Source organism: Castor canadensis, chromosome 14, assembly GCF_047511655.1.
Source record: "Castor canadensis chromosome 14, mCasCan1.hap1v2, whole genome shotgun sequence".
NCBI classification, from domain to species: domain Eukaryota; kingdom Metazoa; phylum Chordata; class Mammalia; order Rodentia; family Castoridae; genus Castor; species Castor canadensis.
Genome location: NC_133399.1, coordinates 45,762,753 through 45,834,841, shown reverse-complemented (window position 1 = coordinate 45,834,841; position 72,089 = coordinate 45,762,753). Strand labels below are relative to the sequence as shown.

Sequence of the window (72,089 nt, the reverse complement as noted above, 5' to 3'; positions counted from 1 at the left end):
TCACACATGCACTAGAGACCTGACACACATACAAGCAGTAGTATGAACAACAGGTCTAAGGGGAGCTCATTTATGAGAGAGAGAGGGTAAAAGGAGGAGGTTAACCAGGTCAATATGGTTGTTGTACTTTCTGTAGAGGAATGCAGAATTTTAAAAACTTTTGAAACTATCATAAGAAGGAGAATAAAGTAGAAAAGCAAAAAATCGAGGGAATGACCCAATTTGTGTTATAACGTGTACATATATATATATATGCATAGAGCTATATATGTATGAGCAAATGTCACAATGAAACATCCCGTATAGCTATCTCAATTAAACAAACAAAAACGTGCGGGTCACCAGTGTCTCACAACCGCAGTCCCTGTGACTCAGAAGGGAGAGATAAGGAAGATCTTGGTTCAAACACAGCTTGGGCAAATAGTTTGCCAGACCCTGTCTCAAAAACACCTATCACAAAAAAAGGGCTGGTGAACTGCCTCAAGGTAGAGTCCCTGAGTTCAAGCCCCAGTTCTGCCCCCCACACTAAAACAAAATAAACACAAAAAGGGATTTTTGGTAACAGAAATGGAAAATAGGTCCTGTATAGGGAGTTGTTACTTGTGGGAGGGGTGAGGATATAAGGAAAGGGTGTAGGATATGGTATAAATATTATATACTCATGTATGAAAATGGAAAAACGAGACGTGATGAAACTATTCCAGGAATACGGTGAGAGAGAATAAAGGAGAATGTGGAGGGATGAATTCAACTATGGCATATTATAAGAATTTTGGCAAAAGTCACAATGTACCCCCACTACAGTAAGTTTGTTAAAACTCAGGAATGGAAAAAAAGTGTTTTTAATCATTGTGTTCATTTCACTGACCTTCACAGACAGAAGTTACACAACCAAACTTAATCGGCCAGTTTTCCCACAAACTAACACCCAAATGACTGACTATGCATGTTAGTTCTCATGACCTCATACCTCCTCACAAACATTATAGCACTGACATCACACTCACATCACCCAACAGCAGATGTGAGGAACAGAGCCCTGTGCTCCAAACACCTCTGAAAATAGCTGCACCAGCACAGGTAATCATTCAAACTCTCTGCATACATTTCCCTATCAAATAAGAAGGTTGGTCTAAATGACATATAAGGTCAGTTTGGCTTCTCCTATTCTACTAACATTTTCGGTCACTTTTGCTCAACTGGGCACTTCCCAAATGCCTGACCCACAGAAAATGAGTGAATTATGTTTTCTTGTTTACTATGCTAAAAGTTGGAGGAATTTGTTACACACATATAGGTAACTAACACATGGAAGATGACAGGCCCATCTGCTAACTACTGGTGGCATCCAAGAGGGCTCCATAAACTCAGGGGCTTACACTGAAAGCCCAGGGGCATCTTGACATCTGCCCTGCCATAAAGCATCTATGGCCTCTGCAAAAATCCTACCAGTGCATTTGCTGGGGTGCTGACAAAAAATGCTTCAATGATACATACATGCTAAGGGACCCAGGGCTCATGAACTCGTCCTCAACTCAGTCACTGCTAGAAGCGGGGGTATGGGAGTTGTTTATCTCACAGAAAAAGATCTCTGATCAAACATGCTCCTTAACTCACCTGAGTTTGTGGAATCTGAAATTCCAGTTGAACAGAAACCATGTGGTAATTTCCTGATAATCTGTGTCACTGCATAACTTTCTTTTTATCTGTAAATTAGAAAAACAAGAATTTTCAATGGAATTTGATTCAGCCACAATAAAGAATGAGATTTTATCCTTTGCAGAGAAATGGATGGAAATGGAGATTATCTTAAGTGAAATTAGCCAGGTTCTGAAACCAAACACTGCATGTTTTCTCTCAGATGTAGAATACAGGCCCAATAAATATACAAAGAGTGCTATGAAAAACAACTCAATCTGACGGGGAGTCCCTAAAGGGAGGGAGAACATTTAAAAGAACGAAGTTAAGAATGTGAATGTATTTTCTATACATCAAAAATGGAAGGGGAATAAAGTAAAAAGGACAACAGGAAGGGATGAAACAATTAGGATCATAAGACGTATGTACATGGAAATGTCACAGTGAAACTCCCTATAGACCTATCTTAAACAAAAAAATATCATTTTTTTTTCAAAAGAAGAAAACAGACCCAGTCCCACCAAACACAAACATATAAACTAATAAAAAACACAACACAAGAAAGGAAACCTGGTCTTGTCTCGCGGTTAGTTACATTGGGAGCAGGGAGGATTATTAGTAAATGGTTGTGAGGGTGAATAGGATGGAAATATTGTGTACTCATGTATGAAAATGGAAACATGAGACCTGTAAAACTATTCCAGGAATAGGGAGGGAGATAATAAAGGAAAATGATGGAAGGGATGATTTTAACTATGACATAGTGTAAAAAACTTTTGTAAATGTAACAACATATACCCAGTACAACAGTACTCAATAAACAATATTTAAAAAAAGAAAAACCATACCACTCCAGCACACCTTCTGTGCATTGAGTATTTTCAACAGAGGCTTGTGGAAAATATTTGCAAGAGCTGGCTTTGAACTGCGATCCTCCTGTTTCTACCTGCTGAGGTGAGAGAAATGCAGGTATACGTCACGGGCAAACAGCCCAAATTTCAGGTACATTACTATGGGTTTTTTATCACATACCGATCCATTCCTAAACAATATAGTGATTGGTGTTGGATGGTTTGGCTCTGTGTATTCTTTTCGGGGTTCACTGTACTTCTTTAATCTAAAGATTTATAGAACTTTGACAGGAGGTGTTGCTAAAAGGGTAGAACAACTGCTTTGCAAGTGAAAAGCATTGAGTTTCAACGCCAGTATTACCAGTCCCAACAGTTCCACCAAAACCAAAAAAGTTTACGAAGATCTCTACTGAGGCATGGTATCACCCGATCCTAGGATGCTCAGGTCACCCGTGTGCTCAGGCCATGTGTGCCCCGTATATCGAGGACCCAAATAAAAGAGAAGTCTTCCACACGAGACAGTGGCACCTACCTCCAGCTTCTCCATGCTTGGCTGGCTGTGCTACCATAGCAAGAGGCCAGGCAGGAGCTGCCTCGGGAATGTGTATGTTGCAGTGGCTGGGATCCCACTGTGACATCACAACCAAGTCTGTCCTGATTGGTCAGACCACGTAAGCACTGCCTCTATGGCCCCTCTCCCTTCAGTCTCCAGCCATTTGTGTGGCAGTTTCCTGGCAAGAACTTGTGATCTGGGAATTGCTTTTCTCCTCCACGTTCCCTCCTCAGATCATTCAAGGTTCAACTGGCATGACATTTCTGACTTCTTCCAAACTACTCCCAATCTGGACCCCACACTTTGGAGGACAGGAAGGCTTTCACCTGGTGAGTACACAAACACCTCAAGCCCTTTGAAGGTAAATAAGCCAGGAAAACTCCCTGAACCTTGGATGAGGCAACTTCCTTCTCAGAACTACATCTTCCATCATCTGGGAGGGTATTCCCTTAACTGACCCAAAATATCACAGAGTGAGGGCCTGGGGCTGTCTTCCAGCCTACAGTGTTCCTAACTTGAACAAAACACGCAAAAGCACACACTGGCTGCCAAGAGCCTCAAGGTGACCACAAGAATTCACTTCCTAACGACACAGAAATTACTTCACTTTGATCTGAGAAGTACACAGGCACACACACGCTATAGCCAAGGAATGCTTAGGGTTCTCTAGTGACTGAAAAGCTTACCACCTCTCGGAAGAATGGCAGATTTCAGGAACACCACAACCTATGGAAGAAACATGAAACTCTCAGCAAGGACATCCAAATCTGCAATGGTTCTCTGAGGGACATCACAGTTCACCTTTCATTCATGGAACCGAAGACATAAAGTCAGTGCCACACAAGGCTGTTCCTCAAGTGACTCGGGGAAGGAACCTATATTCTACCAACCAGTGTTGGGAAACTAAACAACAAACATCCCACACACACTCACACACAGAGAATGAGTGACATACTAATATTTATCTTGTATGTGAATTTCTTACATTCTATGGAGTTAATTACAACTTTGTGCAAGACCAGAAGTCATAGAACATCACCCAGCCTTGTTCGTTCCATCTATTTCCTCCACGTTAATGATAGATTTTGATTCAAAGACACTTCTGCATGCCTAAGCAGCAGATACACTCAAAGAGTGTGAAACAATTGGTAATATGAGAATTTATGACAAATAGCAAAGAAATTAATATATGAACAAATGAGAAATATTAAGCACACAGACAAAGACAGACACATACACACAAGAAACGCACACAGAAAGGTAGACACAGACACCCAGGAACCTGGCCTCTATTCAACGCAAGTCGAATGTTATCTGCAAAGGCTGAAATCCTGGCGTTACCCTACTGAGGCGACACTTTAAGCACTTTAGGAAGGATCAAACTTAGAAAAACCCAAGAAGTGACATCAGTTCCAACATTGTCCTTGGAAGGAAGACATACTACCACCATTATGCCAAGGAACAACTAAAGGCTAATCGAGAGTCAGTGTCTGAAGCCATCACTTGAACTCAAATCACTTCTAGCAGGGTAACGAGGCACATACATATATGCATCGTGATAGCCTCACATACCCTGCACATATTCAAGGATCCCTGAATCTTTCCTCCTCAGTGAATTGATTACAGTTTACCTAGGGAGTAACAACACAGAGAAAAACCCAAAATTACTGCCTTCCGAAGGAGCATTCCTGACTGGCATTATTAGGAACACAGCATCCACGGACAATGATCCAGGAACTATTTTCAACCGCACATGAGGCCCCACTCACAAACACACCCACACAATGAATGTGACCCATGAATATTAACTACTTTGTGTAAGTCAATTTCTGGGCTTTCATCAAAAAAAGTACCTTTCAGCAGAACCCATACTTATGAACACCTGGAAACACCGGTGAATGAGGTGAATTCCTTCCAACCTTCACTGCCTGTGCTTTGATGTACTCTGCAGACCAGAGAAGAATTTATATCAGATCAACAGGTGTCTGTGCTGTGCCTCCATGGAACCTTTTCCTCCCTTGCCAGTCCACTAGAACCACACCTTGAGATGACGTGGTGAGGAATAGAAGCAGAAACCAAGGCTCCAGAATGGGGAAATCTTTGCCAGGTATACATCTGACTGAAATTAATACCGAGAATATACTCAAAAACTAAATTCCCGTAAAAATCAGTGACCCAATGAAGAAATACACAAATGCACTTAACAGAGCTTGTTCCAAGGCAGAAGTCCAAAGGACCTACAACTACATAAAGAAATGCTCACCATCGCTCGTCTGAAAGAATTCAAAAATGAAAACCATACCAAGATTCCAAACCACTCCCATTGTAATGGCTATCAAGAATACAAACAACTAATGTTTTCAAGGATGTCTAAAAAAAGGAACCCTCATATGCAGTTAGTGGGAATGCAAATTAGTACAACAACTGTGGAAAACAATATGGAAGCTTCTCGAAACTCAAAGTAGAATTGCTGTGTGATCCAGCATTATCATTCATAGGGATATACCTGAATGAATGCAAGCCAGGTAACAATACAGACACCTGCACATCCGTGTTTACTGCAGCATTACTCACAACAGCTAACATATGTAAACGGCCAAGATGCCTCACAACTGATACATGGATCCAAAACTGTGGCATTTACACACAATGGAATTTTATTCAGCCTTAAATAAGCATGAAATTTTGTTGTTTGCAGGTAAATGGATGGAACTAGAGAACATCACCTTAAGTTAAATTAGTCAGGTTGGGGAAACCAAAGGCCACATGTTTTTTCTCACACATGCACTAGAGACCTGACACACATACAAGCAGTAGTATGAACAACAGGTCTAAGGGGAGCTCATTTATGAGAGAGAGAGGGTAAAAGGAGGAGGTTAACCAGATCAATATGGTTGTTGTTCTTTCTATAGAGGAATGCAGAATTTTAAAAACTTTTGAAACTACCATAAGAAGGAGAATAAAGTAGAAAACAAAAAATCGAGGGAATGACCCAATTTGTGTTATAACGTGTACATATATATATATGCATAGAGCTATATATGTATGAGCAAATGTCACAATGAAACATCCCGTATAGCTATCTCAATTAAACAAACAAAAACGTGCGGGTCACCAGTGGCTCACACCCGCAGTCCCTGTGACTCAGAAGGGAGAGATAAGGAAGATCTTGGTTCAAACACAGCTTGGGCAAATAGTTTGCAAGACCCTGTCTCAAAAACACCTATCACAAAAAAAGGGCTGGTGAACTACCTCAAGGTAGAGTCCCTGAGTTCAAGCCCCAGTTCTGCCCCCCACACTAAAACAAAATAAACACAAAAAGGGATTTTTGGTAACAGAAATGGAAAATAGGTCCTGTATAGGGAGTTGTTACTTGTGGGAGGGGTGAGGATATAAGGAAAGGGTGTAGGATATGGTATAAATATTATATACTCATGTATGAAAATGGAAAAACGAGACGTGATGAAACTATTCCAGGAATACGGTGAGAGAGAATAAAGGAGAACGTGGAGGGATGAATTCAACTATGGCATATTATAAGAACTTTGGCAAAAGTCACAATGTACCCCCACTACAGTAAGTTTGTTAAAACTCAGGAATGGAAAAAAAGTGTTTTTAATCATTGTGTTCATTTCACTGACCTTCACAGACAGAAGTTACACAACCAAACTTAATCGGCCAGTTTTCCCACAAACTAACACCCAAATGACTGACTATGCATGTTAGTTCTCATGACCTCATACCTCCTCACAAACATTACAGCACTGACATCACACTCACATCACCCAACAGCAGATGTGAGGAACAGAGCCCTGTGCTCCAAACACCTCTGAAAATAGCTGCACCAGCACAGGTAATCATTCAAACTCTCTGCATACATTTCCCTATCAAATAAGAAGGATGGTCTAAATGACATATAAGGTCAGTTTGGCTTCTCCTATTCTACTAACATTTTCGGTCACTTTTGCTCAACTGGGCACTTCCCAAATGCCTGAGCCACAGAAAATGAGTGAATTATGTTTTCTTGTTTACTATGCTAAAAGTTGGAGGAATTTGTTACACACATATAGGTAACTAACACATGGAAGATGACAGGCCCATCTGCTAACTACTGGTGGCATCCAAGAGGGCTCCATAAACTCAGGGGCTTACACTGAAAGCCCAGGGGCATCTTGACATCTGCCCTGCAATAAAGCATCTATGGCCTCTGCAAAAATCCTACCAGTGCATTTGCTGGGGTGCTGACAAAAAATGCTTCAATGATACCTACATGCTAAGGGACCCAGGGCTCATGAACTCGTCCTCAACTCGGTCACTGCTAGAAGCGGGGGTATGGGAGTTGTTTATCTCACAGAGAAAGATCTCTGATCAAACATGCTCCTTAACTCACCTGAGTTTGTGGAATCTGAAATTCCAGTTGAACAGAAACCATGTGGTAATTTCCTGATAATCTGTGTCACTGCATAACTTTCTTTTTATCTGTAAATTAGAAAAACAAGAATTTTCAATGGAATTTGATTCAGCCACAATAAAGAATGAGATTTTATCCTTTGCAGAGAAATGGATGGAAATGGAGATTATCTTAAGTGAAATTAGCCAGGTTCTGAAACCAAACACTGCATGTTTTCTCTCAGATGTAGAATACAGGCCCAATAAATATACAAAGAGTGCTATGAAAAACAACTCAATCTGACGGGGAGTCCCTAATGGGAGGGAGAACATTTAAAAGAACGAAGTTAAGAATGTGAATGTATTTTCTATACATCAAAAATGGAAGGGGAATAAAGTAAAAAGGACAACAGGAAGGGATGAAACAATTAGGATCATAAGACGTATGTACATGGAAATGTCACAGTGAAACTCCCTATAGACCTATCTTAAACAAAAAAATATCATTTTTTTTCAAAAGAAGAAAACAGACCCAGTCCCACCAAACACAAACATATAAACTAATAAAAAACACAACACAAGAAAGGAAACCTGGTCTTGTCTCGCGGTCAGTTACATTGGGAGCAGGGAGGATTATTAGTAAATGGTTGTGAGGGTGAATAGGATGGAAATATTGTGTACTCATGTATGAAAATGGAAACATGAGACCTGTGAAACTATTCCAGGAATAGGGAGGGAGATAATAAAGGAAAATGATGGAAGGGATGATTTTAACTATGACATAGTGTAAAAAACTTTTGTAAATGTAACAACATATACCCAGTACAACAGTACTCAATAAACAATATTTAAAAAAAGAAAAACCATACCACTCCAGCACACCTTCTGTGCGTTGAGTATTTTCAACAGAGGCTTGTGGAAAATATTTGCAAGAGCTGGCTTTGAACTGCGATCCTCCTGTTTCTACCTGCTGAGGTGAGAGAAATGCAGGTATACGTCACGGGCAAACAGCCCAAATTTCAGGTACATTACTATGGGTTTTTTATCACATACCGATCCATTCCTAAACAATATAGTGATTGGTGTTGGATGGTTTGGCTCTGTTTATTCTTTTCGGGGTTCACTGTACTTCTTTAATCTAAAGATTTATAGAACTTTGACAGGAGGTGTTGCTAAAAGGGTAGAGCAACTGCTTTGCAAGTGAAAAGCATTGAGTTTCAACGCCAGTATTACCAGTCCCAACAGTTCCACCAAAACCAAAAAAGTTTACGAAGATCTCTACTGAGGCATGGTATCACCCGATCCTAGGATGCTCAGGTCACCCGTGTGCTCAGGCCACGTGTGCCCCGTATATCGAGGACCCAAATAAAAGAGAAGTCTTCCACACGAGACAGTGGCACCTACCTCCAGCTTCTCCATGCTTGGCTGGCTGCGCTACCATAGCAAGAGGCCAGGCAGGAGCTGCCTCGGGAATGTGTATGTTGCAGTGGCTGGGATCCCACTGTGACATCACAACCAAGTCTGTCCTGATTGGTCAGACCACGTAAGCACTGCCTCTATGGCCCCTCTCCCTTCAGTCTCCAGCCATTTGTGTGGCAGTTTCCTGGCAAGAACTTGTGATCTGGGAATTGCTTTTCTCCTCCACGTTCCCTCCTCAGATCATTCAAGGTTCAACTGGCATGACATTTCTGACTTCTTCCAAACTACTCCCAATCTGGACCCCACACTTTGGAGGACAGGAAGGCTTTCACCTGGTGAGTACACAAACACCTCAAGCCCTTTGAAGGTAAATAAGCCAGGAAAACTCCCTGAACCTTGGATGAGGCAACTTCCTTCTCAGAACTACATCTCCCATCATCTGGGAGGGTATTCCCTTAACTGACCCAAAATATCACAGAGTGAGGGCCTGGGGCTGTCTTCCAGCCTACAGTGTTCCTAACTTGAACAAAACACGCAAAAGCACACACTGGCTGCCAAGAGCCTCAAGGTGACCACAAGAATTCACTTCCTAACGACACAGAAATTACTTCACTTTGATCTGAGAAGTACACAGGCACACACACGCTATAGCCAAGGAATGCTTAGGGTTCTCTAGTGACTGAAAAGCTTACCACCTCTCGGAAGAATGGCAGATTTCAGGAACACCACAACCTATGGAAGAAACATGAAACTCTCAGCAAGGACATCCAAATCTGCAATGGTTCTCTGAGGGACATCACAGTTCACCTTTCATTCATGGAACCGAAGACATAAAGTCAGTGCCACACAAGGCTGTTCCTCAAGTGACTCGGGGAAGGAACCTATATTCTACCAACCAGTGTTGGGAAACTAAACAACAAACATCCCACACACACTCACACACAGAGAATGAGTGACATACTAATATTTATCTTGTATGTGAATTTCTTACATTCTATGGAGTTAATTACAACTTTGTGCAAGACCAGAAGTCATAGAACATCACCCAGCCTTGTTCGTTCCATCTATTTCCTCCACGTTAATGATAGATTTTGATTCAAAGACACTTCTGCATGCCTAAGCAGCGGATACACTCAAAGAGTGTGAAACAATTGGTAATATGAGAATTTATGACAAATAGCAAAGAAATTAATACATGAACAAATGAGAAATATTAAGCACACAGACAAAGACAGACACATACACACAAGAAACGCACACAGAAAGGTAGACACAGACACCCAGGAACCTGGCCTCTATTCAACGCAAGTCGAATGTTATCTGCAAAGGCTGAAATCCTGGCGTTACCCTACTGAGGCGACACTTTAAGTACTTTAGGAAGGATCAAACTTAGAAAAACCCAAGAAGTGACATCAGTTCCAACATTGTCCTTGGAAGGAAGACATACTACCACCATTATGCCAAGGAACAACTAAAGGCTAATCGAGAGTCAGTGTCTGAAGCCATCACTTGAACTCAAATCACTTCTAGCAGGGTAACGAGGCACATACATATATGCATCGTGATAGCCTCACATACCCTGCACATATTCAAGGATCCCTGAATCTTTCCTCCTCAGTGAATTGATTACAGTTTACCTAGGGAGTAACAACACAGAGAAAAACCCCAAATTACTGCCTTCCGAAGGAGCATTCCTGACTGGCATTATTAGGAACACAGCATCCACGGACAATGATCCAGGAACTATTTTCAACCGCACATGCGGCCCCACACACAAACACACCCACACAATGAATGTGACCCATGAATATTAACTACTTTGTGTAAGTCAATTTCTGGGCTTTCATCAAAAAAAAGTACCTTTCAGCAGAACCCATACTTATGAACACCTGGAAACACCGGTGAATGAGGTGAATTCCTTCCAACCTTCACTGCCTGTGCTTTGATGTACTCTGCAGACCAGAGAAGAATTAATATCAGATCAACAGGTGTCTGTGCTGTGCCTCCATGGAACCTTTTCCTCCCTTGCCAGTCCACTAGAACCACACCTTGAGATGACGTGGTGAGGAATAGAAGCAGAAACCAAGGCTCCAGAATGGGGAAATCATTGCCAGGTATACATCTGACTGAAATTAATACCGAGAATATACTCAAAAACTAAATTCCGGTAAAAATCAGTGACCCAATGAAGAAATACACGAATGAACTTAACAGAGCTTGTTCCAAGGCAGAAGTCCAAAGGACCTACAACTACATAAAGAAATGCTCACCATCGCTCGTCAGAAAGAAAACAAAAATGAAAACCATACCAAGATTCCAAACCACTCCCATTGTAATGGCTATCAAGAATACAAACAGCTAATGTTTTCAAGGATGTCTAAAAAAAAGGAACCCTCATATGCAGTTAGTGGGAATGCAAATTAGTACAACAACTGTGGAAAACAATATGGAGGCTTCTCGAAACTCAAAGTAGAATTGCTGTGTGATCCAGCATTATCATTCATAGGGATATACCTGAATGAATGCAAGCCACGTAACAATACAGACACCTGCACATCCATGTTTGCTGCAGCATTACTCACAACAGCTAACATATGTAAACGGCCAAGATGCCTCACAACTGATACATGGATCCAAAACTGTGGCATTTACACACAATGGAATTTTATTCAGCCTTAAATAAGCATGAAATTTTGTTGTTTGCAGGTAAATGGATGGAACTAGAGAACATCACCTTAAGTTAAATTAGTCAGGTTGGGGAAACCAAAGGCCACATGTTTTTTCTCACACATGCACTAGAGACCTGACACACATACAAGCAGTAGTATGAACAACAGGTCTAAGGGGAGCTCATTTATGAGAGAGAGAGGGTAAAAGGAGGAGGTTAACCAGGTCAATATGGTTGTTGTACTTTCTGTAGAGGAATGCAGAATTTTAAAAACTTTTGAAACTACCATAAGAAGGAGAATAAAGTAGAAAAGCAAAAAATCGAGGGAATGACCCAATTTGTGTTATAACGTGTACATATATATATATGCATAGAGCTATATATGTATGAGCAAATGTCACAATGAAACATCCCGTATAGCTATCTCAATTAAACAAACAAAAACGTGCGGGTCACCAGTGGCTCACACCCGCAGTCCCTGTGACTCAGAAGGGAGAGATAAGGAAGATCTTGGTTCAAACACAGCTTGGGCAAATAGTTTGCAAGACCCTGTCTCAAAAACACCTATCACAAAAAAAGGGCTGGTGAACTACCTCAAGGTAGAGTCCCTGAGTTCAAGCCCCAGTTCTGCCCCCCACACTAAAACAAAATAAACACAAAAAGGGATTTTTGGTAACAGAAATGGAAAATAGGTCCTGTATAGGGAGTTGTTACTTGTGGGAGGGGTGAGGATATAAGGAAAGGGTGTAGGATATGGTATAAATATTATATACTCATGTATGAAAATGGAAAAACGAGACGTGATGAAACTATTCCAGGAATACGGTGAGAGAGAATAAAGGAGAACGTGGAGGGATGAATTCAACTATGGCATATTATAAGAACTTTGGCAAAAGTCACAATGTACCCCCACTACAGTAAGTTTGTTAAAACTCAGGAATGGAAAAAAAGTGTTTTTAATCATTGTGTTCATTTCACTGACCTTCACAGACAGAAGTTACACAACCAAACTTAATCGGCCAGTTTTCCCACAAACTAACACCCAAATGACTGACTATGCATGTTAGTTCTCATGACCTCATACCTCCTCACAAACATTACAGCACTGACATCACACTCACATCACCCAACAGCAGATGTGAGGAACAGAGCCCTGTGCTCCAAACACCTCTGAAAATAGCTGCACCAGCACAGGTAATCATTCAAACTCTCTGCATACATTTCCCTATCAAATAAGAAGGTTGGTCTAAATGACATATAAGGTCAGTTTGGCTTCTCCTATTCTACTAACATTTTCGGTCACTTTTGCTCAACTGGGCACTTCCCAAATGCCTGAGCCACAGAAAATGAGTGAATTATGTTTTCTTGTTTACTATGCTAAAAGTTGGAGGAATTTGTTACACACATATAGGTAACTAACACATGGAAGATGACAGGCCCATCTGCTAACTACTGGTGGCATCCAAGAGGGCTCCATAAACTCAGGGGCTTACACTGAAAGCCCAGGGGCATCTTGACATCTGCCCTGCAATAAAGCATCTATGGCCTCTGCAAAAATCCTACCAGTGCATTTGCTGGGGTGCTGACAAAAAATGCTTCAATGATACATACATGCTAAGGGACCCAGGGCTCATGAACTCGTCCTCAACTCGGTCACTGCTAGAAGCGGGGGTATGGGAGTTGTTTATCTCACAGAGAAAGATCTCTGATCAAACATGCTCCTTAACTCACCTGAGTTTGTGGAATCTGAAATTCCAGTTGAACAGAAACCATGTGGTAATTTCCTGATAATCTGTGTCACTGCATAACTTTCTTTTTATCTGTAAATTAGAAAAACAAGAATTTTCAATGGAATTTGATTCAGCCACAATAAAGAATGAGATTTTATCCTTTGCAGAGAAATGGATGGAAATGGAGATTATCTTAAGTGAAATTAGCCAGGTTCTGAAACCAAACACTGCATGTTTTCTCTCAGATGTAGAATACAGGCCCAATAAATATACAAAGAGTGCTATGAAAAACAACTCAATCTGACGGGGAGTCCCTAATGGGAGGGAGAACATTTAAAAGAACGAAGTTAAGAATGTGAATGTATTTTCTATACATCAAAAATGGAAGGGGAATAAAGTAAAAAGGACAACAGGAAGGGATGAAACAATTAGGATCATAAGACGTATGTACATGGAAATGTCACAGTGAAACTCCCTATAGACCTATCTTAAACAAAAAAATATCATTTTTTTTCAAAAGAAGAAAACAGACCCAGTCCCACCAAACACAAACATATAAACTAATAAAAAACACAACACAAGAAAGGAAACCTGGTCTTGTCTCGCGGTCAGTTACACTGGGAGCAGGGAGGATTATTAGTAAATGGTTGTGAGGGTGAATAGGATGGAAATATTGTGTACTCATGTATGAAAATGGAAACATGAGACCTGTGAAACTATTCCAGGAATAGGGAGGGAGATAATAAAGGAAAATGATGGAAGGGATGATTTTAACTATGACATAGTGTAAAAAACTTTTGTAAATGTAACAACATATACCCAGTACAACAGTACTCAATAAACAATATTTAAAAAAAGAAAAACCATACCACTACAGCACACCTTCTGTGCGTTGAGTATTTTCAACAGAGGCTTGTGGAAAATATTTGCAAGAGCTGGCTTTGAACTGCGATCCTCCTGTTTCTACCTGCTGAGGTGAGAGAAATGCAGGTATACGTCACGGGCAAACAGCCCAAATTTCAGGTACATTACTATGGGTTTTTTATCACATACCGATCCATTCCTAAACAATATAGGGATTGGTGTTGGATGGTTTGGCTCTGTTTATTCTTTTCGGGGTTCACTGTACTTCTTTAATCTAAAGATTTATAGAACTTTGACAGGAGGTGTTGCTAAAAGGGTAGAGCAACTGCTTTGCAAGTGAAAAGCATTGAGTTTCAACGCCAGTATTACCAGTCCCAACAGTTCCACCAAAACCAAAAAAGTTTACGAAGATCTCTACTGAGGCATGGTATCACCCGATCCTAGGATGCTCAGGTCACCCGTGTGCTCAGGCCACGTGTGCCCCGTATATCGAGGACCCAAATAAAAGAGAAGTCTTCCACAGAGACAGTGGCACCTACCTCCAGCTTCTCCATGCTTGGCTGGCTGCGCTACCATAGCAAGAGGCCAGGCAGGAGCTGCCTCGGGAATGTGTATGTTGCAGTGGCTGGGATCCCACTGTGACATCACAACCAAGTCTGTCCTGATTGGTCAGACCACGTAAGCACTGCCTCTATGGCCCCTCTCCCTTCAGTCTCCAGCCATTTGTGTGGCAGTTTCCTGGCAAGAACTTGTGATCTGGGAATTGCTTTTCTCCTCCACGTTCCCTCCTCAGATCATTCAAGGTTCAACTGGCATGACATTTCTGACTTCTTCCAAACTACTCCCAATCTGGACCCCACACTTTGGAGGACAGGAAGGCTTTCACCTGGTGAGTACACAAACACCTCAAGCCCTTTGAAGGTAAATAAGCCAGGAAAACTCCCTGAACCTTGGATGAGGCAACTTCCTTCTCAGAACTACATCTCCCATCATCTGGGAGGGTATTCCCTTAACTGACCCAAAATATCACAGAGTGAGGGCCTGGGGCTGTCTTCCAGCCTACAGTGTTCCTAACTTGAACAAAACACGCAAAAGCACACACTGGCTGCCAAGAGCCTCAAGGTGACCACAAGAATTCACTTCCTAACGACACAGAAATTACTTCACTTTGATCTGAGAAGTACACAGGCACACACACGCTATAGCCAAGGAATGCTTAGGGTTCTCTAGTGACTGAAAAGCTTACCACCTCTCGGAAGAATGGCAGATTTCAGGAACACCACAACCTATGGAAGAAACATGAAACTCTCAGCAAGGACATCCAAATCTGCAATGGTTCTCTGAGGGACATCACAGTTCACCTTTCATTCATGGAACCGAAGACATAAAGTCAGTGCCACACAAGGCTGTTCCTCAAGTGACTCGGGGAAGGAACCTATATTCTACCAACCAGTGTTGGGAAACTAAACAACAAACATCCCACACACACTCACACACAGAGAATGAGTGACATACTAATATTTATCTTGTATGTGAATTTCTTACATTCTATGGAGTTAATTACAACTTTGTGCAAGACCAGAAGTCATAGAACATCACCCAGCCTTGTTCGTTCCATCTATTTCCTCCACGTTAATGATAGATTTTGATTCAAAGACACTTCTGCATGCCTAAGCAGCGGATACACTCAAAGAGTGTGAAACAATTGGTAATATGAGAATTTATGACAAATAGCAAAGAAATTAATACATGAACAAATGAGAAATATTAAGCACACAAAGACAGACACATACACACAAGAAACGCACACAGAAAGGTAGACACAGACACCCAGGAACCTGGCCTCTATTCAACGCAAGTCGAATGTTATCTGCAAAGGCTGAAATCCTGGCGTTACCCTACTGAGGCGACACTTTAAGCACTTTAGGAAGGATCAAACTTAGAAAAACCCAAGAAGTGACATCAGTTCCAACATTGTCCTTGGAAGGAAGACATACTACCACCATTATGCCAAGGAACAACTAAAGGCTAATCGAGAGTCAGTGTCTGAAGCCATCACTTGAACTCAAATCACTTCTAGCAGGGTAAGGAGGCACATACATATATGCATCGTGATAGCCTCACATACCCTGCACATATTCAAGGATCCCTGAATCTTTCCTCCTCAGTGAATTGATTACAGTTTACCTAGGGAGTAACAACACAGAGAAAAACCCCAAATTACTGCCTTCCAAAGGAGCATTCCTGACTGGCATTATTAGGAACACAGCATCCACGGACAATGATCCAGGAACTATTTTCAACCGCACATGCGGCCCCACACACAAACACACCCACACAATGAATGTGACCCATGAATATTAACTACTTTGTGTAAGTCAATTTCTGGGCTTTCATCAAAAAAAAGTACCTTTCAGCAGAACCCATACTTATGAACACCTGGAAACACCGGTGAATGAGGTGAATTCCTTCCAACCTTCACTGCCTGTGCTTTGATGTACTCTGCAGACCAGAGAAGAATTAATATCAGATCAACAGGTGTCTGTGCTGTGCCTCCATGGAACCTTTTCCTCCCTTGCCAGTCCACTAGAACCACACCTTGAGATGACGTGGTGAGGAATAGAAGCAGAAACCAAGGCTCCAGAATGGGGAAATCATTGCCAGGTATACATCTGACTGAAATTAATACCGAGAATATACTCAAAAACTAAATTCCGGTAAAAATCAGTGACCCAATGAAGAAATACACGAATGAACTTAACAGAGCTTGTTCCAAGGCAGAAGTCCAAAGGACCTACAACTACATAAAGAAATGCTCACCATCGCTCGTCAGAAAGAAAACAAAAATGAAAACCATACCAAGATTCCAAACCACTCCCATTGTAATGGCTATCAAGAATACAAACAGCTAATGTTTTCAAGGATGTCTAAAAAAAAGGAACCCTCATATGCAGTTAGTGGGAATGCAAATTAGTACAACAACTGTGGAAAACAATATGGAGGCTTCTCGAAACTCAAAGTAGAATTGCTGTGTGATCCAGCATTATCATTCATAGGGATATACCTGAATGAATGCAAGCCAGGTAACAATACAGACACCTGCACATCCGTGTTTACTGCAGCATTACTCACAACAGCTAACATATGTAAACGGCCAAGATGCCTCACAACTGATACATGGATCCAAAACTGTGGCATTTACACACAATGGAATTTTATTCAGCCTTAAATAAGCATGAAATTTTGTTGTTTGCAGGTAAATGGATGGAACTAGAGAACATCACCTTAAGTTAAATTAGTCAGGTTGGGGAAACCAAAGGCCACATGTTTTTTCTCACACATGCACTAGAGACCTGACACACATACAAGCAGTAGTATGAACAACAGGTCTAAGGGGAGCTCATTTATGAGAGAGAGAGGGTAAAAGGAGGAGGTTAACCAGGTCAATATGGTTGTTGTACTTTCTGTAGAGGAATGCAGAATTTTAAAAACTTTTGAAACTACCATAAGAAGGAGAATAAAGTAGAAAAGCAAAAAATCGAGGGAATGACCCAATTTGTGTTATAACGTGTACATATATATATATGCATAGAGCTATATATGTATGAGCAAATGTCACAATGAAACATCCCGTATAGCTATCTCAATTAAGCAAACAAAAACGTGCGGGTCACCAGTGGCTCACACCCGCAGTCCCTGTGACTCAGAAGGGAGAGATAAGGAAGATCTTGGTTCAAACACAGCTTGGGCAAATAGTTTGCAAGACCCTGTCTCAAAAACACCTATCACAAAAAAAGGGCTGGTGAACTGCCTCAAGGTAGAGTCCCTGAGTTCAAGCCCCAGTTCTGCCCCCCACACTAAAACAAAATAAACACAAAAAGGGATTTTTGGTAACAGAAATGGAAAATAGGTCCTGTATAGGGAGTTGTTACTTGTGGGAGGGGTGAGGATATAAGGAAAGGGTGTAGGATATGGTATAAATATTATATACTCATGTATGAAAGTGGAAAAACGAGACGTGATGAAACTATTCCAGGAATACGGTGAGAGAGAATAAAGGAGAACGTGGAGGGATGAATTCAACTATGGCATATTATAAGAACTTTGGCAAAAGTCACAATGTACCCCCACTACAGTAAGTTTGTTAAAACTCAGGAATGGAAAAAAAGTGTTTTTAATCATTGTGTTCATTTCACTGACCTTCACAGACAGAAGTTACACAACCAAACTTAATCGGCCAGTTTTCCCACAAACTAACACCCAAATGACTGACTATGCATGTTAGTTCTCATGACTTCATACCTCCTCACAAACATTACAGCACTGACATCACACTCACATCACCCAACAGCAGATGTGAGGAACAGAGCCCTGTGCTCCAAACACCTCTGAAAATAGCTGCACCAGCACAGGTAATCATTCAAACTCTCTGCATACATTTCCCTATCAAATAAGAAGGTTGGTCTAAATGACATATAAGGTCAGTTTAGCTTCTCCTATTCTACTAACATTTTGGGTCACTTTTGCTCAACTGGGCACTTCCCAAATGCCTGAGCCACAGAAAATGAGTGAATTATGTTTTCTTGTTTACTATGCTAAAAGTTGGAGGAATTTGTTACACACATATAGGTAACTAACACATGGAAGATGACAGGCCCATCTGCTAACTACTGGTGGCATCCAAGAGGGCTCCATAAACTCAGGGGCTTACACTGAAAGCCCAGGGGCATCTTGACATCTGCCCTGCAATAAAGCATCTATGGCCTCTGCAAAAATCCTACCAGTGCATTTGCTGGGGTGCTGACAAAAAATGCTTCAATGATACCTACATGCTAAGGGACCCAGGGCTCATGAACTCGTCCTCAACTCAGTCACTGCTAGAAGCGGGGGTATGGGAGTTGTTTATCTCACAGAGAAAGATCTCTGATCAAACATGCTCCTTAACTCACCTGAGTTTGTGGAATCTGAAATTCCAGTTGAACAGAAACCATGTGGTAATTTCCTGATAATCTGTGTCACTGCATAACTTTCTTTTTATCTGTAAATTAGAAAAACAAGAATTTTCAATGGAATTTGATTCAGCCACAATAAAGAATGAGATTTTATCCTTTGCAGAGAAATGGATGGAAATGGAGATTATCTTAAGTGAAATTAGCCAGGTTCTGAAACCAAACACTGCATGTTTTCTCTCAGATGTAGAATACAGGCCCAATAAATATACAAAGAGTGCTATGAAAAACAACTCAATCTGACGGGGAGTCCCTAATGGGAGGGAGAACATTTAAAAGAACGAAGTTAAGAATGTGAATGTATTTTCTATACATCAAAAATGGAAGGGGAATAAAGTAAAAAGGACAACAGGAAGGGATGAAACAATTAGGATCATAAGACGTATGTACATGGAAATGTCACAGTGAAACTCCCTATAGACCTATCTTAAACAAAAAAATATCATTTTTTTTCAAAAGAAGAAAACAGACCCAGTCCCACCAAACACAAACATATAAACTAATAAAAAACACAACACAAGAAAGGAAACCTGGTCTTGTCTCGCGGTCAGTTACATTGGGAGCAGGGAGGATTATTAGTAAATGGTTGTGAGGGTGAATAGGATGGAAATATTGTGTACTCATGTATGAAAATGGAAACATGAGACCTGTGAAACTATTCCAGGAATAGGGAGGGAGATAATAAAGGAAAATGATGGAAGGGATGATTTTAACTATGACATAGTGTAAAAAACTTTTGTAAATGTAACAACATATACCCAGTACAACAGTACTCAATAAACAATATTTAAAAAGAAAAACCATACCACTCCAGCACACCTTCTGTGCGTTGAGTATTTTCAACAGAGGCTTGTGGAAAATATTTGCAAGAGCTGGCTTTGAACTGCGATCCTCCTGTTTCTACCTGCTGAGGTGAGAGAAATGCAGGTATACGTCACGGGCAAACAGCCCAAATTTCAGGTACATTACTATGGGTTTTTTATCACATACCGATCCATTCCTAAACAATATAGTGATTGGTGTTGGATGGTTTGGCTCTGTGTATTCTTTTCGGGGTTCACTGTACTTCTTTAATCTAAAGATTTATAGAACTTTGACAGGAGGTGTTGCTAAAAGGGTAGAACAACTGCTTTGCAAGTGAAAAGCATTGAGTTTCAACGCCAGTATTACCAGTCCCAACAGTTCCACCAAAACCAAAAAAGTTTACGAAGATCTCTACTGAGGCATGGTATCACCCGATCCTAGGATGCTCAGGTCACCCGTGTGCTCAGGCCATGTGTGCCCCGTATATCGAGGACCCAAATAAAAGAGAAGTCTTCCACACGAGACAGTGGCACCTACCTCCAGCTTCTCCATGCTTGGCTGGCTGTGCTACCATAGCAAGAGGCCAGGCAGGAGCTGCCTCGGGAATGTGTATGTTGCAGTGGCTGGGATCCCACTGTGACATCACAACCAAGTCTGTCCTGATTGGTCAGACCACGTAAGCACTGCCTCTATGGCCCCTCTCCCTTCAGTCTCCAGCCATTTGTGTGGCAGTTTCCTGGCAAGAACTTGTGATCTGGGAATTGCTTTTCTCCTCCACGTTCCCTCCTCAGATCATTCAAGGTTCAACTGGCATGACATTTCTGACTTCTTCCAAACTACTCCCAATCTGGACCCCACACTTTGGAGGACAGGAAGGCTTTCACCTGGTGAGTACACAAACACCTCAAGCCCTTTGAAGGTAAATAAGCCAGGAAAACTCCCTGAACCTTGGATGAGGCAACTTCCTTCTCAGAACTACATCTTCCATCATCTGGGAGGGTATTCCCTTAACTGACCCAAAATATCACAGAGTGAGGGCCTGGGGCTGTCTTCCAGCCTACAGTGTTCCTAACTTGAACAAAACACGCAAAAGCACACACTGGCTGCCAAGAGCCTCAAGGTGACCACAAGAATTCACTTCCTAACGACACAGAAATTACTTCACTTTGATCTGAGAAGTACACAGGCACACACACGCTATAGCCAAGGAATGCTTAGGGTTCTCTAGTGACTGAAAAGCTTACCACCTCTCGGAAGAATGGCAGATTTCAGGAACACCACAACCTATGGAAGAAACATGAAACTCTCAGCAAGGACATCCAAATCTGCAATGGTTCTCTGAGGGACATCACAGTTCACCTTTCATTCATGGAACCGAAGACATAAAGTCAGTGCCACACAAGGCTGTTCCTCAAGTGACTCGGGGAAGGAACCTATATTCTACCAACCAGTGTTGGGAAACTAAACAACAAACATCCCACACACACTCACACACAGAGAATGAGTGACATACTAATATTTATCTTGTATGTGAATTTCTTACATTCTATGGAGTTAATTACAACTTTGTGCAAGACCAGAAGTCATAGAACATCACCCAGCCTTGTTCGTTCCATCTATTTCCTCCACGTTAATGATAGATTTTGATTCAAAGACACTTCTGCATGCCTAAGCAGCGGATACACTCAAAGAGTGTGAAACAATTGGTAATATGAGAATTTATGACAAATAGCAAAGAAATTAATATATGAACAAATGAGAAATATTAAGCACACAGACAAAGACAGACACATACACACAAGAAACGCCCACAGAAAGGTAGACACAGACACCCAGGAACCTGGCCTCTATTCAACGCAAGTCGAATGTTATCTGCAAAGGCTGAAATCCTGGCGTTACCCTACTGAGGCGACACTTTAAGCACTTTAGGAAGGATCAAACTTAGAAAAACCCAAGAAGTGACATCACTTCCAACATTGTCCTTGGAAGGAAGACATACTACCACCATTATGCCAAGGAACAACTAAAGGCTAATCGAGAGTCAGTGTCTGAAGCCATCACTTGAACTCAAATCACTTCTAGCAGGGTAACGAGGCACATACATATATGCATCGTGATAGCCTCACATACCCTGCACATATTCAAGGATCCCTGAATCTTTCCTCCTCAGTGAATTGATTACAGTTTACCTAGGGAGTAACAACACAGTGAAAAACCCAAAATTACTGCCTTCCGAAGGAGCATTCCTGACTGGCATTATTAGGAACACAGCATCCACGGACAATGATCCAGGAACTATTTTCAACCGCACATGAGGCCCCACACACAAACACACCCACACAATGAATGTGACCCATGAATATTAACTACTTTGTGTAAGTCAATTTCTGGGCTTTCATCAAAAAAAGTACCTTTCAGCAGAACCCATACTTATGAACACCTGGAAACACCGGTGAATGAGGTGAATTCCTTCCAACCTTCACTGCCTGTGCTTTGATGTACTCTGCAGACCAGAGAAGAATTTATATCAGATCAACAGGTGTCTGTGCTGTGCCTCCATGGAACCTTTTCCTCCCTTGCCAGTCCACTAGAACCACACCTTGAGATGACGTGGTGAGGAATAGAAGCAGAAACCAAGGCTCCAGAATGGGGAAATCTTTGCCAGGTATACATCTGACTGAAATTAATACCGAGAATATACTCAAAAACTAAATTCCCGTAAAAATCAGTGACCCAATGAAGAAATACACAAATGCACTTAACAGAGCTTGTTCCAAGGCAGAAGTCCAAAGGACCTACAACTACATAAAGAAATGCTCACCATCGCTCGTCTGAAAGAATTCAAAAATGAAAACCATACCAAGATTCCAAACCACTCCCATTGTAATGGCTATCAAGAATACAAACAACTAATGTTTTCAAGGATGTCTAAAAAAAAGGAACCCTCATATGCAGTTAGTGGGAATGCAAATTAGTACAACAACTGTGGAAAACAATATGGAAGCTTCTCGAAACTCAAAGTAGAATTGCTGTGTGATCCAGCATTATCATTCATAGGGATATACCTGAATGAATGCAAGCCAGGTAACAATACAGACACCTGCACATCCGTGTTTACTGCAGCATTACTCACAACAGCTAACATATGTAAACGGCCAAGATGCCTCACAACTGATACATGGATCCAAAACTGTGGCATTTACACACAATGGAATTTTATTCAGCCTTAAATAAGCATGAAATTTTGTTGTTTGCAGGTAAATGGATGGAACTAGAGAACATCACCTTAAGTTAAATTAGTCAGGTTGGGGAAACCAAAGGCCACATGTTTTTTCTCACACATGCACTAGAGACCTGACACACATACAAGCAGTAGTATGAACAACAGGTCTAAGGGGAGCTCATTTATGAGAGAGAGAGGGTAAAAGGAGGAGGTTAACCAGGTCAATATGGTTGTTGTACTTTCTGTAGAGGAATGCAGAATTTTAAAAACTTTTGAAACTATCATAAGAAGGAGAATAAAGTAGAAAAGCAAAAAATCGAGGGAATGACCCAATTTGTGTTATAACGTGTACATATATATATATATATGCATAGAGCTATATATGTATGAGCAAATGTCACAATGAAACATCCCGTATAGCTATCTCAATTAAACAAACAAAAACGTGCGGGTCACCAGTGTCTCACAACCGCAGTCCCTGTGACTCAGAAGGGAGAGATAAGGAAGATCTTGGTTCAAACACAGCTTGGGCAAATAGTTTGCAAGACCCTGTCTCAAAAACACCTATCACAAAAAAAGGGCTGGTGAACTGCCTCAAGGTAGAGTCCCTGAGTTCAAGCCCCAGTTCTGCCCCCCACACTAAAACAAAATAAACACAAAAAGGGATTTTTGGTAACAGAAATGGAAAATAGGTCCTGTATAGGGAGTTGTTACTTGTGGGAGGGGTGAGGATATAAGGAAAGGGTGTAGGATATGGTATAAATATTATATACTCATGTATGAAAATGGAAAAACGAGACGTGATGAAACTATTCCAGGAATACGGTGAGAGAGAATAAAGGAGAATGTGGAGGGATGAATTCAACTATGGCATATTATAAGAATTTTGGCAAAAGTCACAATGTACCCCCACTACAGTAAGTTTGTTAAAACTCAGGAATGGAAAAAAAGTGTTTTTAATCATTGTGTTCATTTCACTGACCTTCACAGACAGAAGTTACACAACCAAACTTAATCGGCCAGTTTTCCCACAAACTAACACCCAAATGACTGACTATGCATGTTAGTTCTCATGACCTCATACCTCCTCACAAACATTATAGCACTGACATCACACTCACATCACCCAACAGCAGATCTGAGGAACAGAGCCCTGTGCTCCAAACACCTCTGAAAATAGCTGCACCAGCACAGGTAATCATTCAAACTCTCTGCATACATTTCCCTATCAAATAAGAAGGTTGGTCTAAATGACATATAAGGTCAGTTTGGCTTCTCCTATTCTACTAACATTTTTGGTCACTTTTGCTCAACTGGGCACTTCCCAAATACCTGACCCACAGAAAATGAGTGAATTATGTTTTCTTGTTTACTATGCTAAAAGTTGGAGGAATTTGTTACACACATATAGGTAACTAACACATGGAAGATGACAGGCCCATCTGCTAACTACTGGTGGCATCCAAGAGGGCTCCATAAACTCAGGGGCTTACACTGAAAGCCCAGGGGCATCTTGACATCTGCCCTGCCATAAAGCATCTATGGCCTCTGCAAAAATCCTACCAGTGCATTTGCTGGGGTGCTGACAAAAAATGCTTCAATGATACATACATGCTAAGGGACCCAGGGCTCATGAACTCGTCCTCAACTCAGTCACTGCTAGAAGCGGGGGTATGGGAGTTGTTTATCTCACAGAAAAAGATCTCTGATCAAACATGCTCCTTAACTCACCTGAGTTTGTGGAATCTGAAATTCCAGTTGAACAGAAACCATGTGGTAATTTCCTGATAATCTGTGTCACTGCATAACTTTCTTTTTATCTGTAAATTAGAAAAACAAGAATTTTCAATGGAATTTGATTCAGCCACAATAAAGAATGAGATTTTATCCTTTGCAGAGAAATGGATGGAAATGGAGATTATCTTAAGTGAAATTAGCCAGGTTCTGAAACCAAACACTGCATGTTTTCTCTCAGATGTAGAATACAGGCCCAATAAATATACAAAGAGTGCTATGAAAAACAACTCAATCTGACGGGGAGTCCCTAAAGGGAGGGAGAACATTTAAAAGAACGAAGTTAAGAATGTGAATGTATTTTCTATACATCAAAAATGGAAGGGGAATAAAGTAAAAAGGACAACAGGAAGGGATGAAACAATTAGGATCATAAGACGTATGTACATGGAAATGTCACAGTGAAACTCCCTATAGACCTATCTTAAACAAAAAAATATCATTTTTTTTTCAAAAGAAGAAAACAGACCCAGTCCCACCAAACACAAACATATAAACTAATAAAAAACACAACACAAGAAAGGAAACCTGGTCTTGTCTCGCGGTTAGTTACATTGGGAGCAGGGAGGATTATTAGTAAATGGTTGTGAGGGTGAATAGGATGGAAATATTGTGTACTCATGTATGAAAATGGAAACATGAGACCTGTAAAACTATTCCAGGAATAGGGAGGGAGATAATAAAGGAAAATGATGGAAGGGATGATTTTAACTATGACATAGTGTAAAAAACTTTTGTAAATGTAACAACATATACCCAGTACAACAGTACTCAATAAACAATATTTAAAAAAAGAAAAACCATACCACTCCAGCACACCTTCTGTGCGTTGAGTATTTTCAACAGAGGCTTGTGGAAAATATTTGCAAGAGCTGGCTTTGAACTGCGATCCTCCTGTTTCTACCTGCTGAGGTGAGAGAAATGCAGGTATACGTCACGGGCAAACAGCCCAAATTTCAGGTACATTACTATGGGTTTTTTATCACATACCGATCCATTCCTAAACAATATAGGGATTGGTGTTGGATGGTTTGGCTCTGTTTATTCTTTTCGGGGTTCACTGTACTTCTTTAATCTAAAGATTTATAGAACTTTGACAGGAGGTGTTGCTAAAAGGGTAGAGCAACTGCTTTGCAAGTGAAAAGCATTGAGTTTCAACGCCAGTATTACCAGTCCCAACAGTTCCACCAAAACCAAAAAAGTTTACGAAGATCTCTACTGAGGCATGGTATCACCCGATCCTAGGATGCTCAGGTCACCCGTGTGCTCAGGCCACGTGTGCCCCGCATATCGAGGACCCAAATAAAAGAGAAGTCTTCCACACGAGACAGGGGCACCTACCTCCAGCTTCTCCATGCTTGGCTGGCTGTGCTACCATAGCAAGAGGCCAGGCAGGAGCTGCCTCGGGAATGTGTATGTTGCAGTGGCTGGGATCCCACTGTGACATCACAACCAAGTCTGTCCTGATTGGTCAGACCACGTAAGCACTGCCTCTATGGCCCCTCTCCCTTCAGTCTCCAGCCATTTGTGTGGCAGTTTCCTGGCAAGAACTTGTGATCTGGGAATTGCTTTTCTCCTCCACGTTCCCTCCTCAGATCATTCAAGGTTCAACTGGCATGACATTTCTGACTTCTTCCAAACTACTCCCAATCTGGACCCCACACTTTGGAGGACAGGAAGGCTTTCACCTGGTGAGTACACAAACACCTCAAGCCCTTTGAAGGTAAATAAGCCAGGAAAACTCCCTGAACCTTGGATGAGGCAACTTCCTTCTCAGAACTACATCTCCCATCATCTGGGAGGGTATTCCCTTAACTGACCCAAAATATCACAGAGTGAGGGCCTGGGGCTGCCTTCCAGCCTACAGTGTTCCTAACTTGAACAAAACACGCAAAAGCACACACTGGCTGCCAAGAGCCTCAAGGTGACCACAAGAATTCACTTCCTAACGACACAGAAATTACTTCACTTTGATCTGAGAAGTACACAGGCACACACACGCTATAGCCAAGGAATGCTTAGGGTTCTCTAGTGACTGAAATGCTTACCACCTCTCGGAAGAATGGCAGATTTCAGGAACACCACAACCTATGGAATAAACATGAAACTCTCAGGAAGGACATCCAAATCTGCAATGGTTCTCTGAGGGACATCACAGTTCACCTTTCATTCATGGAACCCAAGACATAAAGTCAGTGCCACACAAGGCTGTTCCTCAAGTGACTTGGGGAAGGAACCTATATTCTACCAACCAGTGTTGGGAAACTAAACAACAAACATCCCACACACACTCACACACAGAGAATGAGTGACATACTAATATTTATCTTGTATGTGAATTTCTTACATTCTATGGAGTTAATTACAACTTTGTGCAAGACCAGAAGTCATAGAACATCACCCAGCCTTGTTCGTTCCATCTATTTCCTCCACGTTAATGATAGATTTTGATTCAAAGACACTTCTGCATGCCTAAGCAGCGGATACACTCAAAGAGTGTGAAACAATTGGTAATATGAGAATTTATGACAAATAGCAAAGAAATTAATACATGAACAAATGAGAAATATTAAGCACACAGACAAAGACAGACACATACACACAAGAAACGCACACAGAAAGGTAGACACAGACACCCAGGAACCTGGCCTCTATTCAACGCAAGTCGAATGTTATCTGCAAAGGCTGAAATCCTGGCGTTACCCTACTGAGGCGACACTTTAAGCACTTTAGGAAGGATCAAACTTAGAAAAACCCAAGAAGTGACATCACTTCCAACATTGTCCTTGGAAGGAAGACATACTACCACCATTATGCCAAGGAACAACTAAAGGCTAATCGAGAGTCAGTGTCTGAAGCCATCACTTGAACTCAAATCACTTCTAGCAGGGTAACGAGGCACATACATATATGCATCGTGATAGCCTCACATACCCTGCACATATTCAAGGATCCCTGAATCTTTCCTCCTCAGTGAATTGATTACAGTTTACCTAGGGAGTAACAACACAGAGAAAAACCCAAAATTACTGCCTTCCGAAGGAGCATTCCTGACTGGCATTATTAGGAACACAGCATCCACGGACAATGATCCAGGAACTATTTTCAACCACACATGCGGCCCCACACACAAACACACCCACACAATGAATGTGACCCATGAATATTAACTACTTTGTGTAAGTCAATTTCTGGGCTTTCATCAAAAAAAAGTACCTTTCAGCAGAACCCATACTTATGAACACCTGGAAACACCGGTGAATGAGGTGAATTCCTTCCAACCTTCACTGCCTGTGCTTTGATGTACTCTGCAGACCAGAGAAGAATTAATATCAGATCAACAGGTGTCTGTGCTGTGCCTCCATGGAACCTTTTCCTCCCTTGCCAGTCCACTAGAACCACACCTTGAGATGACGTGGTGAGGAATAGAAGCAGAAACCAAGGCTCCAGAATGGGGAAATCATTGCCAGGTATACATCTGACTGAAATTAATACCGAGAATATACTCAAAAACTAAATTCCCGTAAAAATCAGTGACCCAATGAAGAAATACACGAATGAACTTAACAGAGCTTGTTCCAAGGCAGAAGTCCAAAGGACCTACAACTACATAAAGAAATGCTCACCATCGCTCGTCAGAAAGAAAACAAAAATGAAAACCATACCAAGATTCCAAACCACTCCCATTGTAATGGCTATCAAGAATACAAACAGCTAATGTTTTCAAGGATGTCTAAAAAAAAGGAACCCTCATATGCAGTTAGTGGGAATGCAAATTACTACAACAACTGTGGAAAACAATATGGAGGCTTCTCGAAACTCAAAGTAGAATTGCTGTGTGATCCAGCATTATCATTCATAGGGATATACCTGAATGAATGCAAGCCAGGTAACAATACAGACACCTGCACATCCGTGTTTACTGCAGCATTACTCACAACAGCTAACATATGTAAACGGCCAAGATGCCTCACAACTGATACATGGATCCAAAACTGTGGCATTTACACACAATGGAATTTTATTCAGCCTTAAATAAGCATGAAATTTTGTTGTTTGCAGGTAAATGGATGGAACTAGAGAACATCACCTTAAGTTAAATTAGTCAGGTTGGGGAAACCAAAGGCCACATGTTTTTTCTCACACATGCACTAGAGACCTGACACACATACAAGCAGTAGTATGAACAACAGGTCTAAGGGGAGCTCATTTATGAGAGAGAGAGGGTAAAAGGAGGAGGTTAACCAGGTCAATATGGTTGTTGTACTTTCTGTAGAGGAATGCAGAATTTTAAAAACTTTTGAAACTACCATAAGAAGGAGAATAAAGTAGAAAAGCAAAAAATCGAGGGAATGACCCAATTTGTGTTATAACGTGTACATATATATATATGCATAGAGCTATATATGTATGAGCAAATGTCACAATGAAACATCCCGTATAGCTATCTCAATTAAACAAACAAAAACGTGCGGGTCACCAGTGGCTCACACCCGCAGTCCCTGTGACTCAGAAGGGAGAGATAAGGAAGATCTTGGTTCAAACACAGCTTGGGCAAATAGTTTGCCAGACCCTGTCTCAAAAACACCTATCACAAAAAAAGGGCTGGTGAACTGCCTCAAGGTAGAGTCCCTGAGTTCAAGCCCCAGTTCTGCCCCCCACACTAAAACAAAATAAACACAAAAAGGGATTTTTGGTAACAGAAATGGAAAATAGGTCCTGTATAGGGAGTTGTTACTTGTGGGAGGGGTGAGGATATAAGGAAAGGGTGTAGGATATGGTATAAATATTATATACTCATGTATGAAAATGGAAAAACGAGACGTGATGAAACTATTCCAGGAATACGGTGAGAGAGAATAAAGGAGAACGTGGAGGGATGAATTCAACTATGGCATATTATAAGAACTTTGGCAAAAGTCACAATGTACCCCCACTACAGTAAGTTTGTTAAAACTCAGGAATGGAAAAAAAGTGTTTTTAATCATTGTGTTCATTTCACTGACCTTCACAGACAGAAGTTACACAACCAAACTTAATCGGCCAGTTTTCCCACAAACTAACACCCAAATGACTGACTATGCATGTTAGTTCTCATGACTTCATACCTCCTCACAAACATTACAGCACTGACATCACACTCACATCACCCAACAGCAGATGTGAGGAACAGAGCCCTGTGCTCCAAACACCTCTGAAAATAGCTGCACCAGCACAGGTAATCATTCAAACTCTCTGCATACATTTCCCTATCAAATAAGAAGGTTGGTCTAAATGACATATAAGGTCAGTTTGGCTTCTCCTATTCTACTAACATTTTGGGTCACTTTTGCTCAACTGGGCACTTCCCAAATGCCTGAGCCACAGAAAATGAGTGAATTATGTTTTCTTGTTTACTATGCTAAAAGTTGGAGGAATTTGTTACACACATATAGGTAACTAACACATGGAAGATGACAGGCCCATCTGCTAACTACTGGTGGCATCCAAGAGGGCTCCATAAACTCAGGGGCTTACACTGAAAGCCCAGGGGCATCTTGACATCTGCCCTGCAATAAAGCATCTATGGCCTCTGCAAAAATCCTACCAGTGCATTTGCTGGGGTGCTGACAAAAAATGCTTCAATGATACCTACATGCTAAGGGACCCAGGGCTCATGAACTCGTCCTCAACTCAGTCACTGCTAGAAGCGGGGGTATGGGAGTTGTTTATCTCACAGAGAAAGATCTCTGATCAAACATGCTCCTTAACTCACCTGAGTTTGTGGAATCTGAAATTCCAGTTGAACAGAAACCATGTGGTAATTTCCTGATAATCTGTGTCACTGCATAACTTTCTTTTTATCTGTAAATTAGAAAAACAAGAATTTTCAATGGAATTTGATTCAGCCACAATAAAGAATGAGATTTTATCCTTTGCAGAGAAATGGATGGAAATGGAGATTATCTTAAGTGAAATTAGCCAGGTTCTGAAACCAAACACTGCATGTTTTCTCTCAGATGTAGAATACAGGCCCAATAAATATACAAAGAGTGCTATGAAAAACAACTCAATCTGATGGGGAGTCCCTAATGGGAGGGAGAACATTTAAAAGAACGAAGTTAAGAATGTGAATGTATTTTCTATACATCAAAAATGGAAGGGGAATAAAGTAAAAAGGACAACAGGAAGGGATGAAACAATTAGGATCATAAGACGTATGTACATGGAAATGTCACAGTGAAACTCCCTATAGACCTATCTTAAACAAAAAAATATCATTTTTTTTATCCCACCAAAACCAAAAAAGTCTATTTAGAGCTCTAGTCTTCAGGAAATTTAGAAAAAGAATTTAAGCATTGAGTATATTTTTAACAAAATTAGCGAACACCACTAATTTTCTTCCAAATAATCAAATATGGAGCCCACACTTTCATGCTTCACAATATAATTTTAGAGCTCTTAAAATGGTTAAGAACACTCCTCATTGTTACAGTGCTGAGAAGTCATGAAAAAAATTCTTAAGAACAGAGGCTGGGCAGAGTGATTCATGTTTGTAGCAATACCAGCTACTTGGTAGGCAGATGATCACAGTTCTAATCCAGGGAAAGCAAAAAGTTAATGAGACCTGGGCTAGTGATATGGCTCAAATGGTATACTCCCTGCCTAGCAATTACAATGCCCTGAGATCAAACCCCAATACTACAAAATAAAATCCCACAGTTAGCAAGACCCCATCTCAAACAGTAAGCTGAGCATGTTATTGTGTGCCTGTTTTCTAATTGGTGTCCCAAGTCCCACCACCCCCAAAATAATCCAATCTGTGTGATGTGGCATAGGGAGGAGGATCAAGGTCTGAGGGCCCACCCTGGGTAAAAACTCAAGAGACCATAGCTGAAAAATAACTAAAAGAAAAATGGGATAGGGGTATGGCTCAAGTGGTAGAGCAGCTACCATGCAAGTAAGAGACCCTGACTTCAAACACCATGATTATCAGAAATTTTTAAAAAGAACAGAATCTGAGAATGCCTTACTTGCCTAGCATAGTCAAGGAACTGGGTTCAATCACCAGCACTGGAAAAAAAACAAAAATTAAATGAAAAACTGTTCTTACATTGTTAATACATGCAGGTACACTTAATTTTTAATTTCAAACTCATTATTTTATAACCCAACTCATTAGGAAACAAAACTGAGGATACTCAAAACAATGATCATGTGCACTAAAGGAAATTCCTAAACAATTCTAACAATGTTTGGAGAAATGAAAACATAACCGCCTCAAAGGATACTTTCCTCAAATACTACTATTTGATTGACTGGCTTCTAATGTATTCATTAATAATCCAGAGGAACTGTAACAGCACAATTATGTCAATTGAAAGAGATGACTTCAAATTATTGACTTTCCAACAGCACCTGACCCAGTGACTCAGGCAGACACAATATGAATTTGTTGATTAAGTAAACATGTGATGACATCAAATGCAGATCAAGCTTTTTGTCTGTCAATTTGCTCAGTATGTCAAAAAGCTGTCAAAAAATAGAATTATAAATACCATTTTGAACAATGCTGTATCACTTGGCCTCAGGAACAGTCACTTTTACCTGCCAATCTTTTTTTTATATTTTGTAACAAAGCATAACCCAGGTGAATATAATCTTCAATGCCAGGGCTCTCAGGCATTTTTATGCTGTGAAGCTCATCAGCTGTTCTGCTTTTTGTGATATCATCTAAGTATTTTTAAAGGGCAGGCTTTTTTGTGTGAAAAAAAGAAAAGAAAGTCTGAAAACCAGTGATACAAAAAACTGTATAATCACAGTTTATTCACATCTAGATTCCACTTGCGTACTTGCATCAGACTGCATTCTTTTACTGCTCAAAATGCTTCTCTTCCAGTACCACTCCTCTTGCCAAATTATATCACTAATCATTCTCACAACTATTTTGATTGATGGCTTTAAAATACTACTTCTTGGGTCAGAGATGTAGCTCAGTTGTAGAACACTTGCCCAGTATGTGCAAAGGTCCTGGGTTTAATCCTCAGCACAGAGGGGAAAAATGTATGTGAGTGTGTATATATATTCTTTATTATAAGTTTTATTCTTTTCCAAGTTTGCTAAAATAAGTACATACTACTCATAGAGTAGAAAATTATTTCATCTTTTGAAATATCTTTGTCTGAAATCTCCTTTCTAGCTACAGGAGTTTTTTTAAGACCCTGAAATTTTACATCTGGCTAGCCTCACTCTATTTCTTTTTGCAGTGGTAATGAAATTTGAACTCACGGCCTCAGGCATGGTAGTCAGGCACTCTAACTGCTTGAGCCACTCCACCAGTCTATACTCTCCGTACATTCAGCACCCATCTCTTCCTTTCAAGTAATTAAGGTCTCTAAATTCCATCACTCCATCTCTATAAATAATTCAAAATATCCCTGCAGTGAGCTGCCTCTCCCTCTCCTAAGAGTTATTTCAGTAGAAAAATCAGAAACCTCTTCCAAAAATGATTTCTGCTCAAATATTGTAATTCTTGTCCAACCAAAGTTCCTAATATCTAGTTATCCAGTTGCAAGGTTAAATTAGCTACCTCTTATCTGTCAGAGCACCATAGACATTTGGCAATAAAACTTATTCTTTAAGACCAGATATCTTCCTTCTGGAAAAAGCTTCAGTGGCTGAACATTTATTGACTATATGTAATGATAGTGCACTACAGTGAGACAGCTTTCATGTGAGTGAGCAACAAATTGTAAGACTTATTAATTAAAATCTGGGTTTAATGGCACATACCTATAATGTCAGCAATCGAGCATCTGAGGTAGGAGGCCAGCCTGGGCTACACAGCAAGCTCATGTCTCAAAAAATCAAAATTAAGCTGGTGGCAGGGTTCAAGTGGTAGAGCACTTGCCTAGCATGCATGAAGCCCTAGATTCAATTCCCAATACTTAAAAGAATAAATAAAGTTGTGTTAAAACACAAAAATCCCATACCACTTACTTGACTAGAAAGGTTCTTAAAGACACTGTGCTGTTAATATTTACCTTAGGCAACTTTAAGAGTGTTGAAGCTGGAATGTGGCTTCAGAGTTAGAGAGCCTCCCTAGCAGACACAAAGTCTGAATTCGCACCCTCGTGCCACAAAAAAAGTATTGAGCAAATGTGGTGTGCAAAAGATGCCTTCATTTACAAGTACACCGTGACAGTGAACTTGCAGAATCCTAAATCAACGTTTGACAACCAAGTTCCTGTGCATAATACAGTGAGCTTCAAAACTTCTTCTGGACTGAAACAATGCTCACCCTTTCTGTCCTCTCAGAGCTTGGTAGTCCTTGTCTTCCTGAAGGAATTTCTCGCACTGAAAGCAGTCAGCATACTTAGAAATGACAGTTCTTGTTTTAAATGTCCACGCTGACTTCTCAAGTCTTCAGAAGAATCCATCCCACCACAGAATATGATCTGCAGATTTTCTGAAATGATTCTGTAAAAAAGCAAATATTAGAAACAGTTATTCCAACTACTAACAATTATTTCAGATAATACACAATTTTGCTAAAAACATTCTCATTTTGTTCCTCATAATCTCTCCACATTCAACCTCAGAATTTTCTGAATACCAATGTGACCTATACCATCATTTCTATACCATCATTACCCCCAAATCATAGTACTGAATTTGTAGCCCTGGGAAACACAGTGACAAACCTGGTCTCAAAACAGCATCTACAAGCACCCACAGTAGCCCTGGTCGCAGAGCTGCTCTCCAGGACAGCAGTGCAGCAGGAGCCTTGTCAGGGCTCATTGAGCCTCAGACCAGTTCTGGGGGAAGAGGCAGTGGCTTCAGGGCAGGAGGAGAAGGTGTGACTTGCTTTCCCCTGTCACCAGCAAAGAGCACCAAGGGCGGGGCAACACCTTCCAACTGTTCCTGCCCCACAGCACAGAGTTCATAAGCTTCAAGTTGGAGCTCTGAGGCTTCTTCTGCACCAAGACCACCAGCTCTCTACGCAGTGCTGCTCCAAGGTTATCCATGGCTGTGCTTCCTCTGGGGTCTGGGACCGGACCCCAGCGACGCCCACCCCGTGTCCGAGGTACTGCACGCCTGATCCCCCCACCGCCCAACGCACTGCCTGCTGACCCATGCCGCCTGCAACCCAATGCAGGGCACGCTGACCCCAGAACCCCGACACACCACATGCCTGTCCCCCGCTGCCCACAACTCGATGCACTGCACGCTGACCCCCAAAACCCGACACACCGACGCCTGACCGACGCCGCCCACAGCCGGATGGATGCACCACCCACAGCCCTCAGCACCACACGCCTGACCCCCTCCGCCCGCATCCTGGCGCACCTCCCGCCTGACCCACGCTGCCTGCAGCCGGACCACCTCCCGCCTGACCTCCGAGGCAGGACGCACCAGCACGCCTGACACCCGCCGCCTGATGCACCTCTCGCCTGACCCCGCTGCCCACAACCTGACCCACCGCACGCCTGACCTCCGCCGCCCCCATCCCGGTGCGCCTCCCGCCTTACCCAGGCCACAGGCATCCCCACGCACCTCAAGCCTGACCCCCGCCGCCCTCATTCGGAAACACCTCCTGACTGACCCCTGCCACGCGCAGCCCAACGCACTGCCTGACCCAGATGCCCGCAGCCCTGTGCACTTCCCACCTGACCTCCGCCGCACGCCGCACCGCACGCCTGACCCCGCCAACCATAACCCGACGCACTGCACGCCTGACCCCCGCCGCTAGCATCCTGACCCACCTCCCGCCTGACCCACGCCGCCTGCAGCCCAACCACCTCCCGCCTGACCCCCGCTGCCCGATGCACCGCTCGCCTGACCCCGTCGCCCACAACCCGACGCATCGCACGCCTGATCCCTGCCGCCTGCAGCCTTATGCACCTCCAGCCTGCACTCGCCACCAGCATCCCCACACGCACCTCCGCCTGACCCGCGCCGCCTAAAGCACTGCACGCCTGACCCCGCCGCGCACATCCTGAAGCACCTCCCGCCTGACCCCTGCCGAGCACATCCTGAAGTACCTCCTGCCTGACCCACTCCGCCTGCAGCCCGACCACCTCCCGCCTGACCCCGCCGCCCACAACCCAACACACTGCATGCCTGATCCCCGCCGCCCGCAGAACCTCCCGCCTGACCCACCCTGCCTGCAGTCCGACCACCTCCCGCCTGACCCCCGCCACCTGAAGCACTGCATGCCTGACCCCCGCCCGATGCACCGCTCGCCTGACCCCGCTGCTCACAACCCGACGCACCGCAAGCCTGACCCCCGCACCCCGGTACCTCCAGCCTGACCCACACCGCCACCATCCCGACGCACATCCCACCTAACCCCCGCCTCTCTCAGCCCAACATACCTCCCGCCTGACCCCCGCCGCGCTCATCCCGAAGCACCTCCCACCTGACCCCCCGCCGTGCTCATCCTGAAGCACCTCCCACCTGACCCCCACCGCTTGCAGCCAGACACACCTCCTGCCCAACCCCAGCGGCCTGCAGCCCGACGCACCTCCACCTGACCACACCGCCCGCTGACCCCGGCAACCCGACGCACCGCACGCTTGACCTCCGCCGTCCACAGCCCTACGCACCTCCAGTCTGACCCCGTCCGCCCGCTGACCCCGGCAACCCGAAAAACCGCACGCCTGACCTCCGCCGTCCACAGCCCTACGCACCTCCAGTCTGACCCCGGCCGCCCGCTGGCCCAGCAACCCGACGCACCGCATGCCTAACCCCCGCTGTCCGCAGCCCAACGCACCTCCCGCCTGACTCCCGCCGTCCGCAGCCTGCCGCACTTCCCGCCTGACCCCGCTGCCGCAGCCAGACCCACTGCCTGACCACCCCCCCCATGCCGGCAGCCCGACGCACCTCCCACCTGACCACGCTGCCAACTGACCCCGGCAACCCGACGCACTGCACGCCTGACCTTCGCCGTCCACTGCCAGACGCATCGCACGCCTGACCTCTGCCGTCAGCAGCCCAACGCACCTCCCGTCTGACCCCCGCCGCCCGCTGACCCCGGCAACCCGACGCACCGCACGCCTGACCCCCGCCGTCTGCAGCCAAACACCTCCCGCCTGACCCCCGCTGCCCGCAGCCAGACCCACTGCCTGACCGTCCCTCCCCATGGGGGAGCCCGACGCACCTCCTGCCTGACCCCGCAACCTGACTCAATGTCCTGCCTGACCCCACCACCTCCCCTATTTCCCCCCACCCCTACTTCCCGACCCGTCCCCACCGCCCGGGCCAACAGGACGCTCCTCAGATAGGAAGAGGGACCTACCATTGCCAAGCCCTACTCCGGAGTGCCATCACCCCACGCTGATCACCTTGCCCACTTTCTGAGACTGCCTGGGCTTGTGGGGCGAGCGCTGCCTGGCTGTGGGGCCAATACAGTAAGCCAAGGCCTGCCAGTGGGCGTGGAGTCCGTGCTGAGGCCCTGCCCTTCTCCAGCTTCCAGTGTAGGCGCTGCTCCAGTGCGCCCCCTGCCGGCCTCCTGTCAGTAGGCACTTTGCAGTGAACAAAGTTGAGTAAACTTGTCTAATTTTCTAGTACACTTATGCCCCTGCCTGGCGCTGAGAATGCTGGCAGCAGCCTGAGACTCCAGGACTGGGGCCCTGCTCGCCCCGGCGCCTGGTACCGCGCATGCAGGAGGACAGCGTGGACCCTCAGCTGACCATGGCCACGTCTCCAGGAATCCAGGCGCTCATCCCTTGAAGACTCCACCTCACTAGTCTGTCTGCAAGTCCTCCAACGAGGACTTTCATGCTCATGTATGAAAATGGAAACATGAGACCTGTGAAACTATTCCAGGAATAGGGACGGAGATAATAAAGGAAAATGATGGAAGGGATGATTTTAACTATGACATAGTGGAAAAAACTTTTGTAAATGTAACAACATATACCCAGTACAACAGTACTCAATAAACAATATTTCAAAAAAGAAAAACCATACCACTCCAGCACACCTTCTGTGCGTTGAGTATTTTCAACAGAGGCTTGTGGAAAATATTTGCAAGAGCTGGCTTTGAACTGCGATCCTCCTGTTTCTACCTGCTGAGGTGAGAGAAATGCAGGTATACGTCACGGGCAAACAGCCCAAATTTCAGGTACATTACTATGGGTTTTTTATCACATACCGATCCATTCCTAAACAATATAGTGATTGGTGTTGGATGGTTTGGCTCTGTTTATTCTTTTCGGGGTTCACTGTACTTCTTTAATCTAATGATTTATAGACTTTGACAGGAGGTGTTGCTAAAAGGGTAGAGCAACTGCTTTGCAAGTGAAAAGCCCTGAGTTTCAATGCCAGTATTACCAGTCCCAACATCCCACCAAAACCAAAAAAGTCTATTTAGAGCTCTAGTCTTCAGGAAATTTAGAAAAAGAATTTAAGCATTGAGTATATTTTTAACAAAATTAGCGAACACCACTAATTTTCTTCCAAATAATCAAATATGGAGCCCACACTTTCATGCTTCACAATATAATTTTAGAGCTCTTAAAATGGTTAAGAACACTCCTCATTGTTACAGTGCTGAGAAGTCATGAAAAAAATTCTTAAGAACAGAGGCTGGGCAGAGTGATTCATGTTTGTAGCAATACCAGCTACTTGGTAGGCAGATGATCACAGTTCTAATCCAGGGAAAGCAAAAAGTTAATGAGACCTGGGCTAGTGATATGGCTCAAATGGTATACTCCCTGCCTAGCAATTACAATGCCCTGAGATCAAACCCCAATACTACAAAATAAAATCCCACAGTTAGCAAGACCCCATCTCAAACAGTAAGCTGAGCATGTTATTGTGTGCCTGTTTTCTAATTGGTGTCCCAAGTCCCACCACCCCCAAAATAATCCAATCTGTGTGATGTGGCATAGGGAGGAGGATCAAGGTCTGAGGGCCCACCCTGGGTAAAAACTCAAGAGACCATAGCTGAAAAATAACTAAAAGAAAAATGGGATAGGGGTATGGCTCAAGTGGTAGAGCAGCTACCATGCAAGTAAGAGACCCTGACTTCAAACACCATGATTATCAGAAATTTTTAAAAAGAACAGAATCTGAGAATGCCTTACTTGCCTAGCATAGTCAAGGAACTGGGTTCAATCACCAGCACTGGAAAAAAAACAAAAATTAAATGAAAAACTGTTCTTACATTGTTAATACATGCAGGTACACTTAATTTTTAATTTCAAACTCATTATTTTATAACCCAACTCATTAGGAAACAAAACTGAGGATACTCAAAACAATGATCATGTGCACTAAAGGAAATTCCTAAACAATTCTAACAATGTTTGGAGAAATGAAAACATAACCGCCTCAAAGGATACTTTCCTCAAATACTACTATTTGATTGACTGGCTTCTAATGTATTCATTAATAATCCAGAGGAACTGTAACAGCACAATTATGTCAATTGAAAGAGATGACTTCAAATTATTGACTTTCCAACAGCACCTGACCCAGTGACTCAGGCAGACACAATATGAATTTGTTGATTAAGTAAACATGTGATGACATCAAATGCAGATCAAGCTTTTTGTCTGTCAATTTGCTCAGTATGTCAAAAAGCTGTCAAAAAATAGAATTATAAATACCATTTTGAACAATGCTGTATCACTTGGCCTCAGGAACAGTCACTTTTACCTGCCAATCTTTTTTTTATATTTTGTAACAAAGCATAACCCAGGTGAATATAATCTTCAATGCCAGGGCTCTCAGGCATTTTTATGCTGTGAAGCTCATCAGCTGTTCTGCTTTTTGTGATATCATCTAAGTATTTTTAAAGGGCAGGCTTTTTTGTGTGAAAAAAAGAAAAGAAAGTCTGAAAACCAGTGATACAAAAAACTGTATAATCACAGTTTATTCACATCTAGATTCCACTTGCGTACTTGCATCAGACTGCATTCTTTTACTGCTCAAAATGCTTCTCTTCCAGTACCACTCCTCTTGCCAAATTATATCACTAATCATTCTCACAACTATTTTGATTGATGGCTTTAAAATACTACTTCTTGGGTCAGAGATGTAGCTCAGTTGTAGAACACTTGCCCAGTATGTGCAAAGGTCCTGGGTTTAATCCTCAGCACAGAGGGGAAAAATGTATGTGAGTGTGTATATATATTCTTTATTATAAGTTTTATTCTTTTCCAAGTTTGCTAAAATAAGTACATACTACTCATAGAGTAGAAAATTATTTCATCTTTTGAAATATCTTTGTCTGAAATCTCCTTTCTAGCTACAGGAGTTTTTTTAAGACCCTGAAATTTTACATCTGGCTAGCCTCACTCTATTTCTTTTTGCAGTGGTAATGAAATTTGAACTCACGGCCTCAGGCATGGTAGTCAGGCACTCTAACTGCTTGAGCCACTCCACCAGTCTATACTCTCCGTACATTCAGCACCCATCTCTTCCTTTCAAGTAATTAAGGTCTCTAAATTCCATCACTCCATCTCTATAAATAATTCAAAATATCCCTGCAGTGAGCTGCCTCTCCCTCTCCTAAGAGTTATTTCAGTAGAAAAATCAGAAACCTCTTCCAAAAATGATTTCTGCTCAAATATTGTAATTCTTGTCCAACCAAAGTTCCTAATATCTAGTTATCCAGTTGCAAGGTTAAATTAGCTACCTCTTATCTGTCAGAGCACCATAGACATTTGGCAATAAAACTTATTCTTTAAGACCAGATATCTTCCTTCTGGAAAAAGCTTCAGTGGCTGAACATTTATTGACTATATGTAATGATAGTGCACTACAGTGAGACAGCTTTCATGTGAGTGAGCAACAAATTGTAAGACTTATTAATTAAAATCTGGGTTTAATGGCACATACCTATAATGTCAGCAATCGAGCATCTGAGGTAGGAGGCCAGCCTGGGCTACACAGCAAGCTCATGTCTCAAAAAATCAAAATTAAGCTGGTGGCAGGGTTCAAGTGGTAGAGCACTTGCCTAGCATGCATGAAGCCCTAGATTCAATTCCCAATACTTAAAAGAATAAATAAAGTTGTGTTAAAACACAAAAATCCCATACCACTTACTTGACTAGAAAGGTTCTTAAAGACACTGTGCTGTTAATATTTACCTTAGGCAACTTTAAGAGTGTTGAAGCTGGAATGTGGCTTCAGAGTTAGAGAGCCTCCCTAGCAGACACAAAGTCTGAATTCGCACCCTCGTGCCACAAAAAAAGTATTGAGCAAATGTGGTGTGCAAAAGATGCCTTCATTTACAAGTACACCGTGACAGTGAACTTGCAGAATCCTAAATCAACGTTTGACAACCAAGTTCCTGTGCATAATACAGTGAGCTTCAAAACTTCTTCTGGACTGAAACAATGCTCACCCTTTCTGTCCTCTCAGAGCTTGGTAGTCCTTGTCTTCCTGAAGGAATTTCTCGCACTGAAAGCAGTCAGCATACTTAGAAATGACAGTTCTTGTTTTAAATGTCCACGCTGACTTCTCAAGTCTTCAGAAGAATCCATCCCACCACAGAATATGATCTGCAGATTTTCTGAAATGATTCTGTAAAAAAGCAAATATTAGAAACAGTTATTCCAACTACTAACAATTATTTCAGATAATACACAATTTTGCTAAAAACATTCTCATTTTGTTCCTCATAATCTCTCCACATTCAACCTCAGAATTTTCTGAATACCAATGTGACCTATACCATCATTTCTATACCATCATTACCCCCAAATCATAGTACTGAATTTGTAGCCCTGGGAAACACAGTGACAAACCTGGTCTCAAAACAGCATCTACAAGCACCCACAGTAGCCCTGGTCGCAGAGCTGCTCTCCAGGACAGCAGTGCAGCAGGAGCCTTGTCAGGGCTCATTGAGCCTCAGACCAGTTCTGGGGGAAGAGGCAGTGGCTTCAGGGCAGGAGGAGAAGGTGTGACTTGCTTTCCCCTGTCACCAGCAAAGAGCACCAAGGGCGGGGCAACACCTTCCAACTGTTCCTGCCCCACAGCACAGAGTTCATAAGCTTCAAGTTGGAGCTCTGAGGCTTCTTCTGCACCAAGACCACCAGCTCTCTACGCAGTGCTGCTCCAAGGTTATCCATGGCTGTGCTTCCTCTGGGGTCTGGGGCCGGACCCCAGCGACGCCCACCCCGTGTCCGAGGTACTGCACGCCTGATCCCCCCACCGCCCAACGCACTGCCTGCTGACCCATGCCGCCTGCAACCCAATGCAGGGCACGCTGACCCCAGAACCCCGACACACCACATGCCTGTCCCCCGCTGCCCACAACTCGATGCACTGCACGCTGACCCCCAAAACCCGACACACCGACGCCTGACCGACGCCGCCCACAGCCGGATGGATGCACCACCCACAGCCCTCAGCACCACACGCCTGACCCCCTCCGCCCGCATCCTGGCGCACCTCCCGCCTGACCCACGCTGCCTGCAGCCGGACCACCTCCCGCCTGACCTCCGAGGCAGGACGCACCAGCACGCCTGACACCCGCCGCCTGATGCACCTCTCGCCTGACCCCGCTGCCCACAACCTGACCCACCGCACGCCTGACCTCCGCCGCCCCCATCCCGGTGCACCTCCCGCCTTACCCAGGCCACAGGCATCCCCACGCACCTCAAGCCTGACCCCCGCCGCCCTCATTCGGAAACACCTCCTGACTGACCCCTGCCACGCGCAGCCCAACGCACTGCCTGACCCAGATGCCCGCAGCCCTGTGCACTTCCCACCTGACCTCCGCCGCACGCCGCACCGCACGCCTGACCCCGCCAACCATAACCCGACGCACTGCACGCCTGACCCCCGCCGCTAGCATCCTGACCCACCTCCCGCCTGACCCACGCCGCCTGCAGCCCAACCACCTCCCGCCTGACCCCCGCTGCCCGATGCACCGCTCGCCTGACCCCGTCGCCCACAACCCGACGCATCGCACGCCTGATCCCTGCCGCCTGCAGCCTTATGCACCTCCAGCCTGCACTCGCCACCAGCATCCCCACACGCACCTCCGCCTGACCCGCGCCGCCTAAAGCACTGCACGCCTGACCCCGCCGCGCACATCCTGAAGCACCTCCCGCCTGACCCCTGCCGAGCACATCCTGAAGTACCTCCTGCCTGACCCACTCCGCCTGCAGCCCGACCACCTCCCGCCTGACCCCGCCGCCCACAACCCAACACACTGCATGCCTGATCCCCGCCGCCCGCAGAACCTCCCGCCTGACCCACCCTGCCTGCAGTCCGACCACCTCCCGCCTGACCCCCGCCACCTGAAGCACTGCATGCCTGACCCCCGCCCGATGCACCGCTCGCCTGACCCCGCTGCTCACAACCCGACGCACCGCAAGCCTGACCCCCGCACCCCGGTACCTCCAGCCTGACCCACACCGCCACCATCCCGACGCACATCCCACCTAACCCCCGCCTCTCTCAGCCCAACATACCTCCCGCCTGACCCCCGCCGCGCTCATCCCGAAGCACCTCCCACCTGACCCCCCGCCGTGCTCATCCTGAAGCACCTCCCACCTGACCCCCACCGCTTGCAGCCAGACACACCTCCTGCCCAACCCCAGCGGCCTGCAGCCCGACGCACCTCCCACCTGACCACACCGCCCGCTGACCCCGGCAACCCGACGCACCGCACGCCTGACCTCCGCCGTCCACAGCCCTACGCACCTCCAGTCTGACCCCGGCCGCCCGCTGGCCCAGCAACCCGACGCACCGCATGCCTAACCCCCGCTGTCCGCAGCCCAACGCACCTCCCGCCTGACTCCCGCCGTCCGCAGCCTGCCGCACTTCCCGCCTGACCCCGCTGCCGCAGCCAGACCCACTGCCTGACCACTCCCCCCATGCCGGCAGCCCGACGCACCTCCCACCTGACCACGCTGCCAACTGACCCCGGCAACCCGACGCACTGCACGCCTGACCTTCGCCGTCCACTGCCAGACGCATCGCACGCCTGACCTCTGCCGTCAGCAGCCCAACGCACCTCCCGTCTGACCCCCCGCCGCCCGCTGACCCCGGCAACCCGACGCACCGCACGCCTGACCCCCGCCGTCTGCAGCCAAACACCTCCCGCCTGACCCCCGCTGCCCGCAGCCAGACCCACTGCCTGACCGTCCCTCCCCATGGGGGAGCCCGACGCACCTCCTGCCTGACCCCGCAACCTGACTCAATGTCCTGCCTGACCCCACCACCTCCCCTATTTCCCCCCACCCCTACTTCCCGACCCGTCCCCACCGCCCGGGCCAACAGGACGCTCCTCAGATAGGAAGAGGGACCTACCATTGCCAAGCCCTACTCCGGAGTGCCATCACCCCACGCTGATCACCTTGCCCACTTTCTGAGACTGCCTGGGCTTGTGGGGCGAGCGCTGCCTGGCTGTGGGGCCAATACAGTAAGCCAAGGCCTGCCAGTGGGCGTGGAGTCCGTGCTGAGGCCCTGCCCTTCTCGAGCTTCCAGCGTAGGCGCTGCTCCAGGGCGCCCCCTGCCGGCCTCCTGTCAGTAGGCACTTTGCAGTGAACAAAGTTGAGTAAACTTGTCTAATTTTCTAGTACACTTATGCCCCTGCCTGGCGCTGAGAATGCTGGCAGCAGCCTGAGACTCCAGGACTGGGGCCCTGCTCGCCCCGGCGCCTGGTACCGCGCATGCAGGAGGACAGCGTGGACCCTCAGCTGACCATGGCCACATCTCCAGGAATCCAGGCGCTCATCCCTTGAAGACTCCACCTCACTAGTCTGTCTGCAAGTCCTCCAACGACGTCATCCTTCTCCAAAGCAACTTGATTTCCTGCTTGTGCAGTAAGCCACAGTATTTCTTGCTGTCCCCTCCTGAGTAGCTGTGATTATAGGAATGAATAACCAAAGCTGGCTCTTCTACTTTTTAGGTGTCTCTGTGATAAACAAGTGTAGTTCTCCTGTTACTAAATATTTAGAAAACATGTGTGCTGCAAAAATATTATTTAATATTTTTAAATGAAATGGAAGGGTGGAATACTACAAATTCAACTAGCAAAAGAGAACTTTTTGCACAGGTAAGGTTTGACCTACATGGAATTAATCACTATTTCTTTACATTGTTATCCGTTTTATATATTCACTTCATTTATTTAAAATTATCAAGTAATGTGCTATTAGCAAATTCACACATTGCAAGTTCAGCTGAATCCCCTCTCAAGTCTGACTCTCTTTAACCCCAGACCTCATAGAAATAGAATTCAGTGCATTTGCATGTGTGTACTTTAAGATAGTAAAATGTTTATTTTCTGTTTGCACAACCTTCTATGCTCATGTAGACATTCCCCTCCTTTGTCATGACTGTTGTATGATTTTCAAAAATGGCTGTACCACAGTGCAATTGGTCCTGTCCCACTGATGACTGCTTCCAGCTTTTCATGATTGTAGATGATCCTTGAGGATGTCTCTTATAGATGCTCAAGTGTTTCCCCCCGGGTTCGTGGCAAAAAGTGAAGTTGCGTATATAAAGTTGTATATATTTAAATTTCAATAGATGCTCCTGAGTTGCTTATACTGATTTTAACTGTTAATGCTAGTGTCATTCAAAGACATAAGGGGAAGATATCCATATGAGAGGCATAAGAATAATTATGCATGAGACTTTAGAACAAGACAGTATAAGAACCATTGCAGCTTTTGTCTTGTAATTTTGTTCTTATTTTGTGGTTGGTACTCAGGGCCATGAGCTAACTAGGCAAGCATGCTCCCACTTCACTTGAGCCACACCACTGGTCCTTTTGCTTTTACATTGTTTTTGAGATAGGATCTTGCACTTATTTTCTCTCTCTCTCTCTCTCCCTCTCTCTCTCTCTCTCTCTCTCTCTCTCCCTCTCCCTCTCCCTCTCCCTCTCTCTCTCTCTCTCTCTCTCTCTCTCTCTCTCTCTTTCTCTCTTTCTCTCTTTCTCTCTTTCTCTCTTTCTCTCTCTCCCCCACCACATCTTTGGCCTGGACTGGCCTCAGATGGAGATGATCCCAAGTATTTGGGATTATAGGATTGATCCACCACGCCTGACTTCTTTTTAGATATAGTAGAGTCTCTCTAACTTTTGCTTGGGCTGACCTCAAAACACAAACCTTCCATCTATTCATCCACAGAAGCTGGGATTATAAGCATGTGCCACTGCACTAGAGCTTTTAGGGTTAAAATTCTCAAGTTAATTTTTCAAGGAGAAATGATTACTTTGGAAACTTTAAGAATGGGAAACATTTAGGAGTGTATAGCTCAGTGGTAGAGCCCAGCATGCATGAGGTCCTGCGTGTGATCCAGCACCACATAAAAATGAATATCCCAGTGGGACTTATGGTCCATCTGCCATGAAAGAGCCCTGAGATGGCTGCTGGAGCAGAGCACTTGTGTGGAAGCAAAAATAAGGAGAAAGGCCTCCTGCTTAATTCTGTGCTACTCATTCACCTACAGTGCAGTGGGCGACTATAAATGAATTATGGATCTATGGAATGTATGGTACAGCAGTCAAGTAGTGTTCTAAAAGAATGTAATGATGATTGGGAAAAAGATACCTAATTATACCCATAGGGTTGTCTAAATTGTGATTTTGTTTTGTCTTTTTACAGGACTGGAGTTTGAACTAAGGACCTTGCACTTGCTAGGCAGGCACTCTGTGACTTGAACCACCCCACACAGATTGCATTTTAAAATTTATATGTTTACATACAAAATGAAGCAGAAGTACACAAAGTGTTAAAAATAGAATGTGAAGTAAGGAACATGTTGGGTTTTTTTTTTTTTTGCTATTTGCATTTCTTTGTTTTCTAGTTATTTTCCAATGAAAATGTCTGTGTGTTCAGAAAATAGGTCATGCTGTTAACAATGTATTTTTGTTTTTAATATGATAGTGCTGATTTAGGGTCACCTGAAGAGAAATTCACAACTAACTACCCTGGGTGATTCTACTTCAAAGATTGGCAGGTAAAGTAAAATAGCATCCATGCATTTGGCAAATACATATCCAAAAGGAACTATAGGAATGTAGTGTTTATTTTTTAAATTGTAAATAATACACCATGTATCATGTCCTCCCCTTAACTTGTTTCCTTGTATGTGTTGTCCCGTTCAGCACTAAGGTAAGCCCTAGACTATTGAATAGAGTTGATTTGAATATTAAGTATAAATCTGACTTTGAGAGCCAAGTGTGAGAAATTGTCCTGAAATGAGTCCTAGCTACCAGCAACCTGAGAGATTTTCAATCTTTTGGAGACACTTGAGGGATTGTGCAGATCTTACTGTGGTATCCTTCTTGGCTAGTTCTTTTGCAGAATACCCTGGCTACCTCAATCCAGTGTTCCACCACCCAGGCTTGATCTGAGTCCTTCATGCTCTGATCTCCCAGGGAGGTGGTGATGACAGAGGAAACCATGGTGTCAAACTGATTGATGGTGGTGTGGATGCTGGGTGCTAGGTAATTCTTGTACTTCATGTCCCACTGAAACCAGATGGGCACCACCTTTTTAAGCAGCACTTCTGCTTGAATCACATATCGACAGAGACTGGGATTGACAAGTTACAAATGTGACACATCTTTGTCACACGCATTATTGTTACACAAACATGTACAATTAGTCCAGCACTCAGCGGATGACCACAGTCACCACAGGGTTCAGTCACTGCTTCCTTTCCCTGAAGGTGTTGGTTCCTCAGAGGATTGATCTCCAGAAACAGTTTTCAGTTAGTGCTTCCCTGTCCCTAGAAGCACAGAAGAGACACAGGGGCCTTGAACACATGAGCCCCACTGCAGCCTCATCACGAGCTCCTGCCTTTCCTTGGTGCCTACGACCAAGACATAGATGACCTCATTTGTTGCCTGTGCCAGGATTTCAAAATCAAGGTTGAGTCATGAGATAGCTGCCCACACTCATTTTATGAGTGGGACAAGGAGGATCCATACCAAGGTATTGTGTAGACAGGTTAGCAATGGATGTTGGAATTCCAGGAAAGGAGGCTAAGTGTTTGACTAGCAACTGGGTAGCTCTTTGAGAGGGAAAAGAGAAGTTGTGGTCACCTTAGGGACCCTGGGATTAGGATGAATGTGTGTGCATGTATTTTTGCCTCAGTGTGCATTTATGTGTGGGTCTAATCACACATGTGCACATGAACTTCTGTGACAGCATTTGTACTTATCTGCATCTGTTTGCAAATGTGTAAGCATCTCTGTGTGCACATGAGTTTGTGTTCATATAAGCCATTGTGTGTCTGTATGTATTTGTCTCTGTGTACACACTTTTGATTTTCTCTAGATAAAGCCATGGAACTCAAGTCTATGTTAACTTGGGGTTCTCTGGTTTTTTTTAGAGTCCATGTATGGCTATCTAGCCCAGCCTGGATATGAACTTTAATACTCCCAGCCTCATCCTCCCTAGTTTTGAAATTATAGTTGTGCAACACCTCATCGAATCTATATTCCATTCTTATTGCTTCCCTTCTTCTAAATTTCCCAATACTCATTTAGTGCATTGCCTACAGGAATCAACTGCCAGAAAGTGTCACAGGAAATACAGGTACTAGACACGATGAAAAACTGATGACTTCCTGGGAATTGGATGCTAGGATGCTCCCCCAGGGAGCAATCAGGAAGACTGGGAAGGTCCTGAGATCTCTAATGCTCTGCTGAGAGTCACATACCTGGTTTAATTAATGTAGGTGCCATCTCTGACCCCAGCTCTGTGTCCCCAATATTGGAACAGTGACGGTACACAGACCACTGGGGTGGGCTGTGTGAGTCAGACTATGCCAACCTATCCTATGAGCTAGACTGGGGGGTAGGGGTGCAACATCCTACTAGACCTTGGGGAGGGCTTGTCTGAAGAAGAGTTTCAGTTGTGAGTACCACTAGAGAAGCCCTCACTTTCTGGATGATGGACCATAGAATGTTAAACCCTGATGACCAGATACCCACATTCCAAACCAACTGTAGCCAGATCATTTTTCTGGAGACCATGTAGATAAAAGAACCTTCTCTTGCTATCTCCCACTGTGTGGAGGTTCAGGCTGCAAGAGAGCCCAGAGTGGATAGACCATATCAAGTGATACTGGGTCAACCCTCAACCGAGATGCTTCTGGAAAATTTACCAAAGGACCTCAAAAGGGACATAGGCCAGGCCAGGGCAGGCAATAGTAGGTCACCTCAATCACTCTGATCCCCCACAGATAACACCAGCGTGTGTGTGTGTGTTTGTGTGTGTAATACTTTTAGTGTCACAGTGTATTAATTTCTTTGCTCTTTCTAATAAATTCTCATACTACACACTATTTCACACTCATTGAGCATATCCACTCTTTAGGCATGCATAAGACTCCTTGAATCAAAATCTGTCTTTAACACTTTGGGAATAGATGGAATGCACCAGGGTGTTCTGTTGCTCAATGACTTCTGGTATTGTTCAACGTGACTATTAAGTAGATAGAAGTTAAGAAATTCATTTACTAGATAACAATTAGGATATCATCACTTTGTGTGTGTGTGTGTGTATGTGTGTGTGTGTGAGAGAGAGAGATATCTTGTTCAATTTGGCATCACTGATTGGTAGAAGGTAGGTTAGTTCCTGAAGTCACTTTGAGGAACAGCCTTGAGTCGCTCTGACTTTATGTGTTCAGTTCCATAAATGAAAGGTGTAGCATTTTGTCTGTGAGAGAATCTTTGTAGAAATGAATGTCCTTCCTGAGTGCTTCATGGTATTCCATAGTTTCTGGTGTTCCTCAAAGCTGGTGTTCACTGGAGAGATGGTAACAATTTCACTGACTGGGGAATATTAAGCATTCCTTGACTACACACTGTGTGTGCCAGTGTATTTCTTGGATCAAAGTGAATTAATTTCTTTGTCAACATGAAGTGCATTCTTGTGGTCACTTTGAAGCTCTTGGCAGCCAGTGTGTGCATTTGCATGTTTTGATGGAGTTAGGAACACAGAAGCCTGGAAACACAACCCCCTGGTTCCCAGTGTACTATGTTTTTCCTCACATAAGGGAATAACCTCCCACATGATGGGAGATGTAGTTCTGGGAGGGAAATTGCCTCATCCAATGTAGAGGGAGTTTTCCTTGCTGATAGAACTGCAAAGGCTTTGAGGTGTTTTTGTACTTACCACCAGAATCACTTCCTGATCTCCAAAATGCGGGTTCCAGATTGGGAGTTCTTTGGAACAGGACAGAAGTGTCATCCCACTTGAACCTTGAACAAGCTGACTAGGAAACCTGAAGGAGAAAAGCGATCCTGAGATCAGAAGATCTTGCCAGGAAACTGCCACACAAGTGGCTGGAGCTGGGAGGGGGCAGGGCCTAGAGGGACTGCTTATGCAGTCTGACCAATCAGAAAAGTCTTGGTGGTGATGTCACAGTGGGCTCACAGCCCCTGGAACTTGAAGAGTCCTGAGGAAGCTCCTGCCTGGCCTGTTGCTATGGCAGCCCAGCCAGCCAAGCAGGAAGAAGCTGGAGGTATGTGCCCCTGTCTTGTGTGGAAGACTTCTCAGTTAAGTGGGGCCTAGGGAAATGGGGCAGGGACAGCAGGAGCACATGGGTGACATTAGCACGACAGGATTGGGGCATTCCATTCTTCACCTGCTAGCCTAAGCTACCATACCCCACGGTTTGGAGTGTCCACAGGCTTTTGTGACCTTTTTGGGCCTGGAACACACCGAGCAGAACAGGCCACCCTGGATCTCACTGTGGTACACAGGTGGCGTTGATTTTAGGGGCTCACCCTGAACAACCGATCTCATGGTGTGCTGCTAGTTTTTTTTCATCTTCTGTGTGCAGAATTCCTTGGACAATCATTTGTAGTGGTGGCTTGGTAGTCATATATTGTTTTAGTTTCTGCTTATTGTGAAAAATGTTTATTGCTCCCTCTATTTAGAATGATAATTTTGCTGGGTAGAGTATCCTAGGGTTGAAGGTATTTCCATTCAGTGCCCAGAATACCTCACTCCATGCCCTCCTTGCTTTTAATGTTTCCATGAAATTTGCTTTGATTTTGATGGGTTTACGTTTATATGTTATTTGCTTTTTTCTCTCTCTTACAGCCTTCAGTATTCTTTCTCTATTTTCTGTGCTTATTGTTTTAATGATAATGTGTTGATGGGAGGTTCTACTGGAGGCTTCCTGTACGTGAATGGGCATAACTTTATCAAGATTTGGGAAATATTCTGTTATTATATTATTGAATATATTATTAATCCCTTTTACTTGGACCTCTTCTCCTTATGCAATGCCCGTGATTCTCAGGTTTAGTCTCTTGATGGAGGAGTCCATGACTTCTTGCCTATTCCTTTCACAGGTCTTGAGTTGTTTGACTAATAGCTCTTCAGTTTTTTCTTTAACTTCTATTTTATCTTTGAGTTCTGAGTTTCTGTCTTCTGCTTTTTCTAGTCTGCTGGAGTGCACTTCCATTGTGTTTTGTGTTTGTTTCATTCTTTTTTCTGAGGTTTTCCATATCAGGAGTCTCTTCCTCTTTAATATTTTCTGTTTTCATCATTAATTCATTTATCTCTCCATAGAGTTCTCTGTTTCACTTTGGTGCTTATTTAGACCAACTATGAGTTCACTTATTATTTCTGTGTCTTCTTGTATTCTTTATTTTTGGGGTCTTGAAATTTCTTTAGTGCATCTTGTACATTTTGGTTGACCATGTCTAGTATTTTCTCCATGAAATTCTCAGTGATTACTTGCAGGATTTCTTCTTTGAGGATGTTTTTAGGGCATTGCTGGGTTCCTTGGTGTTGTTTATCTTTGTTTTGTTGGGGTCAGGAGCTGGGTATCCATTTTATTCATTTTCCTCTGAATCCTGTATTAAATTAATTTTTTGAGGAACATAGTTTCCATCCCTTTTTGTTCTTCCCATTGCTCCACTTGGTACTGTGCAACTATGTTCTTGATAGGTTAGTTGGTGGTTTTAGTCACCTGTTTTCTTTCCACTAATTTAATTTTTGTTTTGTGCCTGTCTTGGTTCTTAGTTAGGTTGGTGTGCTATTTCTGTCCCTGGTCTGGGTGTAATTTAGTAACAACTATTTCACAGGTTCAACACCCAACCAGTAGTTTATATGTTATATAGAAGGCCCCTTGGTGGTAATTATTTGTAAGTAGTGCAAGTTGGGGGGTTAATGTTTTTTTGGCTAGGTATAGCAATTTGGGGAGTTGGATAAGGTGGCAGTAAAAGGGGATGTGGGAAGTGAGGTGGGTGAGTGTGGGAAGCAGTGCAGGCCTGCTGGTTTTTTATGGTCCTTGTGTGTTTGGGTGTATTTCTGTTGTTGTAGTGGAGGGTGCTTGTGCCAGGGATTGCAAGGGTTTGGGGATGTGTAATGTTGGTATAGTAGGTTGATCAGTTGGGGATGAGTGTGTAGGATGGAAGGGTAGTCTGGTGACAGGCTGGGAGAGAATGAGAGGAGAAAGTGAAAGCAGGGGGAGAGAGTGGGTGAGAAGGGGCAGAATTAGTTCTTGGGAAGGAAAACAATGGATTTTAGCATAGGAGAAGGAGGGAGAGTGAAGGGGATGAGAGTGGGGATGAGAAGATGATGATGGTACAGTTGATAGTATAGAAAAAAGAGACAATAGGAATAGAAATAAAGATAGAGTACACACAATAACAAAACAAACAAAAAACAAAAAACGTGGCAAAATAAACAACAACAACAAAAACACCAGGTTTGGGAACAATAGAATTTCAGTTTTAGTTTAAGGTTCTGGAGTTATTCCTCCAGCATCCGGTCCTCTTATCGTCATATAAGCAGAAGCTCTGACATGGTCTCACTAGGTGATTCTCTTGTGGCTAGTGTTTTGTTTTTCTGTATACCAGTTAAATTGAGATCGTGATCATGCAGGGTGGTCAGAACTATTGATTTCCCCAGCTGATAGCTGTTACCCTTTGGCTGCAGCTGTTGCTCAGCTCCTCCCCCAGCAGGGTGGGGCAGTTCAGTTTTGAATGTGGTCTCTAGGTCAGGATATCAGCTCTGCAATCCACTACTTGCCCTGCTTTGGAGATGGCTTTTCACTGTGTTTGTGTACTGGGATTTCCATGCTGGGGGCTTATTTATTTGCCCTGCCCCCTTTCTTTGGGGCAGGTTCAATGTTCCATCAGCCCCCTCTGCTCCTCATGTGCTATGACATTTCACTGTTTGACTTTCAGTTTGTGGGGCAGTTCAATTTTGGGTGCTGCTCACTGGCTCAGGAGATGATTTCTGTGATCCACTTCCTGCTCTGCTTCGGGGAGTGAGTTCACTCTTTGTTATTCAGTTTTATTAGGTGGGGGTCATTGTGCCCAGGGGCTGTGCTGATTTATGCTCCTGGTAGTGGCTGGGGCAGTTCTGTGTGGTGCGTGGTACTCACCTGTTTTTCTGTCAAATGACTTGCAGGCAGATTTGAAGTTGGTGGTGGTGGCAGCAGTGAGGAATGGCTCCAAATTTTTTCAGTGTAAGGTGGCATGGGGAAGCTTTCCATGGACTAGGGGTTCAGAGTATTGATGGTTTGATTCTGGTTGGTGCTTTATTTATGCTTGAAGAAGGAAAGAGAAGAGAAGGAAAGAAAAAATGAAAAGAGGATAGAAAAAAATCGCTATGGGAAAGGAGGGTTTCCCTGGGGCTGGACCTACCTTTCTGGCTGTGCAGCAGGTTACAGCTGTTAGATACAATTAAAGGCTGACTTGTGGATCAGTCTTTGAAATTTTTCCTGCAATGAGTAGATAGCAGTTGTTATTTTGGCTAGAACCAGTCAGAGTAATCCAGGTTTGGAGACACAGAGGTTAGGCTTTCTGCTTCCATAACCTATTCACTATCTTGGATCTCCTTAGGTCCTCTTTCAAAATGTACACTACAGTGCATGCCATGCTATGGGGACTAAGCCTTTCAAACATTAAATTTTAGGGGACATTCAGCATCCAAATCATAGGAAGTGCTACACAGTTATAAAAAAATGCCTGTAATCCTAACTATTCAGGAGGCAGAGATCAGGAGGATTGTAGTTTGAAGTCAGCCCAGGCAAATAATTCTTGAGACCCTATTTCAGAAGGAAAAAACCACATAAAGTGTCTGCTAGGGTGGATCAAGTGGTAGAGCTCTTGCCGAGCAAATAGTATTCTAGATTGACTGAGTCTGGACAGACCATCCAAGATCTCAGATTATAGGAACACAGGTAAAAATTAATGGGATAATGCCTCATGGTCACTTGGTAAAATTTGATCCTATACTTATTTCTGGCAACTAGAGTAACCAAATCACAAAGTAAATTGCTGAAACAATTTTATCAAAAGCTTTTGAAAACATGTAAGCCTGCAGGTGCTGACAAAATGAAATGACAAATTATTGCATAGCTTGAATCATGCCACATTAATGTCAAAGAGATTCAGAAAGATAAAAATGGACTTAAGATGAGCAACCAGAGAAACTGAACATAAGGTCAAAGCTAATAAATAGATAAATTTAAAAATATATATTAATAAATCAAGTGCATGTGACACAAGTTTGGTTATTAAACCAAGAAAGTATTGAAAATTGTATACTAATGTAATAAAATCAGGAGCACACCAAACACAAAATTAAAAGTATATAAGTTAATGAGTCATCAATTTCAAATATCTATTTTCCTTACATCCTGAGGCTCTATCTCCACCTGACATCTTGGCTGAGAACTTATACTAGGATTAGTTTATCAGATGATGTTTCAAGAAACCCAACAGTGGACACTGATTATAAGTGATGACCAGTTGGAATGAACAACACTGTATGATAGAATGTAAAATCAATAGGTAACTTCAGATACAATTAAGGATGGACATAGAGAAACAATATGAAGAAATTAGTTTCAGTTATGGTACTTGAATGGTTTACCCACTGGATTGAAGTGACATTAAAAGTAAACAGTAAATCTAACCCAGTCTTCTATAAAATGCTACAAAGTTCAAATAAAATATTATATGCCAAACTTATAGACACATTCCCTTTATAAAACTAGAAACTATTATTTATATGTTGCCTGGAAGAATCATCAAATATAATATCTTATTATTAGTAAGATGTCCTTATTAATAATTTATTGAACAAACTGAGAGCTTACTATATTATTCATAAACCCAAGTTCAAGATCAATGGAGCAGTTACTTCTTAAGAGTGCATTGAAGAATTTTGTTGTCAATCAACTAGATTCATAGCCACTTGACAGTCTCTGAAAGTCAGCAGGAGGCAAAGGCTACTTGGTAATTGCTGAAGAGAGGTAAGAAAAAAATTTATTCCAGGCCCAATTTATTGACGCTTTTTTTTATCAAAGTGTACTCACAACCATGGTGAACATAAACTTATCAACAAACTACTGGAGTGGAGGCTCAAGTTCATCTTAGATCCTCAAATTGTTTCCTCCACAAATTTAGCTGTGCTTACACTTTGCTAAATGGAAAAGTTTCTAATTATTTTGAGCACAGAATTTATATGTGATTTCTCTTAATTTGTTTGCTTAGAAAGGTTAGTGACTAGAAGCTTGAGAAAAGATGGAAGTCAGTACAAAAAGAAAGGCATATTTACCACAGAAATAAATACACTGATCCTAAATGTTAGAGCCTTTCAAAATTTCTGATACTAATATTATCTATCATTCTATGCAGAGAGAATCAGGATGAGTAACTCATTTTATTGACAAACTTTCAGATAGCAAACTCTTTCTTTTTATTGGCAATATTGCCTAAGGCAGCAATATAGTTTCACTTTTAAAATCTCTGAATAACTATGAACCAGAATTCTCACATTTACTTCTTTGATCTTCAAAATTGACTGAAGTTGAAAGGTCAATATAGCACACTGAATATATTAAATAAAAGTATATAATTATTCTTATATTGGCAAGATTGGGGAATTTTTGGCTGAGTCAAGTTTCAGCATTTATTATTTACACCATTTGAGTTTGAGTTATATGCATGTTTTGCTTAGTTAAATGATTTTGTACATTCTTACAGACTTTGCTTATTTATCTATTCATGTAATGCAAATGTTGTCCAGTTCATGAAAAGAACATTTAGACTTGGTCTAGTTGCCTTGAATAAAAATAAGTTCAAGATGGGAGATGAAACAATTGAGAAATAAAATATATTTCTCATTATGAATTTTAATCCCTTAGCACAATTTATAGGTCAAAATGTTAGTCTACTAGCTCAGAAAATTGAGAATTGAGATAACACTGCATGCAAGGTGCATAGATATTGCTACTTTTTGATTTCTCATTTACCATTTTACTTCCCACATTTTATACCCTCAGTTCGTGAAAGAGATTGATAACACCAAGGATTATGAAGATGATATCTTCCTCTTCAAATATCCTTTTATTGTTTAAACCTTTATTGCCATTACTTAATTTTACATTATTTATAACAGGATGATTACAAAAGATTTTTAACGTTTTGACTTCCATATTCCTGTTTTACAAGACATTAGTACAGTCTCCAAACAAACCTCAGGAGAGTGCTATAAAATAAGTCTTCCAGAAATAATCACAAAATACGTGTAAAACATGTAAACAGAAAATTATAAATTGCTCATCAAGTCACATTAAAGGAAACAGTAAATAAGAGTTCAATAAAACTTACACATGAGATAATGGCACTGAGATGCCAATTCTGTTGTAGTTAGTTCATAAATTCAGTGTAACTCTAATAAAATATCACACATTTTAGTGGAATACTTGTGAAATAGAGACAGTGTTTAGGTATTCTTCTTTGATAGTTTGGACTGGGAAAAGATTTAATTTTAAGTAGGACTATGAATAAAAATCTTCTTTCATGCTGAGAATATAATTATTTCAGAATACCCTTGTTTTCAAAAGGGCAAAATAAAAATTTGTTCATTTAGCTGATCAAAAGAAAGTGGAATCTAACAGAATTCAACTAATCAGAATCCATGTGGCAAAATATAATTTTCAAAGTTCATTAGCTGATTCAAAAATCCTACCTTACCTGTATCAGTTATCCCAGAACTTGTAATACTGTGCACAGACAAATCTGAGAGCAATTCAGAGTTTTCTGAAGTGGCTCTATACATTCGAGTGAGTCATTAGTTACGTATACGTCTACAAAACCTAAGCATACAGACTGTGAACCAGAGGGTGCATAATCCTGAGCAATTATACTGAGGAGCCCAGTTGTAATACCAAGGGTTAGCTCACTAATTTCCTGCTGCTATCAGTGGTTTTCAGGTTATGCACATGTCCTCCAACATTCTTTCTTCAATGAAACATAAAAAAGGTATAGAATGTTGAAATAGAAAAGTACATTTAATCCACTGTCTGAATTAAACATATATCCTAGATATTATATAAATTCCATTTTCTTATGAAACTTTGAACTATAAATCTGGTCAAGATACATCAAAATATAATCACAGATTTGATTTTATTGCTTCTCCTCACATTTTTTTTCTAATGCTTACACATTAGATTAGGTTCTCTCAGGAATCAACACAATGGCTTCCCTTATGTGAAATCTGACATCAAATACAAGTCTGTCAAAATACAAAGTCGTCATACTGACTGACTCAGAGAAATATATTACTTCAGTGTGAAAATATTCCCAAGGAAAGCAGGGCTGGTGCATGAAGAAGAAAAATTTTGTCTGCAAACAATTTTAGTTGTATGCACATATGAATAATAAAAGAAAAATGAAAAAAAAGAACAAAAAAAGAAATAAAACAAAACAATTTTAGCAATGGCTAATTTAACATAATATGCCAATTACAGATATTGTGCATAAAAATTCTTACTTGAATTGTACAATAAAAAATCCCTAAAAATGAGGATCAGTAACTGATGTGAATAACTTCAAAGAAGAATTATCTTGTGATTTGAACAAATTGAATGAAAGGGAAACCATATTTCATTTAGAAAGGACTCTGTGAATCATAAAGGCCAAGTATTTCCCAAATGTATTCTGAAAAGGGATTTCAAGTCATTTAACAAAAATGGAATATCAAGAAGTTCCAAAGGCCAACAGATGTTTGTAAGGTCAATACACACACACACACACACACACACACACACACACACCGTTGTGGATTAAATTTCCACTTTACTACATGAATAGATTGCTAATAAAGAATAATTAAGAGTGTTTATAAATGCAAATCTGGCCCAATTTTTTCTAATAAGTCACCATTGAATCTTCTTTCTTTTTCTGAGATATTGTGGTTATAAATTAGTTTTATATTTCAAATTCTGGAGATCATAGCCACAATTCACTAATCAGTATTTCTCAAAAGTATCATGGTCTAGTTTTACAGAGAAGGATTTTCAAGACAAGTACCATAGATGACACTGAATGAAAAAAAGTCGCATAACAAGACAGTAGTTTTTCTTAAAATAGCAATTTGCAAGTTTGTCACCAAGTCCCAAATGTATGAAGCTATACTCAAAAATGATTTTGAAATTAATTAAAACAGAAGTTTCCAGATAATTTCCATTCACTTACTGTGCTTTATTTCATTTATCACTGGTTTCATAAAGCTCTATTCACCATAAAAAGAATGGGGAATTAATACAATTCAAAATGATTGCTTTACTTGACACAACACAGAACACAGTTGCATAATTTAAAAGGACATGTGGTTTTAAAACAGTCATTTCATTAGTTGAAGAGTTCACTTTTCTAACCATGTACCTGTAAAGCTTTTGACATGAATCCCTGAATCTTTTTTCAGGAATCACATCACCAGTGGCTATAAGAAATTAACTGTATTTCATGTAAAGTGCCCTTTGGTACAATGTGAGAATCTTTATGTTATGTGCATCGACAATCATAAACATAGAGTGAGATATATATTTACAGAAAAAGATTACTCTTCACTGGATTTATGACAAAATGCCAAGTCCTGATATTTGTAAAGGGTAAGATGATTTTAATGTGGCAATATCTCCAAATATATTGTGAAGACTAATTCTCTAGTCATACAGTAGATATAGTTTAGCTTCCATACATAATAAAAATAACTGCCTGTGGATGATTAAAAACAAATTTTCTCAAGACAGAATTTGGAAAGGAATACACAAAGCCCAGATCCTGTGGAAATATTCTTCTGTAACAGAGCTGGTAACTTTCCAATTTTGCAGAGAATAGATGTTCATTAACTTAACCACCTTAATTCAATAGTGATGAAAGAGCAATGATATTTTACTGAAAGAAAATGCTAAGTCTTTGAAAATCAACCAAAAGATTTTTAATGGCCCACTATTTTCTTCTTTTAATTTCCTATAGATTTTTAGCAAATGAAGTCTCAAAGTAAACTAATGATTTCACAGAATAAAGGAATTCCATCAGTTTTATATCTATATATTATATTCATATGTGTGTGCAATAAAAATATAATTAATCAGTGAAGTAATATCTCCTAGAAAATCATTCCAATTAAATGTGGTAAGCCCTATAGAACACAGCCATTACAATAGTATCAAAGATGCATTGACCAGGATTTGGGGAAATTGGAGGCCTTGTGTACTGTTGGGAATATGAAATAGTGCAAACACTATGGAAAACAATATAGAGGTTCCTCAAAGACCTAAAAACAGAATTCCCATATGATCCTGCAATTCAATTTATGTCTACTTATCAAACAATTGAAATCAGGCTCTTTAAGATAGGTCTTCACTCCTATGGTATTATTCACAATAGCCGAGATATGGGAAACACATACAATTGAATATTATTCAGATGTAAACAAGGAAATCCTGAAATATGTCACCACAGGAGGAAACTCAAGGACATCATTCTAAGAGAAATAAGCCATTCAAATCAGCATAGTGTATGAGTACATTTACATGAGGTATCTAAAAGAGTGACATTCATAGGTGCAGAGAGCAGACTGGTAATGGACAAGTACTAGAGGGGAGAAGGAATTTTGATTTGCTTTTCAAGGAGTATAAAGATTCATTATGAAGGTGAATAGGTTATTCATGGTTGCCATCCAAATTATGCCTATAGTTAACAATATTGAACTGTGTACTTAAAATTTCAAGAGGGCACACCTCAGTTCAATGTTCTTACCACAGTTTTATTTACTTTTTATTATTTTTGTAGTGTGGTATATTGTGATACTTACAAAAGTTCTTATATCATATCATAGTTGAATTTACCCCCTCCACCATTTATTTTATCCTCCTTCCCCCATTCCTGGAATAGTTTCAACAGCTCTCATTTTTCCATTTACATGCCTGTGTATATGGTATTTCCACCCTATTAACCCTCCTACACCCTTTCCTTATCTCACTCCCATTGGTACCAAACCCCAGACAGGACCTGTTCCACCCTCCTGTTCTTTAATTTTGTAAAAAAAGAAACAAAACGACTTTTCATTTGTTTGAGATAGCTGTACGGGCTGTTTCATTGTGACATTTACATGTATGTGTTTTACAACCTGAATTGGTTCATCCCCTGTATTTTTTCTTTCTACTTTAGTCCCCTTTTTATGGTGGTTTCAACAGGTTTAAAAATTCTATGTACATTCTTGTGTAGGAAGTACACACTTCTCTCTCTCTCTCTCCCTCTCTCTCTCTCTCTCTCTCTCTCTCTCTCTCTCTCTCTCTCTCTCTAATTTTTGACCTTCCCCTTAGAGTGACCTGTTTTTCTAATATTGCTTATATTTTTAGGTCTATATTCCACATATGAGAGAAAACATGCAACCTTGGCTTTCTGAATCTGGCTAACTTCACACACAATGAGCCTCTCCATCCCTTTACGTGCAAATGACAAAATTTTATTCTTATTTATGGTTTAATAAAATTCCATTCTATATAAACACCACATTTTCTTTATCCATTCATCAGTGGTATGGCATCTTGGCTATTTCCATAGCTTAGTTATTGTGAATAATGCTGCAATAAACATAGGTGTGTAGGTGACTTTATTGTGACTTGACTTACATTCCTCTAGATATATCCCTAGGAGTGGTTTTGTAAAATCAGGAAGGAGACAAGGGTGTCCACTCTTTCCTCTGCTATTCAACATAATTTTGGAATTCCTAACCAGAGCAATAAGACAGGAAGAAGAAATAAAAGAAATGCAAATAAGAAAGGAAGAAGTCAAATGATCCTTATTTGCAGGTGATACAATCTTATACCTAAAAGACCAAAGAAATGCCACCATAAAATTCCTGGACATCATAAACACATTTAGCAATGTAACAGGATACAAAAATCAATTTAAAAAATCAATAGCCTTTCTATATACCAAGGATGAACAGACTGAGAAAGAATATAGAAATACAATTCCATTTACACTAGACTCAAAAATATAAAATACTTAGGAATAAACTTAGTAAAGAAAGCAAATGATCTCTACAATGAAAACTACAAACCATAGAGGAAAAAAATTGAATAAGACTATAGAAGATGGAAAGATCACCCATGCTCATGGATTGGTAGAACCAACATTGTGAAAATGGCTAAACTACCAAAAGCAATCTACATGTTCATTGAAATCTCCATCAAAATTCCAATGACATTCATCACAGAGATTAAAAAATCAATCCTAAAGTTCATTTAGAAGCACAAAAGAACAGGAATAGCCAAAGCAATACTGTGCAAAAAGAGGAATGCTGGAGGTATAATACCTAACTTCAAACTATACTCCAGAGCCATAGCAATAGAAACAGCATGGTACTGGCAAATGGTGCCAAAAACATAGGATGGAGAAAAGATAGCCTCTTCAACAAAAGTGGCTGGGAAAACTGGATATCTGCATGCTTAAAAATGAAACTAGATCCATGTCTTTCACCTTGTGTAAGTATAAACTCAAAGTGGGTTAAGGACCTTAATATAAGACTTGAAACTTTTAATCTAGTGCAGGAAAGAGCAATGAATACACCTAAAGCAATGGCATAGGCAATGACTTCCTAAATAGAACTCATATGGCTCAAAAACTAAGAGAAAGGACCCACAAATTGAACTTCATATAATTAAAAAGCTTCTACACAACAAAAGAAAGGGTCTCTAAATTAAAGAGGCTGACCACAGAATGGGAGACAATTTTGCCAGTCATACATCTGACAAGGGATTAATAATCAGAATATACAAGGACCTCAAAAACTAAAATCACAAAAAATCAATGAGCCAATGAAGAAATAGGCAAATGAACTCAACAAAGCTTTTCCAAGGGAAGAGGTCCAAATGGCCACAAAAAAAAACACATGAAGAAATGCTCACCATCCCTGCCCATAAAGGAAATGCCAATCAAAACCAGATTAAGATTCCACCTCACTCCTGTTCGAATGGCTATCAAGTACACAACACTAAATTTTGGTGAAGATGTGGAGAAAAAGGAACCCTCATAGACTGTTGGTGGGAATGGAAACTAGTACACCTCTGGGAACAATATAGAGGGTCATCAGAAAACTAAAAATAGAATCATAGTTTTTAAGGAGAGGTCTTTACTTTGTCTTCTCTCCATTTTAGGTGGTGTCAGATTTAGAAGCCATAAAAACAATGTGTTACTCATCTTTCTATAACTGGAGCAAATGTGTAAGATAACAAATTTACAAAGAGAACATGTATATTTGGTTCACAGTTTTAGAAGTTCAAGTCCATGACCAATTGGCCCCACTGATTTTGGACCTATAGCACAATGTTGTGGAGATCACTTGGAAGAGTGAAATTGCTCAACTCATGGCCAGGGTTTGAGAGTGAGAGTGTGCCACTATGGTCGAAAGGCTCCATCAGCTGCCAAAAACTTTATTTGCTAACTTCATTAGCATTATCACATGGACTTCGAGGGGAGCACTTATTCAAACCATAGTGGTACATATTTTTAAAAATGACTAGTAGGGCCAAGTACTAAGATTACACACCTGTAATCTTAGCTATTTGGGAGATGGAGAGGAGAACATGATTCCAGATAAGCCCAGAGAAAATGGTTAGTAAGAACCTATCTCATAAACAAGCCAGGCCTGATGGCATGTGCCTGGTAATTCCAGGTATGCGAGAGGCAAAAGTAGGATGTTTTTGGTCCAAGGCCAATCCTGTGCAAAAGCAAGACCCTATATGAAAAATATCTAAAGAAAAATGGGCAGGGGACATGGTTCAAGTGGTAGAGTACCTGCCTAAAAAGTGCAAGGCCCTGAGTTCAAACCCAGTACTCCAAAACATTGTAATACCATTATCCAGATAGTGATTTATTAATAAGCAGTAAAAGATTTCTTATTAATGAATAATGCTTATCCCATATGAGAGAAGTATGAAATTGCCTTAGAAAATTGAAAACATCCATTGGTAGAGTTGTAATTTATGATTAGTAGGAAAATAAAGACAATTTTATATTTCATTTATTTCTAAGCTGCAAGTTTCAAAAATCTTACTCATTGGCATTTTTTGAAATCACTGTATCTGAAATTTAATCTTAAAATATTTGTTTCACATTTACATGTTTACTACTTGACATTGTGGCTTGAAAGCAAGGGCCTTCCACATGCTGAGCAGTACTGTACTAAGGAGTTACACTTCAAACTCCTGTCTCATATTTGTTAACTGAACCCTGCTTTACCAAACTAAGTTGCAACACCCCTTTATGATAAACAAAGGCATCAACTGAGATTCAGTCAATCTCAGTGAAGTTTGCACATGCATTCATCTACGCGAGAGTCACTTTGGTTTAAGATATAGAATACTGTCATCTCCAACTGACATACTTTATGCCCCTTCGCAGTAAATATCAATAACTTAAATACATTCCTTTTATCCTATCAGTAGGCATTAATTTTGTTTGTTCTTGAGTTGCAAGTGAATAAAATTATACAAGATATGCAATTTAAGCCCGACTTTCTTCAAAGTTTAAGCCTTTTTGTTGTTCCCATGTTGTTACATGTAGCAGAATTTTTAATTCTGTAGCAGATTGATTTTCATATCAATGTAGTGTTTTTGAAAATGAAGACAATGCAATTTTACTTCTCCTTTCTACTGTTGATGAGGTTTTTAAAACTCATTTTCATTATTGATCTCATGGTATAACAGTTGTTGACCCTAGATACAGGCTGTGTCATAGGATAGAAGCATATTTAGGTGAACCATTGGAATTTTTCAAGTTCACTGTGCCCATTTATGAACACTCCACAAATGTAAGAAATACCAGTTGTTATACTTCCTGATCAACAATTGTCAGTCTTCTTAATAGCTATGCTAGCATATCTGCAGTGTTTAATCATGGTTTTAATCATTAATTTCCTAAGAACTGTTGCTATTGAACACCTTTTTTACTTTTACTCATTACATCTCCACATGTATGCAGGGTCCTCCGTACCTTTCTTACCATTTCATGGAGTTCTGTGAATATTGAGAAAATAGATCATATTGAAATGTACAGTTATAATGTGTGGCTTACATGTTCCTTTCTAATTTCAAACTTAATGAACAGACAATTACATTTAGTGGAGTCAAATCAATCACTTATTCTTTTTGGTACTTTTTCATAATATAGAGGGCTATGAAATAATCTGCTGTATTAATTTTATGGTAATATCTCATTTTTCTAGTACCATTAACATAAGGCCATCTTTCTACTTAATTAGATCAAAGATCAGGTGACTGCATGTTTTGTGAGTATTTGGGACTCTGTATTCTGATTAGTAGTTTTTTCTTTTCTTGCACTAGTACATTTTAGGTAAGGCCAAATTTTATTCAGCCACTAAGAAGAATGAAATTTTGTCATTTGCAGGTAATGGATGGAGCTGGAGAACATCATCTTAAATGAAGTTAGCTAGTTTCAGAAGGCCAAAAGCTGCATGTTCTCTCTCCTCTGTGAAATATAGAACTAATACAAATACAGCAATAGTATGAAAAACATCCCAAACTAAGGGGAGGCTACATAGAAGAGAGGGAAGGTAAAAGAAGTTAAAAAGGTGAATATGGTTAATATACTGTCTATCCAATAATAAGTGTAGAATTTTTAAACCTGTTGAAATCACCATAAGAAGGGGACTTAGGTGGAAAATAGAAAAATAGAGGAGATGAATCAATTCAGGCTATAATATGTATGCATGGGAATGTCACAAGGAAACTACCTGTGTAATCTTAAACAACAAAAATGTCATTTTGCTTTTATTTTACAAAATCATGGAACAGGAGGGTGGAATGGGTCCTGCATGGAGGGTTGGCGCCAGTGAGAGGGGAAGGAAGTAGAGAAAGGGTCTAGGAGGGTGAATATGGTGCAAATACTATGCACACATGTATGAAAATGTAAAAATGATATCAGTTGAAACTATTAGGAATGGGAGAAAAGAGGGATAAAGGAGAGTTGTGGAGGGAGTGAATTCAAGTATTGTCCATCACAATCTAATATCCACTTCCCATTGATTTGTCTGGTTAGTAATAAGTTCTGAACCGTAAGTCAAAGGAGTACAAAAAGTCCATGCAGAAGGGAAGCCCATTACACAATTACAAACATAAGGAAACATTTTATAAAGGTTCATTACTATAAGACCATTTCCTTTTTATCCAAACTTGGCACAAATGAAGAATTTTTTCCTTTACTATAGGAAACAAGGCACAAATAAATATTTATGTCTGGATTCAGTATGGTCAAATACTTTAAATACTTTAAAGGCACAGAAGTTCACATTATTAGCTAAGTCCAAGTTTCTTACATAACCATTCTTAAGTTAGGTCTCCACCACTTCTTTAAAACACCTGTGTGTTAGTTCAGCTGTTGGACTTATTCTTACTCCCAGCATACATTATCCGTTATAAAGCACAGAGGATATGAAACTCTTCCATCATCATGCTGGTATTTATTTCTATACACAGTAAAAAAGGTGGTTGCTCAGGTAGTTCATCTTCAAGTTCATGTGGGAAATGTTCTCATATTCCTTGTCCAGTAACACCAGGCATTTGTCCTTGTCAATTCTCATTAGAACAACAACATTTTTAGTTTCTTTATGCAGACAGAAATTTCTCAGCTTTTCCACTAAATCTTGTCCAAACTGCCAAGGAATTATTTCTTTTCTTTCCAGCTTTCAATAGCCCATATATGTACGTATGTATGTATGTATGTATCAAACACCTACATAAAGAAGGGATATAATAGTTAAAAATCACATAAATGAGCTGATGGTTTTGATTTTAATTTTCACTAGGAGCATTCCTTATTCTAGGTATGCTGTGAGGATTTGGCCTGAGCCAGGCAGAGAACACTTCTCAATGAGGAACCAAGTTAGGCTTGTAGTTGTCATGGTAACAACTTAGGGCAGCTTTTCCCTAAGACCTTTACTAACTATGGGGTTCTCAAGAAATTTGGGGAGCTAGAGGCAAAACATTCTTTTCCATGTCTGTTTAGAAACTCATGTCTCTGTATTTTTAAATACAATACATTTTGTATAGAAAAGTAAAATTTAAGATAAGAAAATACTCAGCACAAGAGCCATGGCTATAATTCCAGCCCCTTAGAGGCTGAGGTAGGAGGATCATGTTTTCAAGCCCAGCTTGGGTCATGAAGGGAGACAATGTCTTTGAAAAAAATAGTAAAATATATTAAGATAGAATATATTTGATTTAAGCATTTTCTCCATGCTTAATATTCTTCAATATGCTTTCAACATGTCACAGAGAACAAGTGCCTACTGAACATGATTGCATTCACTGTCACTCTGTCCTTCCATGACAGTTTTCCTGCCCAGATCTTAGCTCTTGTCCATGATATCCCAGGGCCCTTTCTTTGGTCAACTGTTTTGGATGTTGTTTATTTGGTTAGGAGAAATTGTGACAGATTACATTGATTTCATACTTACAAACATTTGATGAAATCTTCCTACCTATACTAAATAAAAAGCATTTATAATAGTTTACAACTTCAATCATGGAAGCATTTGCAGTACCTCATTTTCAGAATGTGAGTGTACCAAGTTACATTCAGATTTCCATTGAATGTTATTGCTGCAAAATGTCTTTTCATGTTTTTGCTCTTCGTAATTTTAGGTTTCTGCATTATTTTCTTATTGGCTTCTATTGATAGCTTAGTTTGAATATAGAGATGTTAATTTTTTATATTAAATATTACAAATATAAATTATTTTTGTTTTGTAAAAGTATTTTTATTTGATGTAATGATTCTTGGATTTCATCTAATCAAATCTCTCGATTTTTAAATTTTAACATTTATTTTTTGGTAGAACTGGGTTTTGAACTTTAGTTTTCATTTTAATATAATACCAACTTGAATAGGAATAATTGTTTAAATAAAGTTTAGAAAGGAGTAAAATATTGTATTAAACTATAACCAGAACTAGTAAGAATTATTTTGGTTTCTTGTGGTATGTTTGTGTATAAAATATTTTTAATGAAACTGCTATAATGTGTGTAGTATTTTATAACACATTTCCTATTGACAGTAAAATGCAAATTTATTTCACTATGTCAATGGTGATCTTTACAGAAGAAAATTATTCAGAATTTCTAACAATAAACAATAAAGTTTTAATGGCAAATGGCATCTCTTCAGATTCCCTTGATCACAACAGATATCTATACATCTATATGTATATCTATCTATAGCTATGTCTGTATCTATATCTCTATCTGTATCTATATCTGTCTCTATGACATCTATATCAATCTAAATCATCTCTCTCCAAAACACAAATTCTAAGGCTATTTTTTAACCAATAAAAATATTTGTGACTAAATGGTTTATATAATGTTTTAAAACAACTAAAATTTAATAATATGTTGGTGTAATCTTGGAAGCTTTGTATCAAAGTAATACCAAATTGCCAAGGATGAGTGCTCAAAATTTACATAGGCCTAATGACAAAAATTAAAATGATGTAGCCTTTTAAATATGATATATCACTTAAATATTTACAAAGCATGATAAGGTAGCCCAATCATATAATTTCAATTAAAGTACAAAGTCTCAAATCAATATTCCTTGATATTGAAATATCCACTTAGTTTCCACTTTAATTTCATTGCTGTGACATATTATATCTTGTATAGATTGTACCATTAAGCAGAAATACATGGATATGACAATAATTTCAGTGTGCCAAGCAACTGCATATTTAAAACTCTGTGAATTTTCCACCTATTCAAGGCTGATTACTAATACACATGCACACAATCAAGGCAAAAGAAGGTTCACCCTTGTGTTAGTTATAGGGAGTATAGGAAGAAGTCCTGGCAGAGCTCTGCTGCCTCTGACATTCGCTTCCTACTTCATAACCCTGAAGCTTTCTGCAGACAGTTGCTATGACTTACTTTAAAATGTTTTGTGAAAAAGAACATGTCAAATTAACTGCAATCATAGGTCAGATTTGGGAAGAGTATTTTCCTTTAACTAACTTTTCCATTTTATTTTCCTTGATGTTCCAAAATATTAATAATTTTTGTAAGCTATATCATAAATTGCAAGTATATATGCATGTATAAATAAGACACATACTATAGTCATTAAAATGTAAATTGCTTTAAAGTATTACCCCTGAAAATTACATTTGTCACAGATGATATGCAAAGTATTTGTTAAGAAAAATCACATACCTCCAGAATTCATTTTTCTGCCTTCTTTGAGGAGCAAAGTGTTATCTTGTATAAGCCAGTACCTAAAGTACAACAGCTTCCTGCTGCATGTTTCTGGAAACACAGTTCTCCTAGAAGTAAAATCTTTCAAAACCACCAAGGAATTTGTCTTCTGCACTGTATTTTTCTCAGGATTTTAGCCACGGATGATTATCTACAAAAGCAACATGTTTTAAATAAAAAGCTTAGTTTTAAATGCATGATAAGGGAATCAAAGAATACTGGAATATTATATTGGCGACCTTACATACACCTATGCTTTCTTTTTTCATAGGCTTACTTAAATAGATATTGAGCCCACAAATTCTAAATATGTTGCTTAAAGAAAAACATAGTCATTGGTAATGTCAGGTATTATTTATCACCAAGACTCTGCAGTCTCTTTGCAGTGTTTCTTAAATTCTTAAATATATCTTCAGTTTTCAGAATAGGTATAGATTATACACAAATACACACACACACACACACACATACACATACACACACACACACACACACACACACACTTATTCACTGGCTTTATTGAACATTTCCTATTCCTAAAGTGGCTCATGAAGATGAAAAATAACTTGCTTCATTTCTGTAATGAAACAGAACTTTGAGTATTTTAGTCATATGCATTTGAATATTATCCAATGTGGTGTGAATCTAAATTTCTGATGCTTCATTAAACTGATAAGCTATAATAATCACATTGAAAGACCCCTCATATTTCATGCTTACCTCTCAAAAATGTAAATTTCTCTTCTCCCTTTACTGGGACTTTTGGCGTGACCTCCAATAAAAATACAAAGTAAAATATACTTTCACAAAGGAATTATATGTGGTTCACTTGAAAGACTTCTTACTTAAAAGGCTCAAGTGACTACTTGAGATCAGGTTAAACATATTTATCTCCTCAAACATTTACCATTTATTTGTGACAAAACTTTGAAAATCCTTTTTTTAAGCTTTTTAAAATATATAGTACATAATTGTTTTGTATGCTTACTATCCTGTAAAACAGAAACTCATACCTTGCTCCTGAAAACCTAATGATTAAGTAAATTAGTCTAAATCAAGCGATATTTTATTTAAATACTCATTTTTTCATGCCTGAGCAAATATTCAGTTATCATAGTTTCATCATTTCTAATGGAAGACTTGATTCTGATTAAAATCGCTGGTGGAGTGGCTCAAGTGGTAGAGTGCCTGACTGATTAAGATCAACTATTGGGGTAGGTATCTATTTTAGCAAGAATATTAAACTCAAATTTCCAACTGATCCAAGCAGATGTGATATATAATATAAAGAAGAATGAGTGTAGGAAATAAAATCATATTAATGATTTCTTTAGAATAGCAAAAGCAAGAACACAGACAAAACATTTATCTCCTACTCTTTCAGTCAGTTATTCACACCAAGGAGGGAAGTATAAATATTTTCTGAATTTTTAAAACACAGTTGTAAAGCTAAGAATATCACTGATGTACAATAAACCCTTGAAAAGATAAAGCAATGCATATCCTTGTAGCTTTCTGAGGAGGTTCTGAGAATTTTAAAGAATGACCATTCTATTAGAATGAAAAATGCTGTAAGTGTGAGGAGAAATTTAACATTTGTTTCACATAAAATCTTTGTAAGATGGGCATGTTGGCACATGCAATTGAGGTTAGCTTAGGCAAAAGTTACTCAGATTTTCCTCAAAACAAACCAGACACGGTTGCACATGTGTGTAATCACAGCTACTCAGGAGACAGATTTAGGAGGATTGGAGTGCATACAGCCCACCCAGGCAGATGTGTGAGACCCTATCTGAAAAAGAAATTGAACGGCAAAAGGGCTGGCAGTGTGGTTCAAATGATAGAGCACATCCTAGCAAGTGCAAGGCCCTGAGTTCAATCTCCAGGATCACCCACAAAACAAAAAAGAAAAAAGAAAAAAAAAGGAAGAACTTTGTGTGAATCTGGTTTAAAGTAGATGTAAATCTAAAAGGATACACCACCATCCATGGTTCCCCTGACTCTCACCCATCATTGTTATTGAACAATAACAAATGAAGTTCTCTTTTATTTTTCTTTTGCAAAGTCTGAGAACAGGAGGGCAGAAGAGATAGTGTCTGCCTGGTTGGCACAAGAGGGAGGGGGAGGAGGTGGGGAAAGGGCGTGGGGGAGTGAATAGGTGCAAATACTGTGTACATATGTATGTAAACGTAAAAATGAGACCTGTTGAAACTATTCCAGGAATGGAGAGAGGGTGATAAAGGAGAATGACAAAGGGGGTGAATTCAAGTATGATATATTCGATATATTGTAAGAACTTTTGTAAATGCCACAATGTGCCCCAAGCACAACAATAAAAAAGAAACAAAAAGAAGTTACTGAAATCTAGGTCATAAGATAGTATTCATTCATCTTTACCAGAAGCGATCAACTTGACAAAAGGATGCAACCTACAGAAGACTCAAGTAAAATACCAGCTTTGGAATATCTCCACCCAAGGTTGGATCACTGTTATTTGGACTGGATAATATGCAGTAATGCTGACCAATGTATGGTGCTATGCACCCAGTAGCATTCAGGATTGGATACTGAATAAGAGTCACTAGTCTTCCAGACCCCTCTCCATTTGTGATTCCCATCTGTACCACTTTAGGTTGTACTGAATTATCAATCCCATTTCCCAGGTGATGGGCATTTCTGACAAAAGACACAGTAGTAACGGGATTGCCTGGGAGGTGTAGCTATTTGGTAACTTTGGATTGCAATTATCAATGGAACTTTGATAAGTTTCCATTTTCTTTCATTAGGTGAAAGGAATTATATATTGGCTGAGGTATTCATCCTGGATTGCCATAGGGATCTATGGATTTAAATGCAAAAGATCATATCCCCCATTTCTGTAACCTGCTATAAATGGTATATAAGGAAAGGCCCTTTTGTTTTGGGGGCTCAGCCTTGGTATGCAAATCTGCCTAATGAATTCTGGCCTGCTTAATAAACTTGCTTCTGAAAAGCTTTGGTGCCTCATCTCTGTCTGAGACTTCCTGCAACATTCCCAGGGGCTCGTGTCCTGGATTCAGAAGCAGTATTTTCACCTCCTCATCACAGGCTCAGCAGCCCCAGGAGGGCTGACCTTGCCAGGCACCACAGGATGACAGTTGATGTGATGGGAGGGAACCTCTCTCTCAGTGAACTAAGGAGGCGGGATTTGGTCACACAAAGGAACCCAGAAAGGCTCAGGAACCAACTTGGGAGCCCCACTCATCAGATTGGTAAGAACCCAGGTTCAAATTTAGGCCTGCCTTAGGAGGCAGAGATGGAGTCTGATCAACTCCAAGAGACACCTGAGTAACCCCTTTTTGGGACAAAACCATGTCTCTTAAGTCCAGGCAGTGGGGTGGAAGTACTGTATTGTGTGTGAGAATGTGTGAAAGTGCGAGCCTGAGATGTTGCCCAGCTGCAAAGTGAGTGAGAAATCCCAAAGCAGTTTCATGGTGATCCTCATATAGTCTATGGTGTGTGGTCCATTTGGGGCTCCAGTACATGGTTTATATGGTCTCACTATGGCTAAGAGGTGCCTATGTCCTCACAAGGGGAATGGCCAGAGACAAGGTGAGTGGTGTTGTTTTTGCCTGTGTACCAGAAAGGAGGACCCA

General features: G+C 41.3%; 2 long non-coding RNA genes across 2 annotated transcripts; both read right to left on the bottom strand.

The window, feature by feature from the left end:
- Positions 1-31,249: 31,249 nt before the first annotated feature.
- LOC141416838 (uncharacterized) lies at positions 31,250-37,851 on the bottom strand. Its single transcript, XR_012441414.1, has 3 exons — positions 37,223-37,851; positions 34,223-34,401; positions 31,250-31,995 (listed from the first exon to the last, which is right to left on the bottom strand). It is a non-coding gene; the product is annotated as an uncharacterized lncRNA (long non-coding RNA).
- A 247-nt stretch (positions 37,852-38,098) lies between these two features.
- Positions 38,099-44,315, bottom strand: LOC141416837 (uncharacterized). Its single transcript, XR_012441413.1, has 3 exons — positions 44,200-44,315; positions 41,282-41,460; positions 38,099-39,054 (listed from the first exon to the last, which is right to left on the bottom strand). It is a non-coding gene; the product is annotated as an uncharacterized lncRNA (long non-coding RNA).
- Positions 44,316-72,089: the final 27,774 nt, after the last annotated feature.